Raw genomic sequence first — 72,089 nt, forward strand, 5'->3', positions numbered from 1 at the left:
AATAATTACCTATTGCTGCCCCCTTAATTGATGCGCGGTCAAAACCGCCGCAATAGGCCACTTTTTGACCGCAACAATAAGCGTTTATTCTACTAGTGATAGTGGTCGATTATGGTGTTCGAGCATGTATAAAGTAAATGAACCAAGTTCAGAAGGTGGTCTGTCAAGTGGTCTGCGTTTTTAGTACTTGGTCTGTCAAATGGTTATGGAGTGGTTTGTATGCTGCCAACCGCAAATACAAGACGTGAAGCTTATGACTTGTTTTATTTGTTTTAGTTTTTGTTTCCTCTTTGTGGAATATTTCAATTTCCTAGTTTCATACTCCCTCCGTTTCATTTTACTCAACATACTTACACTTTTCACGCATGTTAATGCAAAACTTTGAGGACATATATCTTTAGTTTTATATTTATAAAAATTATAAAAAGTACATATTAATAAAATACATGTTATGATGAATCTGACAAGATCCTACATGACTATATTTTCATCCGCGTATAAATCACAAATGATGGTCAAAGTGAAATTTGTGAATTAATAGTGTAAAATATCAAAGTGTAACAGTTAAAATGAAACGGAGGGAGTAGTATTTTCTATTTATTAGTTTAATGTATTTAGGAAACTTAGATAGATATACTATTTGTTACAAAAAACCTAGTTGTTATTACTAGAAAGGTTGTTAGTTTCTTTAATTCTAGTAGGTGTAGGGTTTAGGAGTATAGGATCTTATAAATAGGAGTTTATTACTTTCTCTTTGCTTGTCAACCCCGAGGACAGAGTTTGTATTAAGCTTGGGGGAGTTAGCATGTGTTCACTCTATCTGAACATTTTCTTCCCCCTCTTTGTAATTAGGTTTATATTAGTGTATATACATGTAGGTTTGCATAAGAAAAAAAAACTAACAAAAAGATTTTCTTTTTGTTTAATTATTTTTTCTATTTGTTTTTTTTGCATTTAGATTAGTTTGGTTGTATGCATGATGTGTTGCTAAGAGTGTTCATAACTTGATTGGAAGACCTTCCTTGCACTTGACTTGATGGTTTTAGAAGCCTTGTTGTGACTTTAAGTGATATTTGAGAAAGATAACTTTTCGTAGAGTCTTTTTAAAATTAGACGAGTTGGTTGATTGGATTGCCTTGTCCCTTGTGTGATGAACTCCGAAGGAGAGCCACGAATCTCGTACTCTCATTGACAACCCTCACCATTGATCGTCTAACTCGTGACTTGCATTTTAGCTCCCCAAGATTGCATATGACCGAGCCAATAGAAGGATACTTTAGCGCGTTTCATTTGGCTGGAATTAGGAGTTTCAAAGCTAAAAAGCCTTTTATTCCAGTATAATTATTCGCTTATCAACCCATTTGAGCCTTTCGATCCTATTTTTGCTTAACTCTCATAATAAGTCATGGCCAAACTTTCCCAAAGTAGAGTACATGTCTAGTTTGTGTTGAGTTGAGTTGTTTTGATACTAAGTCTTTTGTTGAAAGTGAGTTAATGTGCGTGTATAATTGCAAAAGTTGAAGAAATTTGCGAGATATGAAAACAAAAGGAAATAGGAGAAAGAAAGCTCTTTTTGTTTCATTTGGATTTCCATTGAAGAAAAAGAAAGAAAGAGCAAATTGATGAGAAACATGAAAATTATGTTCAAGAAGTGAATATCAAAGTCAAAATTAAGTTTGTGTTTGAGATTTCAATTTGAGTTGGTGTTAGGACTAGCTTGTGGGATTTCAATTTATTCATAATAGTAAACTCATTTAATCATATGAGTAACCCTATTTTGTTCACATAGCTAATCCCATTTTGCTTATAAGAGTAATTACATTTATTTATAGGAGGTATACTCTTTTATTGTTAAAAGTAACCACATAATCTTACAAGTAACTCCATTTGTTCAGAAGAGTAACTTCATTTATTCATAAGGGTAACTCCATTTGTTCATAAGGGTTTGTGTATAAAGGCGAACTTCAAAATGTCATATATCACAACACACTTAATATTTTGGGAAGATTCAAGTTGGAGATGAAAATTTGGCTTGATAGCTTTCTAACGCCTGGTCAAAATCTCGATTTTAATGAGAAACGTGTGAGATATGATCATTTGAAAATGAGCTAACGGATTGACGGTGTCACGTGCACGACCACACTTGTAATTCGCGTATGGCCAGCCACACACAAAACGCACTGCTCTTGTTATAGGTCCTGTTCTTTAGCAAAAATATAGTAAAATTATCTTTCCTATTATTTCGCCGAACCCTTGCCACTAAAAACTATGTTCAATTCTTAGATTGAGTCTGTTTTTAGTCCGGGTGAGGGTTGGCTCGATTTCACGAATAAGAGACGGGCGCACGGCCAGTGCCATACGGCGGGGGAGATCTCCAAACATTCCTTTGTGTTACAGTTCGAGCAACTTTTCTGTCCCTCTTCTTCAAAACTGACTAGTACCTAAACCTTCCATCTCTTACCAGAAAGAAAAGTGATTCAATCTATAATTCATGGGGTTCAGATTCTCAGATTTGAATACCATTTACAAGCCATACCTCTCAAGAATTTATTCAACAACTCATAAAAAATCGATCATTGCCCAATCTTTAACTACCCAATTGCAAGAAATTAATCACTCCTCCAATAATTATAATATCATAACAAACCCACCACATTACAACAATTTCAAGCGCTGGCATTTTGGTCATTCACATCATCACCATCACCATCACCATCATGGCCCACATAAAGGGTCTAACAAGGAGAGTGAGAACATATTTAAGCTGGGACTTGCTGCTGATATTGGCTTGACTGCCGGTAAAGCCCTCACAGGTTACTTATCTGGTAGCACTGCCATCATTGCTGATGCTGCTCATTCTCTCTCTGACGTGGTAATATTTCATAATTACTTCTTTGTTTGTGTCCGAGTCACAAAATGATTTGTTGTAGGCTAACATGAACCATCGTAAGAAATCGTTTCTATGACAAATGAAACAATAAAAGTAGAGGAAATGTAGCTTGTTGTGTTAAGTATCATTCAAAGTTTTATGCTATACACTTCAATTGGTTACTTAGCAGTTTGGTGTTGGTAATATGCATGTTTAGTGTTGAGAAACAATTTGGTGAAGGGGGTTGTTTACTCTTTTTGCCTAGTTTATATTGGACATGTGATCATAGTGCAGAAATTGGTGGTGATTTTTGTAATTATGGATAAATAAGGGAGGTTTTGGGTATTTTAGAAAATAAAAAGGGGTTTTTGGGAAGTGATTTTCACAAAAATCACCAAAAATGGCAGTGATATATGCAAGTTTTGTACCAGAAGGAAGTCACTCTGATATAAATTTTTAGTTTCTCCACAGTGTAATTTAATTTGTGATGCTACAATAGTACAATGATTTATTTGAGGACGGAGGGAGTACGTTTTTCGCTTTTATGAATTCTGCTGGGAATTACTCTGGTTGTTGTTATATGTAAACTTGCACTTTAAGCTAGATCTCTATTATATAAGGGAAGGGGGAGCAATGGCGTCCTCTTTTGAAATGCCTATTTTACCCCCCTTCCCTTTCTAAATTACAAAAGGAATGTCAAAATCAAAATCCACACTCAAAGAGAACTACCAAAAATAATTTACAACACTCACTCACAAATCACTCACAAATCACTTAAAAGAAGAAACTTTACAAGTCACTCATACAATTGAGAAAATCACGTTAATCGCTCAAATAATCAAGAGACTTTATTAAAACTTAAAATTAACATACAAACTAAAACTTATGACCTAGAACGTCAATACATACAAAAACATTTACAAAAAATTTACTTACAAATCACTATTCTCAAGAACCATTCATAATTAATGGTGGGTCATGATAAAAATAGAGGTGTATTTGTAGTGAAATCAAAATTTAGAAGTTAAATATGGAAAAAATTATTTACTTTTTTATAGTGTTTCCTATATATAATGAAACTTTTACATATATTTGGACCTATCTTTTTCTATTATATAATAGCGATTAATTATCAAGGTAAAAAGATTTATGTAAAATATCATTCAAGAATTAAAGTATAACATATCTCTATTATATAAGGGAAGGGGGGGCTATGGTGTCCCCGGATGAAGAGACTACGTTACCCCCTTCCCGTTCTAAATTACAAATTCACTTACAAATTAAAGAGGGCTTCAAACAAAAATACCAAAAATATAATTATAACACTAACTCACAAGTCAACTAAAATCATAAAATTGCATAATTTACGTTATGCAAATCACTAAAATGAGGAAACTTTACAAAATTTTAAAAATTCACTTACAAACTATAATCTATGAAAAAAGTGACTTGAAATCAAAGTGTCCACTTTCTTTACAATTTATGAAGTACTGTACTTAATTCAAAAATCAACTAAAAAATTATAATATTAGAAATCATAAATAAATTCAATAAAATTCTATTTTGTTCATAGATTTAACTTTGAAAAGTAAAAAAAAAAGAAAAGAATGGTGAGAGACTTAAGTAACAGAAACTAAACCAATCAAATTTTGCAACTAAAAATAATTATACTTCGTATGTCTAATGTTCAATTTTTGACTCTTATGCTGGAGAAAATCGAGTTTCTTGTTTTGAAAAAAATTCAAGCACGCATCGCGTGCAAAAAAATTCTAGTTTGTACCAGAAAGGAAGTCCTGCTTACATGCCATGACCTGAGTTTCTGGTGGAGAGGTAACTGGGAGTTTTGTATAGCTGTTAGATGTATAAGTTTAGTCACTCAGTTCCTTCATGGGAAATTAGATAATGTCTTGTCTGCTTCTCCAAGTCATCAAATATGCTTTCACCTGTGTTGGGGCTGTATAAAACTATAACCTGAACTAATAATTTAAATTATGATTGTAGTTAGTGCCATCTGTAGGCTGTATTTTTGCTTGGAACTTGTTGAAATGTGAGAAAAACTTTAACTCAAACTAACTTTGCAATACTCTATGCTCATCTTTTGGCCTTTTGGACTCGATTAATGCTGGATTAGATGTAATTTTGATGTAAATTTATTTCAGAGTTACCCTAAGTGAGGAAAAACTCTCTCCTTGTGATGGGTGCAGCCCACTTAATATATGCTGTTTGCAATAAATCCTATTTGATATTGTTGATTACATTGATAAATTTGAGTATGGAAAAACAAACTAGCCAAAGAGGTATCCTACCCCCGCCCTCATTTTTTCAGTCTTTGGTTTTGGGTCAAGGGAGATAACAGAAATAAGAAGACAAATAGATATCTGCAAATAGCTTCCTTTTCAATATAATTTGTTCAATTTTAGCATAGTTAATCTCCATCATTTAGAAATTTGGCTTATATTTGTTGATGATGGTTTTAAGTACTTTGACTATCATTACTACATTGCAGGTTCTCAGCAGTGTTGCTTTACTCTCATTTAAAGCTGCGAGAGTACCCAGAGATAAAGAACACCCATATGGTTGGTTTTGAATTTTGATTCTTGCGTGCCTGAATGTGTGTTCCATATTATATACTTCCTCTGTTTTTTTTAAATGCACCGTTTCGTTTTTGGCACTATTCATCAACCAATTTCGTTAAGCTACCTTACATTGTTATATAAGAAAAAAATAGTCAAGTGGGGTTTTGTTAGATTTGTCTCAATGCAAGGATTCCAAATATCAAATTTTTATAATTTTTCCTTATATGCAATTAGAGATATTGGAGTTCAAAGAAGCGTCTCGGCAAACGTGAAAAACGAAATGGTGCACTTAAAAGAAAAACAGAGGAAGCACATGTCCATTATGATTTATGAATATCTGGCACTTATGTGCTTTTGTTAATCCTTATTGTCATACGCATAATTGTAATGGACTGATGGTTGTGTCTCTTTTCCCTTTTATACTTCCCAGTTACCACTAGCCATTAGTCAAGTTTGTATATCTACCAGCTATTCTTTCTTAGATTTAGTTGTTGAAGTAGAGATCATGAGATTTTGCTTTGTTATTCACCACATTCGTTTGTGTGAGGAAGTCTTTTTGGCATTCTGTCATAGGGGTTCAACAGTTCCCTTCCTTAGGGTTTCCATTTCTTATCTAAAATATTATAAGATAGAGAAAAACGTGGGTGGTTGTGGGTCCTAAGTCCTAACTTTAGAGAAAATGGAGTGAGAAAAATTTATTATAAGTATATATTAACTTAAATGTAGGACATCCCATTTAGAAGATGTAAACTTAAATCCAGGACACGGAGTAGCTCGTCAAGAATTATGGCCATGCGGTCAAGTTACTAGACTTGAGAGTAATTGCTCGTACGTTTTTCACCATTAATTGGAATGTAGGATGGAAAAGTTCAAGAGCTCAATTTTTTTTTTCTGTTGATATGATAGATCACTTTATTTCCTCGCCATGATGAATTTTTCGACCTCATTTTTCTGTCTGTAATTGTTGCAGGACATGGTAAATTTGAGACACTTGGAGCACTAGGAATCTCTGGCATGCTCCTTGTAACTGCAGGAGGTATTGCATGGCATGCTGCTGATATTTTGCTGGTAGGACCCACTGTTTTCCTCCCCTTATGCGGTCTTTTCACTCCCAAGCTTTTCTTCTATGTGCGTCTAAGATTGCTTGAAGTTGCATTTTCATTACATGGAACGATATAGCAATCACCTTTCACAGTCACTGTTATCTTGGTATTGGTTATGGCCTTATGGGTTTTGGACTTGTGGCATCTCAAGGATGTAAAGTAAATCCTGAGGGGATCGATCATTGTAGGTAAAGGTTACTCCTAAGAAACTAATCCTTCCCAAAACGCCAACTTTTTCAGTTGCAATATTTTGACTTTCACGCTTGACAACACACAACTTTGACCAACTCTAAAATTTAATTTGCTATTAGTTGAAATGATAGTGAACTTTTTTTTTAAAATACACATTTAGTTAAATCCAACATCATACATGCTAAATTTTGTTTTGATATATTAGTATAAAGTTTCTAGTCAAGGTTTGTATATACTTCCTCCATTCTTTTTTACTTGCAACATATCTTTTTCACGGACTCTAGTGCAAACTTTAACCATTAATATCGTTAATTACGTATGAGTAAACATGTATAAAAAGTTGATATTTGGAAAATATACATTGAAACGGATCTAACACTATCTCACTTGATAATTAATTTTGATTACATTTGAATAAATTTCAGTGAAAGTTTGTCAAGTTTGATCATGAAAAGATATGTTGCAACTTGCAATAGGAATAGAGACAGTAATACATAGGGCAATAGTTAAATTGTTCCAACTACAAAAAACAAAAAACGAAGAGAGTATAATAATTTCATAAACTTGAGGCTGAGAATTTAAGTGATCTAACCTTTTCGGAAAGGGCTAATTCTCATACTTTATTCTTAGCTACTGGAAAAGTTTTACTTATGAATTGAATCATTAATGTGACAGCTTTTAAAAAAGGAGCTGGTGAAAATGTGAAGCATTCAGTCATTGAAAAAGTAGGATTGGAAACAACATGGAAGTATAGAACAACACCACAAATAAACACAAAAAGCCACTTTGCCTCACAAAGATTGCAAAATGTATGGCCATTGGTAGCTTGCTGCTGGTATAATGTTTTCACTTTCTCTATAGCTCTCTAAATTAATCTAATGGATCCGAAAATGATCCATGAGAGACTGAGAAGACATCAAAGTAAGTCCTACGATAAACTAAAACTTGTTCTTCGTTAAGGACAATGGAAATGGACACGATTTCAAGAGTTGATATTCTAATGGGATGCTGGATGCGGGACGCACACATTTATGAGATGGATACCTTGTGAGGGTGTTTCTACGAAGTGTCAATAGTCAAGCCAGTCCAAATATGTAGCCCACTTAACTGCCTTACATTTCTGGGGGATTTTGGCCTTGTTATTGTAACTCACAGTATACATTATAACTAGTAAATTATAATCACACAAAGAGATCCAGAAATTTTAGAAATTTGTTAATTCTGACTCTTAGGCAACAATCTTTGTAATATGATTATCATATAGCAGTATTGCATATCGGATTTAGCAAAAGTCTTTAATTGTTCACTTGCTCACATAACAGCCAGTTATGGACATCACATGGGGATTTTGAAAATTGCCACATTATAGGCTGCGCTTCTGGAGACTGAAAAACCAATTTTGGGGGGCCTGCTATGTGTTTAATTTCTTAAGGATGTATTATACTATGAGATGACCTGTCAGCTGCTCTTTTTTTACATTTCTTTTTAATGGTCAGAATCGCTTTGCTTTACTTTTCTCTTGATACTCTTAATTTCCAACATTTTGTAGTTAATAATCATGCTTAGAAGTTTAAAGGTTAATGATATGCATTAACTATGAGGCTTGGGCTCTGAGTTTATATTATGCGTCTCCATTTGTCAAATGCTGCATGATCCTCATTAAATTATGATCTTCTTGCTCTGCAGGGTTGGTTTACAGCAGCCCCTGAAGTGGTTAGTCATTCCTTAACGCATGAGCATGGCCATCATAATGGGCATTCCCATAAGATTGATATGGAGCACCCACTTTTAGCATTAAATATGGCCATTCTATCTATTGCTGTAAAAGAAGGGTATATATATATATTTTATAATTATGAGGCTAATTTAATCTATGGTAGCTGTTTTAACTTTCTGTTATCCTATTGCATTTTATTGTCTGGTTTCTTCTTGCTTATGGGCATAAAGGCATGTTCAATTATGTGACAATGCTCTACAACAACAGACCTCATGTTGTGTCATTAAATTGATGAGACAAAGTAAATCAAGGCACCCCATCCACCTCAAATGAGTATCTCGTTGTCCATTTTGAGCTGTCCATAGTGACAATGATTATATAGTTTGTCGTGAACATAAACAATTTAAGCTACATGTGTTTATACTAACTTACTTCCAAGTAACTCACACTTTGGTTGGATAACAATGATAGAGGGAAAAGTAGGGCATGGAAGGAAATGGAAGGGGACACAAGAGTGAGTGTGAAGTTTTCCTTCCAAATCTTCTCAACTTTGGAGGGACTTTCTTTTGAAGGGGAAGGAAAATGAACCCTTACAATTCCATGTTATATCCAAACAAGGGACAATATGTAATGAATTGGATGCTCTTCAACTCACACAAGCTGCAAACTAAGAAATCTCAAGGAAATAAGGCCAGTTCAGCAACCCAGAGAGAAATTTTGATTGAAAGCAAGAAAATAATTACACAATAAATATCGCATTCTAGAGGCCAAGACTCTCCCACAAAACTTAATTCACACTACAATTTTCTCGATATTTCTCTCTCTCTTCTCTCCTCTTTTTATAGCCCACTACAACAGAAATATTCTCCTCTTCCTATCATCAGCTCCGCACCTCAGCCACCTCACCCCTTTCCTAAGCAATTTCAGTTAGGTGCATCATTCTCCCCTATTATATTCCTTTTCCCACGCCTTACATAAGTACAATTGGAGGCCTCCCACTAATCTGGTATGTTGCACTACCTCGGGTCCCAAACACTCACCTTGTCCTGAAGGTGAAAGTGAGGAAAACACCATAGGATTGAATGGAAGTATGGAACTCTTTCCATGTAGCCTCAAACTCAGGAGTTCTCCTTGCCACTTAATCAATACTTCACTAACTGCAGAACGCCCTGTGCCTACTGTATCCACATCTAAGAGTGCCAAAGGTTTACCCACTAAGAGATGACATTAGGGTGGATTGTGGACTGTCTCCCAAAGACCTCTTGAGGTGTGACACGTGAAAAACTGGATGTATCTTACTGTGAGATGGCAAGTCCAATTTGTAAGCCACTTCCCCGACCCTCTGAACAGTAAAAGGCCCATCAAAGCTAGCTGCCAGCTTGCCAAAAGGGAGGCGAGCCAAGGATTGTTGATGATATGGTTGAAGCTTAAGATAGACTTTGTCCCCCACTTCAAACTCTACTTCTCTGCTCTTCAAATTAGCATTCTTCTTCATACGCTGCTGGGCTTGGATGAGATTAAAGCGAAGTTCATCCAAAATAGCTTCCCTCTCCCTCAACATTTCCTCCAAACTGTCCACCGGAGTGTGTCCTTTGCCCAAGCGAATGATGTGGGGAGGGTCTTGCCCATATAATGCCTTGAAAGGAGTCATTTTGGTGGCCAAGTGAGGAGAAGTATTATACCAAATTCGGCCACTTACCCCATCGAGGATTACCTGAAGCAAAGCAACGTAATTAGGACTCTACATACTTGTTCCGATTGAGGGTGGTAAGTGGTGCTACGGTGTAAACTTGTTCCTTGTAAGCGAAATGACTCCTTCCAAAAACGGCTCATATAAGTTCTGTCCCGAGACAATCATGGAAGGAAACCCATGCAACTTCATAACCTCACGCACAAAAGATTCAGCCACAGAAAGAGGTGTAAAAGGGTGCTTAAGAGGCACAAATGGGAATATTTCGGCAAGCGATCCACCACAACTAGTATCGTATCCTTCCCTTTAGAATTAGGAAGTCGTTAGATGAAATCCATCGATATCTCATTCCAAACCAATGTTGGAATTGGTATAGGCTGCAATAAACCTGCCGTGTGAAGGTTTGAAGTTTTATGTTGTTGACAAACCGGACACTTGGAAACATATGTCGTTACATCATGCCTCATCCCTGGCCACAACACATCCTAAATGTCTTTAAGTCCCCAAGTGACCCCCAATTGTCGAGCCATGGTATTCCTTCAACAAACTTGGAATAACCGATGAGGAGCGGGGTATTACAAGTCATGAGTCTGTAGAACTGCATCACTCTTAATTTCTTGATGTAACGTGGCCCAGTTGACCACTTGGGTGCAAACCACCGCACCTAACTCCACACATCCATGATCATTGCATGACAAGGCATTTGCAGCAAAGTTAGAAGCATCATGCTTGTATTGAAGTTCGAAATCAGAACCAATTAACTTACTCACCGATTCTTGATATTCGGTCCCAACCTCTTGTTGTTGCATGATAAATCTCACGCTTTGTTGATTAGTGCGAATAATAAAGTGTCTGCCAAGGAGATAATGCTTCCATTTTTGGACGACTAAACACACCGCTATCAACTCTTTCTTGTAGACTGACTTGGCTTGTGCTCGAGGCCCTAAAATGCGACTGAAAAATGCCACCGGTATGTGCTCTTGCATCAACACTGCCCCCACATGTACCTCGACGCATCCGTTTCCAAGATGAATGATATATGGAAATTCGGCATAGCAAGCACCGGTGCTTGAGTCATGGCCAAAGGCCTTGGTAGCCTCTTTTGTCTAACCAAAGTTGTCCCTCTTCGGCTGGCAGTCAATGACTCAATGGGTGTGCTATGTGGGCATAATGCTCAGTAAATTTGCGATAATAACCCATTCGCCCCAAAAATCCCCGTAACTCCCGCAAGTTTTTTAGTTGTTCCCGTTCATCATAGCTTTTACCTTCTCCAAAATCAGCCGCTACTTTTTCTGAAATCTTGTGACCAAGATATGCTACCTTAGGTAGCCCAATCTCACACTTTTTATAGTTAACAAAGAGCTTATGATCTTCAAGTGTCTACAAGACCATAGCGAGATGGGTGACGTGCTCCTCTGCCGTGCCACTATAAACAAGAATGTCGTCAAAAAACAACAACAGATCTTCTTAAAAAGGATCGAATTTGTCAACCCGAAGGCCATTATTAGGAACTTGTAATGCTCTTCGTGGCTGCGGAAAGCGGTTTTATGCACATATTACATTACTTGGTTCAAATTACTTAGGCCCTTGAATCTGACTTCTGCCTTCACTTCCTCTTCAAGCCCATTTCAAGAACTGAGCCATCAAAATACGTTGAGGAACCCTTTCAAGAGGGTTTGCCATTTTGATAAACTCTCCCCAGTAATCTAGCAATGTCGGGGTTTGTTCCACTGCCATCCATTGTCTCATATAGCGAGCCTGCGTTTGTCTGCCTGAATTGTTGCAGCACGAGATTTCGGAGGTCCGACCACCCCAAGATAGTTTTTCGACCTCGTTCCTAGTGGAACCAAGACAAGGTTTCCCCCTCTAGCCCCATCACCGCCGCCTCTCATTTTTTCTTCTACCTTAAGCTTATGAAAATGGAAGTACCTCTCAACCTTCACGATCCACCCACCCATCCGGATCTTGCCCTTCAAACATCGGCATGTTAAGCTTCCGACAACCGACAATTTCCTCGATTATGTCCCCCTAATCTTCCTCCATAAGAACCACCACTGCCATAGCCTCCCCCCAGCCTTCGTCGGGTCCTCCACCAGATCCTCCATTGCCATTCGAAAACAACAATCCTTCTCCCTGATCTAAGCCGAACCCGAAGTTAGTTCGATCCCCCCCCCCTTCTCGCCTCCTCCTCCGCTGAATTTGTAACCACCAATGGTGGTTCATGGGTAGGAATGAACGATTTTAGGTTTGAGATTCAGTGTGGAACTTGGCTTGTTGCGTTCGGATTGATGCGATCAACCCCTCCTGGGTTTCTCGTGATCGATCAATTCTTCTCTCTAATCTAGTAGCTACCACATCCATACTAGTAGCAATCTGACTAGTAAGTGTTGTCTCCATCTCCATGGAAGCCTTCTTAACATCTAACGAAATCTCTTTTGCCATGGAAGCTTTGAGGGCTGTCAACTCCTCTTCTAGTTTGTTCATTACTGTGGGTGGCGCCATAGATCGATGCTCTGATACCAAGTTGTAGTGAATTGGATGCTCTTCAACAAGCTGTAAACTAAGAAATCTCAAGGAAATAAGCCTAATTCAGCAACCCAAAGAGAGAATTTTTGATTAAAAGCAAGAAAATAATTACAGGATAAACATGGTATTCGTGAGGCCAAGACTCTCCCACAAAACTTAATTCACACTACAATTCTGGATATTTTCTCTCTATTCTCTCCTCTTTTTATAGCCCACTACAACAGAAATATTCCCCCCTTATATCAACTCTGGCGTCTTACCCCTTTCCTAACCAATTTCAGTTAGGTGCATCATTCTCCCTTATTCTATTTTTTTCCCCCACGGCTTACATAAGTAAGCACAATTTCAGGCCTCCTACTTATCTGGTTTGTTGCACAATAAATTCCTCCCTTTCTCTTCCCCCCCTTTTCCTTCCAAACTCCCTTACCCAAACAAGCTAGTAGAGTTGTGAAAATAAGATGCTCATATGGAAATACAAGAGTAAAACATCAATGAGCCTATGCGTTGTCGGATTGTGTAAACTACAAAGCTAGTTGTTGAGGGAAGTAGCAAATTTCTTTTCGAATTCATTGGAAGATTTGCCTAGCGTATGTCTCATTTTAATATACCTATTTGTTGCTTTTACATTTGGTAATTGCTTCTAGAAGAGGTGAGGAGAAGTGTAGAGAAGCAGTCCCCCAAATGTGGTGAAAATGACCTTTCCTCCAGCTTTGATTGCGTAGATGTATTCTATTGTGCCTTTTGGTTTCTTTTTATAATTATAAGCCATTTTGTCTAAAATATCAATCTTGAGGTTCTAGTTAGGACCTTGCATATAATGCAGAATCGTTAATATGATACACCGTCTGAGTTATGCTGGATTTTTTTAGCAGCTACACGTATGTAGTCTGCTAGGAAACTTTCTGGTACCTCTGTCATTGTAATGACTCATGAAGCATGCTTTACATCATTACCATCTCCAAAATGCCACTTTCACGACACATTGAATTGTCATTTCCTAGCAATGGCAATAAGAACCCCTGTTATTTTATGATCTGCCTTTTTGTATCGTGAATTAGGTAACACCGGGTAGTATTATAAGCGATCCTTGACATTGCTTGGGTTCGGGTGGGTAGCTGTTATTTTGCTAGCTTGCACAATGTTTGGGAACCTGACTTCTGCTTGAGTCGGTATTAGTGTAATTCATGGGCTTACGTACTGAGCTACTAGCACATCAAGATAAAATAACAGTGACTATAGGGGATTATTCCAAAAGTTAGAATAGTTTGCGCTTGAAGGTTTAAATCATGAGCTATCATAGCTTAAGTTACATTGGTGAGGAAGTGAATGGACTAATGTGAAGGGGAGTTGGGTGTTAAAAATTGATTTGATTTTAGTTATTTAATTGCATACGTATCGAGGGAATTATTGTGTATTATATGGATTGGAATATGATTTTGTATAAATGTAAATTTAGTGATGAGAGTGATTACGGATCTAGTGGGTGTGAGAGTTCAATAATGCCCACTGTTTTAGCCATACAGGAGAGGTGTTTATGATTTTATCCCCGTCGGATACCAACTAAGTAGTGATGGCAGGCAAGTTATAGCCTCTCAAGCGTTGTGGTGAGAGCCTAGGCTTGTGGAGCTTGAGGGATGGTGGTTGTCCTGAAAACAATGTGAAAGTGGCAGCCCGTAAGTTGAAGAGGTGAGTAGTGATGAGGGAAATAGAGGGTTGACTTGATGTGATGTTATGTCTATGAACCCCTTTGCTTTGTTTTTTTGTACATATCATAACTTAATGTCATAAAAGTGACTGGATTCCAAACAGGGAATCTTCAGTTCAAAACTGAACAGCTCCTTCTTTAATCTATTTTCTCTTGTATGAAAAACTTTTGTGTCTATTTGACAACTTATGTGTTGATTTTGCTTACTGATATTGAATATAAATGATTATCTAAAAGTTACAATGGCATAATATTTTTTTCATACAAACTTAACATCTATGTCGTGTTTGTTTTTAGCTTTTCATTACTTTACTTTCTATCTTATGAAAAAATTGTGACGATTTGCTTTTCTGATATTATGTAGAAATCACTAGGTAAAATTACAATGGCATAGTGATTTGTTCTTGGTTCTACAAACTTCACTTAATAGGTTGATGTTTGTTTGTTTTTAGCTTTTCATTACTTTACTTTCTCTCTTATAAAAAACTTATGTGTCAATTTCCTTTCGGATATTGAGTAGAAATGATTAGATAAAATTACAAAGGCATAATATTATTGTTCCTACGAGCTTGATTTCTAGGTTGATGTTTGTTATTAGCTTTTCATTACTTTACCTTTTCTCTTATGAAAAACTTATGTGTTGATTTGCCTTTTTGATGTGGTTGTTTGGTTCCCTTTAGTTATCATTCTTTATGCTCAATCAAGATGATGTTTTAAGGAGTGTATTTTATATGTCCTGTTATTATCTCAGCCTTTTTTGGATAACGAAGAGAGCTGGGGAAAAAGAAGGGAGTGGGCTCATGAAAGCAAATGCATGGCATCACAGGGCTGATGCTATCTCTTCTCTAGTTGCTCTTATTGGGGTAGGTAAGAATTCTTTATTGTGAATGTGAATGTCCTAGAGATTCGGTTTTGTTATTTGCAATTTTTAAGTACTTAATTTGTTGAGAATTGTTTAAAGAAAAAATGTGAAGCTTTTTTTACTTTTTATTTCTATTTATTTATTTTTTAATAAGGTAAGGAGAAACCTCGACAAGTTGGGGGGAATAAAGGGGAGCCCAACTTGCCAAGGGTGAGAATCGATCCCAGGACCTCCTGGAACCGGGAGGGAAGCTCTAACCACTAGGCCATTCCTCACTCTCTTTTATTTTTATTTGAGGATTAAGCTTAATAAAGTTAATTAGCAGATGTCACACTGATCAATATATGTCATGTATGGTTGGCATATCTACCCATTGGAAAACAGAATTCTGCTTTTGATTAATTTTAGATTCTCAACCGCACAACTGTTCACTAAACAAACCTAACTTTTTTCTTGTTCATTCAAATTTCTCTTTTGATGTCCAAAACCCAAAACCTTATAATCAGCCATTGGAACCATCAGACCACATTCGCACTTTTAATTTCCATTCTTTCTAGAATTCTATATTCTGTCCTACACAATCCCTGAATTTCCTTGTCATGGCCAAGCCAATGGCAATCACATTGACACTTGTCAATCAAGTGCTCCAAAAGCTAATGGCAATTGTGTTTTTAACGATGCCAAGTTCTGCAGCTCTCTTGTGGGATTATGCACCAAAAATTTATACCAACTTTCAGTAATGAAGAGCAGAAATTGAATCAGCAGCTCACTATGTTGGCCAGTGCAAGAATCGGAACAGGGATCATTGGTGCCGAAGTTGGGAATCGAGTGCCAACTATCATCCACCTTGAGGACAAGATGGCAGTTTGGGGGGCCGGTAATGCTTTGAACTGATATATGGAGTAGTGGCGTTTCAGGTATAACTTTATGTGTCTTGGGGAATAAGTTAAAGGGTTAGTTAGGGTAAAAGTACTATATATACAGCTTACGTAAAAGGAAAGTTATGTCGAAAATAGATGAAAAATTAGGTGAGCTTTTAAGAGTTCAATTGGGAGAGAATCAAGCCTCTCGAAAGTTTAAATATCCTTTACATTTGCTGTTTTTGAGTGTATCAATCAAATACTCATCTTCTTCCTTAGTGTCTGCCATCAATGGTGTCCATGCTCTGTTAATTCATAGCGCAATCTACCAGCTAGTAGGAAAAGGAAAGAACACATCCCTGAACAAGACTAAACCAGAACAAAACTACAGCTGCAGTAACACCTGGCGGCCTAAAATACAAAGTGAATACAGCACACTCACTTAATACAGCATCAAACAACCAACTAACCAAACAGCACACTCCTGAATATGATCTCACTGATAAGATGTTGAGGAGTAGAAACACTGCTTGTAAAAGTCATCCGGTTTTTTTGGAGCCAAATTGAATAGTCACCTCAGTAAATCCCATAATATATAATATAGCTTTTGTGATTTTCCTTCTAACCGTTCTAATAGCTTCCTTTAATTCTTGAGTGAAGGTAAACTGCTGATATCTCAGCCCAAGCTTCTGCAGACAGGACCCCAGACAGCAGTAGAGAAGGAACACTGAAAAAACAAGTCTTGCACACTCTCCTGCACTACACACCATATTACAAGACACCCCCCGTTGAGAAAGTCTATCTGTAATTGCAAGCCTATTTTGAATAGCAAGCCAAAATGAAGTTACTCTCGGGAGTAGCTGAATTGTTACACACTAACCTTCTCCAATCCTTCCACTCAGTATCTTGCAGCAACAGATAAGCCTTCTTAGTAGAGAAATGTTGGCCAGCAACCACTTCATCCAAACCACCAATGTCCTTCAATAGAGTTTTGGTTTCAATAATTTTCCTTAGCAACCAAGATGTAGGGCTGCTAATCCTCACAGTATTGATAGTCAAATGCTTAATATTAAGCATGTATCCACCTAACCCAAAGCTTGTCCCCCCAAAGGGACTTCAGCACAACAGTTTTATTCCACTTAATCATGTGCACTATGTTCCAGCCTCCAGCAGCTTTAGGCAGCTGAAAATGAGCGCAAGCAATTCCCTGGAATTAGCCACATCAGCGAATACATGGTGAACATTCTTTAGACATAGTAAACATAGGGTTGATTCCCTAAAGCTGCTTGAGGCTCATTTTTAGTTCCATTTGAACAATGTATTCACTGAGAGTAATTAAGATTCTTAGCACAGAGGGGAACCCCTAAATACTTGAAAGGCAGAGTTCCAATAGGGATATGTACAATTTCAGCAAGCTGATTAGTCGCATCAGTATAGACACCACAAAAATACATATTACTTTTCTCGAAGAGGCCAAGGAAAAATTCTGAAAAGATTGAAACATCATGTTAACTACTTGAATCAGCTCTAGCAAACATTAGTTGAGTAATGCCAATTTTTCACATTTAAGGTGAAAATTGAAGTCAGGATTCAGCTGAAGCTCCTTTAAACATCTTCTCAGATATTCCATGCTAAGGGAATAAAGAAAAGGAGACGAGGGATCCCCTTGCCTTAATCCTTTCTTAGCTGAGAAAGGGGGGGGGGGGGGAGGGGAAGGTTTGCCACTTATCAATATCGAGTAAGACACACTGCTAACACATGTCATAATCCAAGAGAAAAATCTATCAGGAAAACCCAACTCACTGAGGAGAGTTTCAAGAAAACTCCACTCAACATAGTCATAGGCTTTCTTAATATCAACCTTTATCATGCACCTCGAGACATTCTTGACCTAGAATACCCTCTGATGAGCTCATGAGCTCAGTTGCCAGCAAAATATTATCTGATATATGTTAGTCAACACCTTTAAGATGAGCTTATACATTACAGAACAACAAGCAATGGGCCGATAATCTTTGACATAAGTTTCATGTATCTTATTGTAATCTATAAATTTTCATCATTTATAGTTTTAGTTTATCATGAATTTGAAGTGTAAAACATTATCATGCTGCATTATATTTGTTTGGACTGATAGGTTTGTTGCTGACAAGTATTATCTAATTTTGACCTCAGGAGGATCCATTCTTGGTGTAAAGTTTCTTGATCCGCTTGCTGGAATATTTGTATCAGGCATGATTCTAAAAGCAGGTCTCGATACTGGTTACCAGAGGTATCCTGTTTGTAAACTCATGTTTTACATATTGCCGTCTGAACGGTCTTTCTTTTCCTATCTTATTGTTTCTCATCATTGTCATAAAAGATTTAATATATGATGGGGAAGGGTTGATGGAAGATGTAGCTTAGTATGTGAGTATAGTCATTCATTCCTTAGATGAGGTCATGATTGCGATAATGGCTGCAAAACCTCTTTTGCGGGAAATGTGGATAGTTTGCAGCTGTCATGGCCTAATATCGTGGTGTAAGCTTGAAAGTCTTTGAAATACGGTTGCGATGCGTTTTTGCGGCTGAGACTTAATACCATGGTCTAGTGCGTAAAATTAAGATCATAAACACGGTGGGGACTATACGTTGGCTAACCTGGTTAACTCTTTTTGTTGCTCAAACTTGTAGTATCGTGGAGCTGGTAGATGCCGCGGTTCCTCAACAGCAATTGGATCCTCATCGAGAAACAATTCTACAGGTCGAAGGAGTGAAGGTATTAACAGCTTTTGCTCTGATAACTTTGAAGAACTGTAAATGCATGTGGTTGTGTAGCTCCTTTATAATTCTGAAAGAATGGACAATTAGCGGCTTAGTTGTGATATAACGGTCATTTGGTGATTTAGATATATGATACAGAGGACTTTTTTGTTCTCCTTGGTGTGATGGTTGTGTAGACATAGATTCTGAAGCACATAACAAAATAGCTACAATTTGATTGTCATAGGGGCCACTACTCTGCTAAGACGCAACTTAGCTTGGACATATTATAGTGCTAAAATGGAGAAATTAAGGGAAGAAGATGAACTTTGATTGATTAATAACTGAAAATATAACAAAATGTAAAGATGTTCAAGCTTTCGAGAGGCTTGATTCTTTCCCAATTTTGATTGATTAATAACTGAGAATATAACAAAATATAAAGATATTCAAGCTTTCGAGAGGCTTGATTCTCTCCCAATTGAACTCTTAAAAGCTCACCCAAATTCTCATCGATTTTCAACATGCCCTTCACATTCTATGTGGCTCTATATTTATACTACTTTCCTAACAAACAATCCAACTTATTCCCCGAATAAACTAAAGAGATAATATCTAAAATACCCTCCACCCTATAATATTAGTTCTTAGCATTACCGGCCCCCTAAACTTCCACCTTGTCCTCAAGGTGGGTCGTAATTAGCAGTAAATGCTTGGCCTCGGCATGGATGTTCAATGTCTTGCAACACTTCATTCCCCAAGTATTGGTTATGCTTCAGCTCATATTGCGGCTCCTCATATGGTTCTCTGGCCGGCTTGAGTGGCTCAACCATAACGAAGGAGTCATGGAAGTGATTAAGGAAGGAGTTTGTGAAGTGGTTTTGTAGTGTGAGAGTTTCAGGTTTAAAGGTATGGAGTGGAGAAGTGAGTAAAGCTGTGGAAGAAGGAATTAGAAATGTTGGAGCTGGTGGGCTGAAGAAGTTGGTGGAAAGAATTGTTTCTAAGATATGTAGTGCAAGGGTTGAAAAATAGGTGGGGTAAGTGAGTGAAGTGAGTGAAGCTGTGAAAGAAGGAATCAGAAAGTTGGTGGGTTAAAGAAGTTGGTGGGAAGAATTGTTTCTAAGATATGTAGTGCAAGGGTTGAAAAATAGGTGGTGTAACTAAGAACTGTGAAGTTGTTCTTATAGAAATGGGTGGAGTAAGTGTGGTTTTTAGCTGGGAATGTGGCACTGGGTTTGAAATTAATAGGACTGTGCTTACCACTTGTAAAAGTGGGCTCTAACATGAGTAGGCCAATTTCTTGAGCCAATCCCCCAAATCTTGAGCTAGCACGCAGCAGAGTACTTGTAATTGCATTGGTGTGGGTCGTCTGGCTCAAAACACGTGTTCGCAGCAGCCTGACTTCATTGCTGACGTCATCAATGTGGCCCATTGCACACTTTCCCTTGACAGTCTCAGCCTCTCAGGATCTTCTCCCATTTTTGTACCCCAGGCACGTGGCTTCACCACATATCTGTCTTGCTTTTGTCACTTTTTTAGTAATTTACCAGTTTGTCCTTACTACCCTACCCTCGTCTTCTATGTTGGCTTCCTCACCAAGCCAACAGTTATCTAAGTCACTCTTTTTCCCTCCTGCGTAATTTCTGGAACTTTCTCCAGCAAATCCGACCACCCATCTTCACCTATCTATACCGGCCAAGAAGCCTGGTCCTCTACTAAAATTTTCGCCAGTTTTCTCACCGGGAAAGTTCCCAGGTCCACCACCTGACCCACTAGCTGCTGATCCACCCTTCACAAATCCTCCTCCTCTGTTCACGCTGCCATAGGTGGTGGTTCCTCCCTCATATTTATATTTCTTGGGACCACCACCGGACCACTTCCACTGGCACCACCTTGTTCAAATGACTCTCCTCTTTCCTTCCTAAGCAACCTAATTCGACTGAAACCACCGCGGTTGTAGCCTTCGTCATATCCGCATCTTAGTGCATCTAACGTGCTTACAACTGCAACACCACCAGATCCACCAGTATACCCCCCTGAAAAATCACCACGCCTTCTACTGGTTTTATAGCTTGCTCCCTTTGAGAAGCTTCTTCCACAAGTGGTGGTGACCGGACCTCCACCTTCGTCACCGAATACTTTTCCATGACAACCACTTGACCTTACCTTCTCTGGATTTGTTACCACCTCTTCGTCCATCTCTGAATTTTTCTGGTTGTCTTCCTCCTCAAGCTCCTCTCGAAGTAACTTTATCTCTCATTGGATTGGAGAGAAAGCTTCATTATATTGATCATCTTCACTAGATCTTCATGAAGTTTCTCAAAACCTCTTCTCACGTTTTCCTCCATCTCTTTGGCGATTTCCTTTCCGATCTCCTTCATTTTCATACTTGGAGCTCTGGCAACTTCCATGGTAGGATTTTTTTTTTTTTAACACGAAAATCAGGCACTTAATCTCCGAGAATAGTGCTGCTGCTCTGATATCATTTGCTAAGAATCAACTTAGATTGGACAGATTATAGTGCTAAAATGGAGAAAGTAAGGGAAGAAAATGAACTTGGATTGATTAATAACTGAATATAACAAAATGTAAAGATATTCAAGCTTTCGAGAGGCTTGATTATCTCCCAATTGAACTTTTAAAAGCTCACCCAAATTCTCATCTATATTCAACATGCCCTTCACATTCTATGTGGCTCTGTATTTATACTACTTTCCTAACAAACAATCCAACTTATTCCCCCAAGTAGACTAAAGAGATAATATCTAAAATACCCTCCACCCTACAATATTAGTTCTCATCATACTCATGGAAGTCACATCTGTGAGTGTTACCTTGGTAAATATGGAGGTCATTTATGTATGTCAAGGCCATTATGTATTTTTTTTCGAGACATTCTCGTTTTGAACACAGTACTATTTATAGGTGCAATAGCTGGTGTGGTGTTGTAACAAACTCTAAGTAGTGTGGCTGCATGATTTCATTGTAACATCACCCAATGGTCTGCCATGTGAAAGCAAGTTGAAATCCCTTGACCTAGCAGGTGCTGCTTAACATAAAATGGAGCCTTAGGTCCATGCGGAACCAGAATGTTGTTTACCATGCAAGTTCTAGCAACCATCGCAGAACAACATTGCCAAAGTGTTAATCCCAATAGGATGCGGTCAGTTGCATGAGCCAAGATTTTGTCTCTGGTTGTCGTCCAAATAGATCTTCTACCTTCATTCGCTTTTTTAGTATTATATGCTTCTGCTACCCAACTTCTTCATACCGCTTTTGAAGCCTTAATCCAAGTCATCTTTTGCCTTCCTTAACTTATTCTAAAGTCTCCATAATCCCAAACTGCCACTACTTTTGTGAGGTGAAACCTTTAGTCATTGTTTCACATGCTTAAATCAATGTAATCGGGTCTCTCTTATCTTATCTTCATTATCCGCAACTCCAATCTTCTTCGGAATATCTTCGTGTTGATTCAATCTTTTAAGGTTTTTCTATGCATCCCGTGCAACTATCCTACCCCAGCTTCCGAATAAGATATTTTTTTTAATGCCCGACATTCCACCCCATATAGTGATGCTTCACTCCATTTTCTTTTGGTTACTTTCTTAACACTTTGTTTGGATAGGTTTATAGGAGGGAAAAGAAGGGGAGGGATAGAGGAGGAAGGGGAGGGGAAAGAAAGGAAGGGGGAAGATGAAGCTCTATTTGGTGGGACGGATCATGTTTATTAAATAGGGAGGGAAAATGGATCCTTCCCTCCCCTAATTCCTTATCCAAACAAAAGAACTTGTTCTCCTCCCTTTCGCTTCCTAACCTTCTCTCCATTTCCTCTTAAACAAACAAAAACAAAGAGTAAGAGTTGTGCAAAGTTGGTAGGTAGTGGGCAATCTTTTAGGAACAAACCAAAAAGTAAAGCGGAGCAATCTTTTAGGAATAAACCAAAAAGTAAAGCGGAACAATCTTTTAGGAACAAACCAAAAAGTAAAGTGGAGCAATCTTTTGCGGACATAGGGAGCTTTCTATATTGTTCCCTTTAAACTTTAAAGGTACACTACAATCACTTAATAGTTTTGTAATGAACTAAACTAAAAATAAGAGACAATGTAGATGATTTTGATTGATAGCAATGGAAATCATAGAAAATAAAAGATAGATTGCCAAGTTTTCGAGTGTTGACTTAACACACTCCCAAAGCTAACCACTAAAATGAACCCTCAATTATATTCTTCTTGATCTTTTCTCTCCCTAATCTCCTCTGTTTTACTTCCCAAGCTAACATAATAACTATTAGTACCAAAAGTCCTTCTGCCCCTTGGGCTAGTCTATTACAAGACCGGCTTGTCAAACTTCCACCTTGTCGTGAAGGTGGAAGTAGTCATCAGTGACCACTAAATGCTCGATGTTGGCAGCATAAACCCACAATCGAGTTATCTTGACATTGGAAAACAAGTACCTTCATAAGCTTCCTTTGTAGCTTCTTATCACGAAGGTTTTTAGTTACCACCAATGCCTCGGCTAGGACCTCATAACCTTGGGATTTGTCATGAAAATGTTGAATAGGGACTGAGTGGAATAATTGACTTATAATCTGGGAAAGGAAGGTTGGTGAGTAAAGAATTTAAAGCTGTATTTGGTTTTGGAGATTAGTAAAAGTTAGGTGGCGAGATTATTTCTCCTTTTCCTTGAGTGGGTTCACGCTATTTTTAAATGATTTGTGCTTAGAGCTCGGATGCTCAAAGTTTGATTCTAAAGTTTGGGGTCAAAAAATTATAACACCCCGACAATTCTCTCTTTTCTAAAGTACTTTTTAATATAAAACATGGAGAATTATTAAAATATTATCACCCGTGCGAAAACATATCGGCTTATTCAGAATTTTGCATCGGCAAACATAATAATAAACTTTTTAAATTAAATTAGTCAATTACAAAGTCAACTCCAAAAGTCTAACCAACAAAGTCAAATTTAAAACCAAAACCAACTACAAAAAGTATAACTCAAAGTATTATAATCAATCTACACAAGCTCTCCAATCCTGAACCCATGATGCATCATCTTCAAACCTGTAGATGAACAATGCACTATTGATCCTTAGAGACCGCTCACCAAGATGGGTCATCACAGGATCAATAAGGCATAATCATAAGCAATATACACACACAAAAGCACGTAATCAGCAAAGCTAAGTACTACATAATAACAAATAAATTAATCCAAACATGATACTACTACATAATAAACAGAAATAAATAATAGTGTAATAACTTGCAAATAACTCTTACTGAACTAAATCTCACAACCAAAACTTTATTTACTTTAAATGGAATAGTCAATGGAATGAGTTGTCTGACTAAAAACCAGACTTCCCCTTAGAAGACGAAATATGGGCACGACTCTGTATTCCCATGACTTACGATATCAATGAACCTTTTAAATAAAAATAGGAATGATGATCAATTCGATCCTAGGAAAAGCCATGGGCTACCACCATGTACTCCAACTCTCTACCTGTCCAACACTTCATACGTGCATAAATCTAAAGCTATTGCTATCCACATTTCACTTTACATGATTAACCATTTATTACTTGTTATGACTCACAAGTAATACAGATAATACAATCATCAAACAATCATTAACTTCCACTTTTATCTTAGGATTAGATAAGTGATCAAACAACTTAACAACCCAAAATTGATTCAACTTTAATCCAGTCTTCCTTATTTGTTGAACCTATCCAACAACCATCCAACCTTTCAAAGGTATAAAATATCAACTTACCATATAAGGCCCTCGGTCCTTATAAAGCTGTGAAATGATAAAAAGGGAACAACAAGATTCAATCATGATCCAACTAATAAATATATATTAATCCCTCATATGAATTAATATAATAAAGTTCCCAAATCCCTTATGCTTGCATCAATCTTCTATGCAAACATAATATAAATCTCATAATCAACATGTTTCACACAACGACACAAATCATGTAAATTCAATACAATAGAAATCATATATGAACTCAAAATAGCTCATATACATGGTACTACATATTCTCATCCTTAGAATCATGATACTAATTCAATCAACGCATAGGTATGTACGTACCTTGTCTAGACAAGACGGGTGGCCACTTTCACAACCTTAAAAGTCGCCTAAAGAGAATTTTTCGCCTGAAATAACCAATATTTATCCACAATAAATGCTTTATGAATTTACAGCAATAATAAAATAATTTAAACCCTACTTTAAAATTGTTTAAAACCTTTCCCCATCATAAAAACTTGATTATAAACCTCCTCGTATAGTATTACTACAATAGTTGTTGAAAACTCTCAGAAACTCATATTTAAATCATTAAAACTCCAACAAAAATACTCATTTCAAATTTCCAGCAACATTAATATATTAAAACTCCTTTTAAACATGCTTAAACATATTTAAAATTATAAGAATAATCAATTTCGTAAACTATAGCATACTACTATTATTTCCCAATCTTTAAAACCCTAAAAATCCATGCTTTGATAATTAAAAATCCAATCTAAACATAATAAGTAAATTTGAATTTTATTTGACATAAATTATATAATCTTAGATTCATAAATAAATCATCAGACTATAATCTTTAAACATAATCATATTAAAACAAATCTTAAAAACATAAACTTTGCATTGAAAATAACTTGAAGAGGAAGAAATTAACCGAAATAAAGGAAAAAGGAGGAAGGAACGCCAAAGGGAATCAGCGACGACTTCAGGTCGGTGAATGGTCGACGGGATGGCAGGCCGGTGAAGCAAAGAACTGAAGGTCGAAGGAGAGCTAGGACGAAAATTGAAGAGAGAGAAAAATAAATAGGAGGACGGAAATTGTGGGAGGAAGGAGGAGAGAGAAAATAATTGTGTGAGGAGAATTTGAGGTTTGTGGGGGTTTATGTAGGTTCCCCTTGTGGGGTTAGGAAAAGGTGATCGTGCTCAAATAGAGTTTAATGATTAATGAAATTAGTGTTTGGGTTCCCATACCCAACTAGGAGTCTTTTTCCTAATCCAAATAGTGTTTGGGTACTTCATACCCACTCAGAAATCCTTTTTCAAATCCAAAAAGTGTTTTAAATTTTTCAAAGCATGCCTAAACTAAATATTTTAACTTTTTTAAATCATTAAAATAAATCTTTTGACTTTCAAATAGTCAACCTTTGAAGAAATGAATCATTTAAATACTAAAATATATTTAAATATAAATAACTATACATCAAAATATATTTATAAAATTCATAATTTTACGGTGATTACAAAAAAGGGCTTAACATCCTTGCAGGAAGAATGAGTGGGATGTAAAAGAGCTGCCCACGCGTTTTATTCCAAACTTAAATATCTCCCGGATTTCCTCTCTGTTTCCACATACACACCACTGACTAATTCTATCGCAGGTGTCATCCTCGTGGTCTTTTAGGAAGCCCTTAATGATAGCTTTTTAAGTTTGCTTTCTCGTGAAGCCAAGCTTCTCTCATACTCTTCTTTCTCCACCTCACTTTTTGGAACCTTGTGCTGTTCCCCTTTGAAGCACCCTCCACCTACCTGAGGAACCCCATTTTCTCCGCCACAATCGCCACCAACACCTGTGCAGCCTAGGCCACTGCCAGACCCATTGCCATTTGCAGCACCCATGTCGAAAATTTTCTTGAGGTGAACAACATAAGCCCATTAGTATCCCTTCTCGGTTTCTTACTGTCCAAAACACTAATATGTGCACACTGATTTTCGGACCACCATTCAGTTGCTTCATCTTCTTTGACAGCTTCCCATATCCTTGTGGTTGGGATTATGGGTTTCCTTCGAGAGAAGTTGACGAAGTCTGGTGGGAAGGCTCCGAAGGAAACCGCCGCATCACCATATGTTTCAATTCCTCCCACCGAACAAAAGGTCGTCGCCGGTGCTCTACTTCAAACCATAGCCGCGCGTCATCCTTGAGACTAATACACGCGCCTTTCTTAGGATAGATTTAGGATTTTTCCCTAAATCTATCTATCTAGAAGTGTTTATCTAGACATCTAAAAGTATTTATTTATAGATAACATTTGTTAGTATTATATTTAGTTTAGGATATGTTTTCCTAGTTCTACGTAGTTAGAATATGTATGATGTACTATAAATACCCTTTTAGGTTGATAATAATTCTAACCTTTTCCAGTTCAATCTATTTTGTCATGGTATCACAAGTTAAGATCTTGGGTAAAAGCTCGAAAATATTGTTCCCCTGAGGTTTTCCGCGAAAGACCCATGACCTAATTTTCCTCTTAAATCAAAGAATTTTTTTCACAAAGAGTATTTCCTATTGTGAAGAGAGAGATTTGCTGTTTGTTAAATCTTGAATGTCGATTTGGTGGTGCAATTTGATAATAAGTTGGATTCTTCTTCTTGGTATCTCCTTCAAGGGTTGACTTTCTTCCATCAGTTTGAATCTGCCACTGCGTATTATTTAAAACCAATCAAGTGCATGGTATATTAATTGCTTAATAGTGCCGCTGCACTTCCTTTATTCTCTTGCAATTTTGCCGCCTTTTATTTCCAGTTTTGAAGATTAATTTGGTGGTGTGTTTTAAGAACCTAACATACTTGGTTTTTTGACTATAAAATCCTTCCATCAATTGAAGAATCTAACTTGGTTCTTTGACCATAAAGTAATCCAATAAATTACTTGGTTCTTTGACCATAAAGTAGTCCAATAAAGAACCTAAATTACTTGGTTCTTTAACCACAAACTTCCTCCACCAACTACAAACCAACTTACTTGGTTCTTCAACCATAGACTCCCTCCACCAATTAAGAAAATAATTTACTTGGTTCTTTAACCATAAACTTCCTCCACCACATAAGAACCTAACTTAGTTTTTCAACCATAAAATATCTCCACCATAAATCTGCCTCTCCTTTCATCCTGACAGAGAGTTTATTGGTTCTCCTTGTGCCACGAGACAAGGGTTTAATATGTTGTGAGCATGGTTTTGCTGTGAAAAAACCATTACCTGCGATGAGCTTGATTTTGCTCTGGAATACCCTAAAAATTTTTGAAGCCGACATCACTAGTGTGTGGATCGACTGCAATGAAGACAAGTCCAGTTTGTCTAATTCATCTTCAACTATTGCTGATATTAAAAGTTTATTATTATTATTATTATTATTATTATTATTATTATTATTATTATTATTATTATTATCATTTTTTTTTTTAATTATTAGTTACCTACAATCACAACATGAGTATTACCGTAGTTATGATTGCGGGATTTTTGTCAGCATAGATTTAGGTGTGTTTCCTTAATCTATCTATCTAGAAGTGCTTATCTAGACATGTCTAAAAGTATTTATTCGGAGATAATATTTCTGGGTATTATATTTAGCATAAGATATGTTTTCTTAGTTCTACCTAAGTGAAACCCGTTCTCTAGGGAATGCCCCTACTGAAGTATAATATCGTATCATGCTCTTGGAAGTCATTAAGTGTTTAGCTGGTTGTCATCCACTGCAACCCTTCTTCCTTTATTGAGGCTTTGTAACTTCACAGGCAAAGATTCTATTAAACCATTCTTGCTTTTACAAAATTGATGGAAATGTTTGTTATGATACAAGTTTTGCTAATTTCTTTGTTTTATTTCAAATTGACTACTTGTTGAGTTACTAGAAGACCTTAAATAAGTGTACCTTGTTTTATGTTAAAAAAATAATTCTAACCTTTTTTCTGGTGCTCATTAGTTGTGTTGCTATTATCGCTTGCTAAAAGGTACACTTTATTATGTGTATAGGGGTGTCACCGCCTGAGGGGAAGGAGGGCTGGCTCATTTTTGCACCTTGACTCACACATAGAGGTATAGTACACCTTCTAAATTTTACCTCATGTTCGGGTGAAATGCTTTTCGGTACTTGAATATCGTTTTATTTGTGTAGCCAATCTATACCTTCCTAGTATCATATTCTAAACATGATTATAACTGAAAGGATAACATAGATAATAAATTTTAGGAGTGATGTAGGGAACATCTCAGCTGAAAGGATAGCCAATGTTTGAGCATCAAGTATATTATAAAGTGTAAAGCAGTATCAAATAATTTTGTTTGGAGGTCGTATACAGTCTTGTCTCTCAAACTCACTTCATACAATTGGTGGAGAGAGCAAGAGAGAGCTAATGAGATACATTCAGTCAAGGGTAGTGGAGGAGGGGATGGAACATTTAGTAGGTTAGGGTGGGGACACTCTGCTTAAATCTAGTCAGATTCTACCAGTCTGGGCTTGTGGAAATTGTAACATATGCTGGAGGGAAAATGGCTTCTGCAGTTACTTCTGCAAACTAACTATATGTGGCACAACGTGAATTCGGACTCGAAAGGAAGTGATCTGATCCGCGAACTCCCGTTTTCATCACATAGGTGGAAAATTACCTGCCAAAAGCAAGATATTTTAGATTTATGGTTGGTCCAAAAATTCTTAAGTTCTAGGGTTCAATGATGATGTTTGGAAAAGTTGCCTATAGAGCTTTTACTCTCTACGGAGTCAACCTAGATAGTGGTGACTTGTGTTATTAAGATTGGCTGGCAAATTACATGTCGTCAAGTCATGGACTAGGTCTGAACCTGTGTTTGTGTTACCGGGGGCTGGGGGGGGGGGTTGTAAAATATAATTTGCTCTAACCTAGTTTTGTCTTGCATGGTTTTCCTTTGGAACAGAAGTGAACTTGTTTATGGTTTGAATTAATTGACCATTTCAAATTCTGACAAACCCATTGTAAAAAATGCGTAGGTTTGCGAATATATCACAGTGTGCGGTAGCCTGTGTGGATGATTTCCAATATCTTCCAGGGAAGAGGAATATGTAAAGCATTTATTATGTACAAGAATTGACCAGTTACAAAGTTCCAGAAAAGAGTCTAATAAAGCTGTTTGCATCACAACATAGACCTTTTGCATATATTATTACTTATTTTAAAGCTTGATCATTTAAACAAGCCCCAATAACTTTCAAAATCAGTTTAGCTCTCATTTCTCAATAAATTACATTAAGAATATGAACTTTACTATTAGCTGTGCGAAATGAGTACCATCTTTTGCTATAGCTAAAAAGAGATGTAACGTGTACCTTGCAGGTTGATCCTTTTACTAGTGTCAGTGCTGCTCACCATATTGGTGAAAATGTTAGGCATCGAATTCACGAGTCTCATCCTGAGGTGGCTGAAGTCTTTATACACATAGGTAGATACTTATACAATTGCACTTGATGAATTGTCATATCTGCATAATTCACATGGATATACTATATTTGCTGTCACTATGTGAAGAATTGACATTTGCTTCTGTTTTGGAAAAAGTAACTGAATAAAGAAGTTAAGTTTTTGTTTTGCTGCTTATGTAGTAAATGGAGATATTGATGAACTTTGTATTTGGATCTTGGTGATGGCATTAGTGATTAAATTCAAGTGTGAGGAACTGATCTTACTTCTATTATGCTTTATTTTGCCTTCTCTCTCCATGTCGCTGATATTCTGACTATGTTGCAAAGTACTCTCGGAGAGGCTTAAAAGTTGGCAAAAGTAGAACTTGATATATAACAAAATTTTGTTAAATAGATAAAAGTGCAAGAGCAAAGAGAGAACCATGAGGCCACTGTAGAGGTGGTGCGTGCTCCTTTTTCTTTTTCTATGTGCATATTGGTCCCATAGACCCCACCTCCTATAATCCTTGCTCCTACCAGATATCCACTTTGCTTTCACAGCATCCCCAGGTTTCATATCTGAAACTACGTCCAAGGCATTGTCAAGCTTAAGAATTCAGAAGATTGAATAATTGTTGCCAGCGTTTGTTTGGTGGGACATTGGAACTTATGACTAGAACAAGCAGGGTCAAATATTATGGGGCCTAGATATATAAGGTGTAGGTAGGAAGCTCCAACATATGTCATACAGCTTCAACTTTTGTTGTGAATCTTGGAATAAGGTGGCTTTTATGCTTGATATCATGATAAATGAAGTAATAGTGTTGAAATCGTTACTCTTATCTGAATCCACATGAGACACGTGTCTGTGGCAAGTTCTTCAAACGAGTTACAAACTTTGCAAGGTCTGTGTGTAACATAGGCTAGAAGGAATTTTCACATCAATTGATTCTTCCAAAATCTTTCTTACTTGAAATATTCTTTGAAAGTTCTGAAAACTTAGGACTCTAGGTATAGAGAGATGATATTGCCCCCCTCAAAATCCTGTCTTAAATGAGTTCTTTATAGGTATCATTTGGTGAGTCCCTGTTTGTCTGAAGTACCCTCTATACGGTTGTTATTCAACAAAGAAATTGTAAATGAAAATCTTGAGAGGCGGGATCAAGTTAAAGAACCTTGAGAATATAAGAATCATGCAAATTGTCTAAAGGTAGCTGTACTATACATTGCAGGCACAGGAAGAGGAGTGAAGGGAGAGTGGCGAGCTCATCTAACTTCTGCTTTGCTTAATCAAGGCAATATCTTGTTAATATAGTCTATAATGGTGTTATGTTATCTGTTGCTGAAGAGGGAGTATCTATGTCTTACAATTATGTGAACATTTAGATGTAAATAGGATGAGTTAGATGCTTAAAACGGTGGTTTTGTATCTGAAATCACTGATATTGCATCTTAATGTTTATGTGTAGGATAGTTGCATCTGCTTTCATTCTCGAATCTGTTCCTTTGTGTGCTCGTTTTAATATTGGAATTTCCATTGTAGATCCTGCTATTTCTCAAATTATACAAGAAAGTGATTTGAAGGACAACTTGGATGGATCAGATGAGAATAAAGACAGCATCCCCTTAAAAGATAGAGACTTTAATCATATCATCTCTGGTATATTCTCATCACTGTTTTCAAAGGTAAATATTTTTCCTTTATTACATTCCTCATTATCTTCCCCATTGCTAACTTTTGTGTGTACATTATTTCCCATGAACTGTGTATTTTTCCTCGTAGTTTCTCATTCTACATTCTGAAGATGGTTTTCATTAGTGGGTAAGACGGGACTCTTGCTAAGCGATTTTCAGATTACTGTGGATACTCTACACTTTAGGTTTTCGATATATTTTTATCTTCTTTCCTGGCTTTGTTTTATCAAACGGCCTTTGGTTGGTGTGCAACGTTGATTCCTTCTATCAAACCCGCCTTAAATATTTCAGTATTGCATATTCTTTCAGCTCGAATTGATCACATTGATGAACCAAAAGCTCAAGTTTCCTATCAAACCCGCCCTAAATATCAGTATTGCATATTCTTTCAGCTCGAATTGATCTCATTGATGAACCAAAAGCTCAAGTTTCCTTGTTGGCTTGCATAGTGATGATCAATTAGCTTCTTTCAAATTCAAGTGTCCTTGGTGTTGACAAAGCACTCAAAGCCCTTTTTACATAGCCGTTGGACTTACATTACAACTCCTGAAGTCACCCATACTCTATGTATCTAATGTTTACTTCTGGCTGACATCAAAGAAAATGAATATAAAGGAAGACGTAACTTCACAGTGGAGAAAATGAACTTGGTAATGTTTCAGAAGATGATTTTACACAAACTAACTCTAATATACACTTCTGAAAAGGAATAGCAGCAGTTGCGTTATGCAGTTGTAGGTCTTCGTCTCCCCTCCTTTCCCGGATTTTGTGTTCCTTCCTTCCTCCTATCTATAAATGTATCCCTCCATGGTGTTTTCGTACAGAGCCACACTTCATTTCACCTAAAAAGTTCAGACGTGTAACTCTTTAAGTGAATCTTAGTGGTTCCTCTCACTTTCTCATGCGAGCAGAACTATGTAAGTATCTCAGTAAACTCTTAATTCTCCACAAATTTGGATTGCTATTTCGTGGATTTCTTGACTTCAAATATCTATCATTTCCTTAGGTTAGGTTGGGTTACTTCACCCAACCTAGCAGATTTTGGGTGTTCAAAAGAAAGAACAGTCATTTTCTTGATCTGATACATTTAAACAGTAGTTGGGGAAAACATGTGTAGGATTTCGAACCTATGAATGCAACTAACCAAGATAAGCTTAGCTTTATTTGATGAAGCAATAGCACCACAAATCAAGACCAAGGGTTGAAGATGCTTAAAGACCAAGCCACTTGCAAATTCGAAAGATTTGTGTTTAAAGTTTAAACACTCAAGTAATCAAACTCACTATATTATTAATCATTAGTAACAAAGTACACGAAAATAAATTCTCTCTTACTAACCTATTATGCTTAGGACAAGTCCCGAAGTCATACTTCTAATATAATTCTTATAACCTAAGATAACTACCAATAACAATAAGATAAGAACAAAGAGTTCTAAAGTGCTTGAAACAAGAAAAACCTATTCCAAATAGAATAGTAGAAACTTGTAAGCCAAATCTAACTAGACTAGGATATGAAGAGTCCTAAATGAACTCAACGAGACATGATGTCACACGCCACTCTCATGCCACCCCAAGGTTGGTTGGTAAGCATGCTACCACCTTTGTACTAAATCCCCATGAACGAGCCACAATGCACATCAATTAAGCCAAGGTCCAAAGTAATATTCTTATGTATAATAGCCATCAAAACATCATCGAATACTGCTCAATCATCTAAGCACTATCCAGTTTTGCTTTGTTTAGTTGGTGGCTTTGGCTTTATGGTAATCAAACAACTCGAACCTTTTATGTTATTCTTGGTGATTAAATTCTTTAGAGAATCCAATAAAAGCCTATGCAACCCTTAGTTTGAGATTCGTGGTGATTAAATTCTTTATCGGTAATCAATTTTATTTCTTTTAATTTCCACAACCGAAGTTTAATCTTTCATAGATCAAATACATCGTGATCGTTCCAAAATTAATGAAAATGACATTTTTGCTCTCGGTGGGGTTGCCACTAGCTCCCTCCTTTTTACAATATCGATTTTGGTAGTTCACGACTCGTGTATCTTGTTGATTTCTACAACATTGTTTCGCTTAGTCGCTAATTTTGATTCTCAAAATTTGATGTATATTTCCCAGAAAATGAAGGTAGAACACATAACGCCTCACTTGTTACAAAATAAGATTATGCTCGATGTTGAGGTCTCCTTGCCACCTGACATCATGATCAGGTAAAATGTCAGATATCGTCCTTTACATTATTCGATGAACATATATCTTATTGTACTAATTTTTGTTTTAGAGATGCAATGCTGATGGCAGAAGAGCTGAAGAAGGAGATCCTTGGAACAGTCTCTGATGTCATTCAAGTTCATGTTCAGCTACGACTGTCGCCACCTAACCATACAACTCCGTCATAAATTGTCCCTCCGCCTGCTTGATGTAGATAGGTATATAAACATATATCACTAGTAAATGTCTTGGAGGATTTGAAGACAGGTGAGAGGAATAAGGCAGGGATATATCAATACTCACCATAGCATCTTTACCAGGAAAAGATAGGTCAATGGTTACATCAATGTTAATTTATTTCTCTGGATCGCATCCAATAATGTGATTCTTGTTTGTAAGATGCACCTTTTTTGGAGGTATAAATATTGCATCTTTTAGGACATACAAGTGACGATGAGGTGTGACTGATGTATCTACTCTTGTCAAAGACATAAATTTGTTGCTAGAGCGGTTCTGGCGTATTGTAGGCGTGTTTTTTTTTTCCGCTTACGCAGAATGAGTGTGTATTAGATTTGACTTATCCCACTGTAAAGGTTTTTTTATATTGAAAATGTTTTGAAGTCGCCAACAATTCTTTAAAAGAAGAATTATAAACCTAATTGGCTATTGGGAATTCATAGGGACAAAATATGGACTTATTCAATGTAGAATTCTCGATCTAGACTCCATAGATGGTCAAAATGAACCAAAGATTGAGTTCGGGGGTGATGGTACAACACAGTCAGGAACTATGTTGTCCATTGCGGACCTCTATTTAATATTAGTTCATGTCAAGTTTATGTAAAAGAATAACCACACAATGGTTTAAATACCCTAAACATAATTAGTCTAGCTTGGTTCAGGAAACATATAAAAAGACTATTTTTTTATATTGATGTGTTATTACGCAATCAATTTTACAAAGAACCTAGCAGATTGTCCAAATTAATCTAATTAATGTTAGAATAGGTCTTTAGGTCTTTGATTAACATAATAACATCAAAATGAACCAAAGATCCAGTCTTTAGGTCTTTGTGTTTGAAAGTATGAGTTTTTGTAGGAAAGTTATGTAGTTCGTAAAGAGGTATTCGTAAAGTATTCGTCGAGTGTTATGTGAACAATCCGTTCTTTCTTAATCTGTACGGAAATCGATCCTATTTATAGGAAAAACAGTACTGCGCCTTACACGCCAGTTGCGTTTGGCGCAAAATGATGTGTCAAGTGCATGATGCAACATGCCCAGTAAAAAGCATACACGTGGCATGCGTTTTGAAAAAAATAAAAAAGAAACTCTACGTCTTACGAAGAGACCTGCGCCTAACGTACGAATCTGAATGAGTCAGAAATCCACGTGTCAGGTGCATATTAGTGCACCTGGTACATGTGGACAGAGTTGTGCCTGACAAACAGATGTGCCTTTGCCAGCTTCTTAGAAAACGCGTTGTGAAAGATTTCTTTTATCCTTTAATTTCAGAAATCTAATTTTACGGGATAATATGATTGTAACTATAAAAAATATTTTGAAAATATTATTTGTTAAAATAAATCAATTAATTATTGTTAAATAATTAATTGAGCTTTTCAAAGAATTGGGCTCAAAATATAACTAATTATCATGAATGATTAATTGGGCTTTAAAATAGGATTTTAACACTTTTCGAAATGGTTATGAATGGCTTTTCATGCTGCTCTGCCCTTGGGTTGGACCAAATTAAGGCCACATTATGTTTCATCATCGGATCCTTAAATGGGAGAGACACGATTATGTGTCTGCAAAAGCCTCCACTTTGACTGATGTTCAGGAAATCGAATGGTGTCGGGACGGAGAACGATTCTAAATGCTTTGTAGTTAAGAACTGATCTATATACGTTGGTCTCTGCAAAACAAAGTTAGTATGCAGAACAATAACTACAAGCAATCTGATTACTTGTAGAAGAAGATGTTAGCAGATAGGTGGAAACAACTCAGATAAGCACATATTGATGTAATAATGCAAACTTAGACTCTCTAAGGATGCATGAGACGCTATGCAAGGATTAAGGTTATGCAAAGCTAACAGATGACATGTCATGCAAGGTTAGGGTTATGAAAAAATAGAATGTATGTAATGCTATGCAAGGTTAGGGTTTTGCAAGGTTGCAATGCAAGGTCATGATTTTGCAAGGTTAGAAGATGTGTTGAATGATCGAAAATAAATAGAATGATTTTCGAAAATCGTTTGAAAATCGTTTGTAAGAAATGATCGGGGTCAATAAAGGAGGTCCACAGATTACGTGTAACACCCCGATAATTCTCTCTTTTCAAAAATACCTTTATAATATAAAACTTAGAGAATTACCAAAGCATTATCACCTGTGTGATAACGTATCGTCTTATTCATAATTTTGCAGCGGAAAATCATTAACTAAACTTTAACTTTATTATAACTCAAAATCAATAACAAATGTTTAGGACTTAAACAAACCAACTTAACAATTCAAGCAACTTAAATAAAATATGTTCTAAATAAAGCAGAAATTAAACTAAGCTAGTTACACAAACTCTCCACTCCAGATTCCCAATGATGCACATCTGCGAACCTGTAATGTCAATGCTATACTGAATCTGCTCACTATAAAGGATCATCACAGGATCAATAAGGCAAAGCCATGATCACATACACAAACAACGCACGTAATCAGCAAAGCTGAGTACTACATATCAAACATAAGCATTCCTAAACATGATACTAAATAATAACGTACAGGGATAAATAATAGTATAATCATATAACATTCCGCAGATAACTTTTACTGAACTAGACTCTAAACATCATTTCTCATTTTAAATGGAATAGTTATTGGAACTGAGTTGTCTTATCTACTAATGCGAAATACGGGCGCGACTCCGTACTTCAGAGTGACCTACGATATCGAGGAACCTTTGAAATAAAAGAGGGATGGTGATCAATCCATTCCTAGAAAAGCCATGGGCTACCACAATGTAGTCCAACCCTTAATGTCCAACTCTAGACGTGCACCAGTCTAAAGTCTATAACTATTCTCGTTACACTTTACGTTATTTACATATTATCACTTGTGTTGACACACACATACACATAACACATAAATAATAATCAGACAGTCACAACTGAACTTCTTTTATCTTTGGATTTAACAAGTGATCACAACTTACAATCCAAGACTACTTTAATTCCTTTTTACTCTCAACTTTCTTTACTTGTTGAACCTAGCCAACAACAATCTTACCTTTGTATAGGCATAACTTATAAACTTACCAAATAAGGTCCACAATCCTCATAAGATAATAAAAATAATACTTCTCAAAGAATACATGAATAACATGATTCATTTTCTATAACATATACTAATTCTTCATGCGAATTAATAAATAAACTTTCTTGACATGCTTGCATCAAATATTCCATACAAACATGTAATCCGATATTCATAATAAATTCCAAGTCACATGTTACACACAGGCATAAAACATGTAAAATAATTACTAGAAATCACATATATATGAACAAAGTAGGTTCCTATACATGATACTAAAATTTAAATCTTCCTTAGAACATGATACTAAGTCACATAGCACGTAATTATGTACGTACCTCGTTAAACTAGCATGTAGGCCACTTTTAATCCTTTAAAAGTCCCATACGAGATATTCTCCGCCTAGAAATCAAGGTAACTGAAATTAATAACTTTAAATAAAAATTACAGCAGCCTTAAAGTACTTAAAACCCCCTTTAAAAACGTTTAAAAGTCGAGTTTAATATCAAAACTTAAACTATTTTTAATTCCTAGCATAGGACTACCATACTAGTAATTAAAAACTCTTAAAACTATATAATAAATAAACCTTTTCTGAAATTACAGCAACTTCAAAAATTAATAAACCTCCTTAAAACATGTATAACATATTTAAAATCATATACTAAGTTAATCTCATAGTACCTAATATGCTACTATGGTTTTCTAGCAATTTAAAACCCTAAAAATTCATGTTTTCATGATTAAAACTTCAATCTCATCAAAATAAATAAATCTGAATTTTTATTCTTGTAATATAAAATATATATGAATCAAGATTACTTATTAAAACAGTAAATTAAAACCAATAATCATAATTAACATTAAAAGAAAGCATAAAATATAGTCTTTAATGAAAAGTTGAGGAAGAAGAAAAGAAAAAGGAAGAAAAAAGAGTCAAATTCCGGAATCGCGAGTGAAATATGGCAGCAGAATTGCGAAACTTGCAGAGGCCATAACTAATAGAAAAGAATCGGAATTGAGTGATTCTTGAACCTAAATTCAATAGTTTTTCGAGATCTACAACTTTCAAGAAGAAAGTTTTGGCTAAAAATAAACGGAACTATGAGAAATCTGGCCAATCAGATTTGGGTGAGAGAAAAAAACGAGTGAAGGGAGAGAAAGAAAACCATGAGGAGAGAAAGAATAGAAAGTGGCGTGAGATTTAGTGAGAGGAGAGAGAAAAATAAATCTTTGTGTGGAATAAATAATTGGATATTAAGATATTTGTAAAGAGCTTCCTTTTTGGGCTTAGGAAAAAGAGATAAGGTTTAATGAAATTTGATGATGAACAAGATAAATAACTTGGGACTTTAATCATCACCATGACTCTTTTTCCTTTTATCCTTTTACGATTTTTAGGTTCCTCAATTCCATTAGACTTCTTTTTCAATATAAATTAGTATTTAAAACTTTTTATCAAAACATGCTTAATTAAAATATTTTCAACTTTATTAAGTCATGAAAATAATTTCATTTGACTTTTAAAATAGTCAACCTTTTTATATAGTCAAATCATTTCAAAACTAATTTGTGTTTAAATATAAATATATAAATACTTAAATATATTTATAAAATCCTTTAAAATTATGGGGGATTACATGGGATGTGGGGTTTACTCAAACTGAAAAAATGGGTAAAGGGAATGTTAAAACCCTCCAATCAAATAACATAAATGGAAATCAACGTAACCAAATTCCCGTTTCCTTTCATGTAGACGCTTAACCAAATGCCACTTACTTTTATAACCTTCAACTGATGCTGATGAATTTTGCTAGCAATCGGACAAAAGCAATCTTGAAATTCTAACATATAATTACATTTGAAATTTTGTATAAAAAGTGATGCAATCAAGATCGAATAATCTTTATTTGCTTTTTAGTGTTGCATGGTTTTACTTTACTCTTAAAGTGAAGGTTTACATGTAACCCAAAATATGTCTTTATTGTTATTGTTAGTTATTTTAGTTAGTTAAAGTAACTTAATTAAATAAAGTCCGGAAAATCAGCTTGTAATTCATTTACTTAGGCTCCAAGTAGATGAGTTATCATGAGTTGTAATAAGGAAAGTAAGGTAAGGAGAGTTGCTAGGTTGGCCGTGTGATGCTTGTAAAATTTATAGAAAGTTTTTTTTCCAAAGCTTTTCTAAATCAAATGTTTTCTTATTTTGTGCTAGATTATAGAGTAGTTTTAAGGGGGAACTTTACTTTGAGTAGGGTGATTTAGACCGCGAGGCCACTTGAGGGCCGATCGTCTTCTCGCTTCCTTTTTTTTGAGTCCTCTTGGACGTCAAGTTTATTCTTCAAACTGTTAATGTAGCATTCTCTTGCTGCTTGTTGATCCCCTTGGATCTTTCCTGCCTTACCGTCATCGGTTTCGAATTGCATGAAGAGTTGGTAGGTGGAGATGGCAGCCTTAAATTTATTCAGAGTGGGTCTCCCCATTATTATGTTGTAGGGTAGAGGGATGTGCACTACTAAGAAGTCAATCAGTAGGCTTCTACCCTTGCCTTTTTCTCCCATCCGAGTGGGCTGTTTTATTGATCCGACTGGATGTACCGACTTTCTGAAGCATATGAGTGGCTGATTGAGGGGGGTGACTTCCCATTCATTGCACTTCAACTTTTTAAGGCATTCCATCGTGATGATGTCGGCTGATGACCCAATGTCTATTAACACTCTTTTGACCCTCGTGTTGGCCACCTTGAGCTCAATTACCATGGGGTCATCGTGTGGTGTATGTAACGTCCGACTGAATACCCCAAAGGTCATTATGGGACAATCGGGTCAGGGTTGTTGGACGTCAAGCACTTGCTCTGTATGCAGGCTTTGTGAGCTCTGCTGGTTAGGCCTCCCGAGGCAAAGCCACCTGCTATGACCCCGATGAAGCCTTCGGTATCCCCACTACTCGAGTGACCCTGTAATAGCCCTATTTTTAAGAGCGTTTATTCAAAAGCTAATTATAATTATTAAGTTATTTAAATTTTGAATACTCTTATTTTATTTGAGTTGCGGAGTACTATTTTTATTCGTCGTGTTTGTAGTATATTCAGTTATTTAATTTAATGAAGTTATTACAATGAAATATATTTTCAGTTTCAGTTATTACAATTTAGTTTAGTATTTAATCAAAACACGAAATCGAATTGTTACATTTTATTAAGTTTAGTCGGTTTCCCCTTGTATTTTGGCTCGTATCGGTTTGGGAGATAAGACCCAACACCATCTAGATCTTTCGTCACTTCTCAATTGTAATAGAAAATAAATCCTCAAAACCCCATACCTCCCTCCTACCCCATGAAAAACCCAAAAATCCTTTCTTCCTCTCTCATCTCGTCAGATACTGTCGGAGCTCCACCCTCCTGCCTCACCGGTGTTTTCCCCTTCGTGTTTTCTCTCTCCTCCCTCGAAGCTCTCTTTCTCCTCATCGCGCGGTTGTTTTTTGCGGTTGTGCTGCCGCTCTCGACGCTGCTGTTAGGTGGTGCTCCGCCACCACCGCACATCGTCGTGCTGCTGCTGGTTGTGGTGCTGTTAACGGTTGGTTTTCCCCTCCCCTACTCGCGTTGCTGTTGCTGGCTGTTGCTGCTGCCGTTGTTGTTTGTCGCTGCTATTATTGTGGCGGCGTTGGCACCGCCGTGTTGCTGCTGCACCTCTGCCGTCGTGGTGTTGGTGGTTGAGTTTCCCCCTCGACGGTACTAATCCTTGGCCTTCTCGCTGTTTTGATTTTATTACTTTTAGTTTTGGAATCAAATTATCAACTTGATTGTGGATGATTGTTGTTATGGTGGTTAGTGTTGCTATCGTTATAGTTAATGATGCTGAATTAGTGTTGCTTGTGAATTGATAATCCAACTTGATTTGTATTTGTGTTGATTGATTGAATATATATGGTACTTTAGTTGTGAATTGGTTTTGATGAACTCAAATTGGAGTAGCACCTTCACTTTACTAATAAATATAGTTGATGTGTTGTTGGTTGTGGTAAAGAATTATGATTAGAAGTTCTAAAGTTAGTTCAATAAAACTTATTAGTTTCATTGATTAATGGGAAGCCTTATTCTAGTTATATTGAATAGTAAGTTATACAATGGATTAATGTTCTTAATTAGAAATTGTCATTTAGATTATTGAAATGGTTTATACTAAGAAAGTGAATTGGAGTAATTCTTGAAGTTTTATTGAGTGATGGTTAGTGTTATTCATTAACATAATTGCGGTGAAATGATAGGATTGGGTTATGGAGTTGAAACGTGATGATCTACTTATATCTAGAATGGTTTTCTACTATTGGTTTAGGAAAGCTCTAAGAAGATGTCTAGTTGATGAAAGCTTACACTAAGATGTATTAATGGATGAAAAGAATTAGCTTCTAAAATGGCAAAGTAGGTGATGGGAAGTGTTCAATGGTGTTTGAAGAATAATTATTTGAGTAGACTTTAAAAGTTATCGATAAGTTATAAGAATTAGTTTGTAACAAAGCATATATGATAGGAATAGTTTAATAATTACAAGAATAACCATATGTCTAGACTCTAAAAGTGAATTAATTTAATTAGTTTACTCGCATGAAGTTAGAAAGAGATTTAACTAGTCCTTATTAGTAATGTGGAGAGTACTTCAGTTAGTTTGATTAATTATGGATTAGATTAGTGAAGATGTGGTTAAATAAAGTATTTTAGTTCGATAACTATGAACGGAATAAGAAAATAAAGTCGGCTTAATTGACTAGTGATTCACTAAAGTAAATTAGTGCGTGTGTTTAACTATATAAATCAATGTAGGTTGTGGATTACTTTTAAGAGGTCCCACTTAGATAATATAATGGTATCCTAATTAGTAATGAGATAAAATCGTTCCATAGGGTTATAGCCACGAGTCATAGTTGAGTTTGTTGTTAAATATGTGACTTGGAATTCCACTAATGGTATAGTATGAATCAAAACAGATTGTTTTCATTAATCAACCTCTGATTAATAACTTGGAGTATGTTGTGTAAGTTAACTCTCCTTAGTTAATTCTAAGAAAGAGACCTGTATATTGTAAGTATTGTTGGGACTTAATAACTAATATTATTGACAAGATGAGTATAAATTGATGAATATGAAAAGGAAATTAGTATCAACTATGTATATGCAAAAGCATGTAATGTGTGGAATTAGCTTAGTAACTCTCGTTAGTTAATTCTAACTGAGAGACCTAGTGATATTGTTGTGGATGTTTTATTAACATGATTACTTACTACCAGTTGTGCCTCATAAGCTTAATGATTGGGATTGGGATTGGGATTGGAATTGGAATTAGAATTGAAAGCTATATATGCATCGATTTGAAATATGTATTTATAAGAGTTATATGTTAAATGATTATGGTTATCTACGAGGGAAATCACTTGGTTTGGTTCGTATTCAAAGATCGTTATTAAGATTTACTAAATTATTAGATGAGTCATATGAATGATCTATTTGAGTTATGAACGATAATCGAAAGGAATCTTAAAGGGGAAAGTAGCCTCGTCTGAGTCGACGGATGAGGTGACACGAACAGTGCCCCATGGACTGTGAACCTTGGGGGTCCCACAGGGAAACCTGCCCATTGCTATGTGGGGGCAATAATCGGGAGTTATATCAAGTAATGTGAAACCTGTGATGGCTGATGAAATCAATGGAAAATTGTACTCCGGACTAGTCGCGGTTATTGGCCAAAAGTAAAGCGAATGGTTGGGCGACGACCCCATTGTCGGAGTGTACGCTTTGTCTCCTCCGATGCGTTCTCTTTCTCCCTAGTTAAAAAGAATGCTATCACAAGTATGAAAGTTATTTCGATATTGGATTCCCGATAAGGAATCATATGAGGTAAGTAATGAATGTTTATTCAGTATATGAACATGAATATCAATAGTGGTAACCTGATAAGGAGGCATATCTTGGTAAGTGATACTAATGTTGGATTCCCGATAAGGAATCGTATCTTGTTATGTGGATTCCCGATAATCGTATCTTGTTATGTGGATTCCCGATAAGGAATCGTATCTTGTTATGTGGATTCCCGATAAGGAATCGTTATAGTGAAAGTTATGATATTTATTGCCCCATAAGAGGTTGTATATAGAATAAAAGAAAGTGATTGATAGAATATGAAAGCATAAGTGTGAATTTCCATTAAGAAATCGATTAAAGGAAATGAAGATATTGTTGATATTAAAGTTGGTGACCTCAAATTTCTTACTATGAAATCATGGTAAGTCGAAAGGTTGATTAAATGAGAATATAGAAACATGTCATTGTTGGAAGTCATCTTATAGTGTTTGTTACGATGTGATTAGTGATGTATTGTGAAACGAGGAATTGGATAGAAATATAATATGTATGTTCAACAAGAATATTGCTGTTAAGCATTCTATGATTGGTATGATTGTTGAACTTATGTTGATTGCGTGAGAGTTGTTTTCATGTAAAAGCCACCCAAGCATGTGTTAATCTTATTTACGGGTTAGTACTCAGCTTTGCTGATGTGTGTACGTTGTTTTGCATTTCTGTGACCTGTCACTTGGTGAGTGGCAGTATCTTCAATGTTTCAGGTTGAAGTCGTGAGTTATTCTTTTGCAAGTTGAAGCTGATACGAGATGGTGCAGTATTATATTTGTTATTGAAGTGAGGACGCTCCACTTGTAATAGTTAATCGTTTATTTTCGATAATCTATTTTTTCATTTAAGAATCGTTAGCTAGTGCTCCTAATTCTCTGTTGGTTGTTGCTCTGCGAAAGAGTTGAGGTTGTTGAGCTTTGGGATTTGGAAATATTTTATAAATTGAATTTGCAAACAGGTTTAAATCATTTCTCACTTTAACGTGGTGTTATTTTCAAAGGAAACTCTGCCGGATTTTCTGTAGAAATTTATGAGAATAAAGTTTGAGAATCAGAGCATTGGGAATTGAGTCCCACGCTCTCCGATGTAGTTCGGTGAGTGTGATGGTAATAGTATGGGTTATCTCGACTAGAGTCTCTTTCGCTGTGCTTAATCCTTTATAAGCTGGTTGGGGAAATCCGGGCTGTTACAGACCCGCTTTCCGCTTGCCTTTCTCCTCACTCGTGTGCTTGAGCTAACGGTTCACCTTGCCTTGATCCGCTAGATTGTCTAAGTAATTTTTGAGTTCATTACAGTCCTTGGTGGTATACATACATTCTTTGTGGTACTTGCACCACTTACTCTTATCTCTCCAAGTAGAGGACGTTCTGATGGGAGGTTGGCGGGGAAGCATTGACTTGTCTTTGATGTCCAAGTGAATTTCTCTTTGGTTCTTGCTGAACCGAGGGTCGTGGCAATGCTCGCTGAATCTATCTGACCGACCCCCTGTCTTTTGTTGCTTTGGTTGGTCCTTATGGTTTCCTTCCTTCTTTCTCTTCTTGCTCCCGTCATCCGAGTGGTGATACATGTCTGTCACCTGAATGAACCTTTGAGCTTTCGTCATTGCCTTCGAGAAGGTCTTCACTTTGCTTTGCGCCAAGGAACATTTGAGCCGACCGGGCTTGAGTCCAGACATTAGGGCGGCGAAAGCCACCGCATCTTGTAAGTCTAAGACTTTAAATGATTCTTCATTGAACATTTTGATGTAGTCGGCCAAGCTTTCATTCTTCTCTTGCACGATCCCCATCAGATGGTGGCTCGTCTTTTTCAGCCTTTTCTCTGCCACGAAGTGATCGATGAATCGGGTCTCAAGCACTGAGAAGTTGGTTATGATTCCAGCAGGCAGTTCTTGGAACCAGTTCAAGGCGAGGCCTATAAGGGTGGTGGGGAAGAATTTGCACCAGGTGGCCTCGCAGCTGGTCTACGCGCTCATTTGTTGTAACGTTTATTGAAGCTGAGTAGCTATGAGGGTGATATCTGTTGCGACCAGGGGTTGAGGTTTGACATGCTGTATTTGTTGTAACGGGGACAGATGATCCCCGTGGGACGGTTCTTGGTTGGGGTCCATGGTCTAGACTGTAGGAGATCGATGAGAGGGAGGTGAAGGTACCCGTTCGGATCTCCTATGGTGAGAAGATAAGGGTGCCCTCTTAGATCTTTGGGCCTGTGCTGAAGGTTGTTTGATGCGGGTGCTCTTGATTGGGGCCATTTTTGAGTAACAATGAGGTAAGTTTTTGCTGAGTACCACCAGGGTGAATCGCACTGAGTGGTGGTGAAGCAACTTCTTGTGCGTTCCCCGCAAACGACGCTAAACTATTTCCGTCTAGAAATTAAGGATGCTAATGTGTGTTGAGTAGGAGTGGGCCCCAAGAGCGTTGACCTGAGCTAATTATCTATGCACCGGAAACCTACAAAACAAGGTTAGACTACCTCGGGTGTTGTTCCAGGATCTCCCCTCCGATGCTCAAGTAGTTAATGATAGAGGTAGAGAGAGAAAGTCTAGAAAGAGATGCTCTAGTTTGTTAGGTGAGAATTCAATACCCATTCATTGATGAAGCTGCTAGTATTCTTAGTGCTGGGGATTCCCAGACATGAAGTATGGGGTGAATGGGCTTTTGGGAGTCAATGAGCATGTTACCTTTTCAGGCATTGACTATTTCAACCCTTTAGTGGAATCCTAACCCTTGATTAGTTCAACTTAGTGGTGGGACCCACTGCAGACACCTGCCCACTGCTCCGTGGAGGCTTCTTGTGCTCTAATTGGGCTGCTGACCAATTGGACCCAAACAATTCTCATGGACATGCATACTTTATACTTGGCTATGATTCTCCATGTATTATAAGAATAACCTAAGTGATAAAGAGTATATAATATAAGCATACTTGGATATAATTCTTGAGTATATAATATAAACTATTATGAAGAGTATCAACAATCTAAGAATTCTAAGGGCTAATATGTGGACGACAACATATGATGGAGCCAAACATTCCCTAAATATGTTAGCCGTACATATACAAATTCTGCAAATCTATATAATAGATCACAGAAACAAAGGCATCCAAATTAGAGAAACTTCAAAACATTTATATAAACAAGTATATACATGACAATCCATAGTGAAATAAATACTAGCAATTCGAGTAACATTTAGGATCCTGAATGCAGGGGAAGAAAACAAAAAGAAACTGAATCGAAATAAAAGTAGATGTTTTTGAGGGGAAAAGTTATAAACCTAGAAAATTTATGCAAAAGAAGATTCTTCCGAGTATATACGTAATCTTATATCCCTAATTTTAACCTAAAAATGCTCCTAACCTTAATACAAGTATGATTTCATTCACTTCTTGCTCAAACATATTTCATGATCAAAATATAATAAATTTTTGGCATTTCATGATATTTCATTCCAACATGAACCTACTTTATCTCCCCTAACGTTAGGAAAACTCTCTCATCAATGTGTCAATCAGCAAACCTAAAGGTGATAAGGTTACCGATCAATGGTTAAAGATATTATATGATGGAGGATGATTCACAACATAGGTGCCCAATCTTCTTTATGGGCCCATCTTAGTATGTTGTGGTGTTGCTATTGGAGTGTATATTATACATTTGTAGGTATGCAAGATTAGGTTCCTTTCCAACCACTAATTATAGGGGGAACGGATCATGCTTGACATTTGGTCTCAATCATGGTATAGCCACAATATGTAATATATCATGTCCTTATGTAGAAGATGTGAGTTTTGATTTATGAGCAGTGGCCTAGAAACTAATTGCAATCGCTTCATGCATGTCTCTGCAAGGACATTTTGTGTGTTAACATGGGTTATTGGAGGTTCCACGTCGATCTTAATTGACATATCATAGTCACTAAATGTTCAGGATGTAAATTATGTGGTTTATCAATTCTGATTTTCTTGAGAAGATAATTTGAAAATTAAACTTTGAAACGTGTAATTTGTGCGAGTAATTTTGCAAAACCGACATTTTTTTGTTGATAAGAGACTAACGTGAGACTAGGGATGTGTTAATCAATACCGGAATATATCTGAATGGTACGGTCCACATAAAAGCTAGGTATAGTAGCCTTCAAATGTCTTCATAAATTCTTTTCAAGAGTGCAAGATCTTCACCTTCAAGTTTATTTAAGAAGGTCGTATGATCAATTTTCCAAGCGAGCAAGCCTTGCAATTATACTCGTTTGATTGTGGGGGTACGCATGCTTTTCAATGGATGCCCATTTGTGTTTCAGACGATTTATGTCATCATGCTTGTTCCAAGGTAACCAAAATAATCGTGCCATAAATTGAATATCTCTTGGTGGTTTACCCTAATGGTGAGGCACCATTTTTTTTAATTGGACTGATGTAAGTAAAATACAGTCGTGAGTATTATGCAATAGCAGAAAAAACTTTAAGTGACACAAACTAACTGATCCAGTTTCGAAAAAACCAATTAATGGATCAATTAAAGTCAACTGATCGGTTTGGCTTCTTTGACTAGATTAGATGACATTAAGTCTGGCCCAAAAATGAATTCCATTTTCTCCTTCTCTAAACTAATCCGGTTGGGCTTAATGGCAAGAAAAGTTGGCCCAACTTAATAAATGATCTCATCGTGCAGCTAACCCCATTATTCTCCCTCTTTCACATTCTCTCTCTACCCTAGGGATTCTTGTCAACCCTTTCCTCTCTCCAGAGCAATTCGCTCGTCATTCATCATCTATTCACCATCTCTTATCGCTCATCATCGTTCATCGCTCATCGCTCATTGCTTATCGCTCATCGTTCATCGTTCATCATCTCTTTTGTTCTTCACCAGCGATTCCTCCATTAGCGAATACCAACAAACCCGAGCCCATCATGCGTTGATCGTTCGCCGTTCATCATTCCCTGTTCACCATACTTCGTTGTTTGTCATTTGCCTCTCATCTCTCAATCTTTGTTCGTCGTTCAACAATATGTCATTCAAAATCTGAGTTAATTTGAGTTAATCTTCATTCGTCGTTCAACAATATATAATACAAGACTTTGAGGTTTTTCGTTTTTAATTTCTGTTTTTTTTTTCTTTTTTAGTCTCGTTGTAATTCCAGATATGAGTCTATTTCTTTCGTTTTATTATTTTTGCTTGTCTTTCCAAATTGTTTTCGTCTAGAAATTAAGTATGTCAAGGTTTGCTGATTAGGTATTGGGTCAGATCTCGTTAACCTGAGTCAATTGTCCGTACACCGGAATCCTGCAAAAGACAAGGTTAGACTGCCCCATGGGTTGTTTCGGAATCGCTTCTCTGATGCTCAAGTCAGTTGATGATCAAGCTAGAGAGAGAAAGTCTAGAGAGAGATGCTCTGGTTTTTTAGGTAAGAATTCAATACCCGTTGATTGATGAGGCAATAGGTATTTATAGGGCTCTGAGATCTCTAGCTGGACGACACTCATAGCCGGAAAGCACCCACTTGAGTGGGCTTCCTGAGTTTAGGTGGCAAAATCACCGGCTGAGGCACTTCTTCTTGATAATTGGGCTATAGCGGAAATGAGCCCAAATAATTAGTCCCACGCCGGGGGTGGGGGATCATGGAAACCTAGCTGAATGTCGCCCACTCGTGGCGGAATCCCGATCAACTTGAACCTTTTGAACTCAAAATAATTGGATGGCTAGGTTACTTGAATACGACCGACTCGGTCTTGGACGGAGAAGGAAAGGCTAACCCAGAATATGGGAGAGAGAGGACGGCCGACCCGGTCTCCAGGAGAAGGGAAGGGCCGAGCCAGTCTTCGGGAGAAGAGGGGAGGCCGACCCAGTCTCTAGAGAAGGAGAAAGGGGAAGTGCCGACCCGGTCTTCCGAAGAGGGGGAAGCGCCATCCCAGTCTCTCGAGAAGGAGAGAGGGGGAGTGCCGACCCGGTCTTTAGGAGAGAGGGGGGAAGTGCCGACTCGGTCTTCAAAAGAGGGGGGGGGGGAGTGCCGACCCGGTCTCTTCGAGAAGGAGAGAGTGGGGAATCCCGACCCGGTCTCTCGAGAAGGAGAGAGGGGGAGTACCGACCCGGTGTTCAAGAGATGGGGGAGTACTGGTTGATGCTTCCGCTTTGTAGTCCAGGTATTACTCGGACGAGGGGCTGATGATCCCCAAGCTTGTCCGAGTGGGTGCCTTCTTTACATAGCCATTTTTCGACTAAGAAAGTGGCTCGGCAAGGGAGGTGGAGGTCCTCTTGGGCCGAGTAGGCTGGACGCCATTGAGATGAGAGGCTAATTAGCCCCAAGCTTGTTCGAGCAGGTGCGTTCTTTACTTAGCCATTTTTGACTAAGAAAGCGGCTCGGCAAGGGAGGTGGAGGTCCCCTTGGGCCGAGTAGGTTGGACGCCATTTGGATGAGGGGCTAATGATCCCCAAGCATTTCCGAGCGGGTGCCTTCTTTACTTAGCCATTTTTGACTAAGAAAGCGGCTCGGCAAGGGAGGTGGAGGCCCCTCTTGGACCGAGTAGGTTAGATGCCACTCGGATGAGGGTCTAATGAGCCCTAAGATTGTCCGAGCGGGTGCCTTCTTTACTAGCCATTTTTGACTAAGAAAGCGGCTCGACAAGGGAGGTGGAGGTCCCCCTTGGACCGAGTAGGTTGGAAGCCACTCGGATGAGGGGCTAATGTACCCCAAGCTTGCCCGAGTGGGTGCCTTCTTTACTTAGCCATTTTTGACAAAGAAAGCGGCTCGACAAAGGAGGTGGAGGTCCCGTAAGGCCGAGTAGATTGGACACCACTCAGATGAGGGGATAATGAACCCCAAGCTGGTCCGAGTGGGTGCTTTTTGCCTTTCCTTGGATGCCACTTGACATGCGCTGTCTCTGGGTTGTGGGAGCCCCTTGGGACATTTCAACTTCTAGAAAGTTATTGCTTGTTGGTGACGTATCGACTTCTCTGGACTTCGACCTTTAGGCCGCTGAATTTGTTTTGAGCCGCCTAGGAGAGCCCCACCAGGGGGCTCAAACAATGCATCCAGGTCCATTATTGAACGCGGGATGGCGCGCTCCTCGAGGTGGTATATAAATAAGGGAGGTAGAGATGATTCAGAGATCACTTTCTCCATAATTTCTCTTTCTAAAATCCTCAAAAGCTTCTCTTTCTCTCTCTACACCTAGGCTTCCTTTTCTCTCTAGGTCAGAGTCCAGTTCGTCCGGCTAGGTACACACTTTTTTTTTCCGTTTAAGTCCTTTTCTTTCCTTTCAATAAAATCGACTGACCCCCTCTGTTGATAAATAATCGGGTGCTCGTCTGAGTCAATGACACCCCCAGCTTCACCTTCTTACAAGCTGTCCGAGGAGGTAAAGAGAATGCGGATGGCGTTGGTGTCAACTTTAATAAGTTGCGCGAATCCCTCGGCCGTGCCCGATGCGACCTCTTTCCCAAGTTCTCCTCTGCAGGTAGAAAAGGAGGTTGAGCGCACTGCCCCCTTTCCTTGGGAGGTGTCCCTGAGTTATCCCTCTTCAAGGAGTTACTTAAACCGCTATCTGTCTGATTGTGTAGTTAGGATAACTATGCCGGGCGATGAAGGCGAGGCGTCGACAAATGGCCAATTTGAGTATCCTAACTTGGATCAAAGGGTGCTCCGGGATCCAAGTTTCCCCTCCTTCTCTAATAAAGGCCATTTTGGAGGATCCTCGGGGATAAGCCGCAAGGTTTAAAATTAAGGATCCGTACCTCCTGGTCCGACCCGATGCATGCCATACAATCTTGTCTCCTCCTCCCGGCTGTACAACTTTCTACTATAAGGCCATGGATATGGGCCTTATGTTCCCCTTGACCCAATTTGAGAAGGGCCTAATGAACGCGTACAATCTTTGTTTGGGCCTGATATCTCCTAACTCTTGGAGAGAAATATTGGCCATCCAGGTCATCTGCGAGATTATTGGGGTTAAACCGACCGTGACGTTGTGGCATCATATATAGAAGCTAGTAGAGATGATGGCTGGCGAGGACGGACTGGGTTGGTGGTGCTTCCAAGCAAGGAGGGGTTACCGGTCGGTGTTGGACCTACCGTCTTCTCAGAAAGAATTTCGAAGGGGATTTGCTTTTGATTTGTTTAGTGGAGAATGAGGGGTGCCGACATTGCCTTCATCCACCGAGCCAAATCACGAGCTTAACTTCAAGGTGCCCGAGTTGACTGATGACGAGGCCGTGGCCGCTTGATACATGCAGCTCGAGGCCAAGATCGTCAATGGTGGGGAGATCTTCGTTGCTGGCAATTGGTTGCCCAGCAGAAAGTTGTTCAAGAACGAGATTTTTTTTGCTGTAATGGGATTGAGTCCGGCCTTTCCCAAGGGTAATTCGGCAGAGGGGGTCCGGTTTACATTTTTGCATTTTGTTTTACTTCGTAAATTTCTAACTATTGTTTCTTTCGCAGAATCCTCCCTCGCCTACATCAAAGAAACCGAGCCGGAGATGGCTGAGCCATTAACATCTGCAGCTTTGAAGGTGGCGTGGATCCGAGCCGAATTGAATGCCAAAACAATGAAAAAATCCGCTGCGCCTAAGGTATTCTCGTCCGAGCCCATCTTTTTTGTGCATTAATTCTTTCGTGTTTTTTTGACTATCACATCGAGTATTCAGGATCCAGCCAATCCTAAGCCCAAGAAGCGCAAGGAGCATGCCGACGATAAGGTCGCGCTGACTGAGAAGGCTGTGACCAAGGCTCGGGCTGAGAAAGAATTGGGCAAGAAGGCAAAGACCCATGTTCTAATCGAGGTGAATAGCCCCCGAGTGGTCCGGGGCAGGTGAGACTGACATATCCCTGCACGCGTCAAACTTTGTCCCTGTAAGTAGCCATGTGTATACTCATTGCTCCCCATCTCCGGCCTGGGAGGGGGCTGACAAAACAACGACCAAAGTGGTCATTCCCTCTACCAAGATTCCCAAGGAGGACAAGAATTAGAGGGTCAATGAGGCCATGACGATCATTTGTACGGAGACCGACCAAGAGCGCATAAATAAAGTCTTCGGGAAGAATGAGACGAAGGAGCTCTACCTTTCGCGGCTTGATGTTAGCTCCTCGCTAAAACGCCTTTCATAATTTGATGTTTTTATATTGTTGCTAACTTTTTCTCTGTTCTAACAGTTGTCCATCCAAATGACCAATGTTTCAGAGAATCGCATAAAATATGTTTGAGGAGATCAGGGTGCTGAAAGACGAAGAAAAGAAGCAGTTTGATACCATGTGGAAGGTGAAGGAGGAGACGCGGCTCGCCGAGGCTCGAATGGACGAGGCCAACCAGGGCATCAAGGCTGGCAAGAAGGGTTGGGAGACTGAGCGTAAGATCTGGGCGAAGGAAAAGGCCGACTTAACCATGGCAAAGACTGGTGCTGAAACTGCGAAGGCCGATGCTGAGGCCAAAGTCACCTTAATTCAGGCTGACCTGTATCGGATCAAGTATAAACTAGGCACGATTGAGGGGAAGGCCATCTGGTCCGAGGAGCAGTGGTTTACTCACTGGAAAGCTTCCGAGGCATGCGATGAGTACAACGCCGAGATTGGGCAGGTGTCTCATCAACTGGGTGAGGATGAGGCGCTGGAGCGGCTAAAGGTCGTTTTGGCAGAGACTTGCCCATCGCTGGATTGGAGCACTGTCTGGTCTCTGTACCAGGAGATCTATGATGCGGAGGCCGATCAGATTCACGCCCAGATGGAAAAAGAAGATGCCGAGGCTGAAGCTAGGTTGCAACCTGCTAAGGGTGAGCTTGATGAGACCTCCCAGGTTGCAGGAGTTCCGAGGCTGATCTTGATAAAGTGCCTCCTAGATCTTAGGTTGCTTTATTTTTCTATCTTTTTGCTATGTAATACTGCCGATGAGTCGGCTACTTTTATAGTTTGCGATCTTTTCAATCAATGTATACAACTTTTCGGGCTTTGTCATTTGCAATTTTGTTCTGACTAACTCATTTTGTTTTATATAGAGATGCGCAAGTAATACATTACGACAAGTAGTAAATTACCAAGCAATTAATGATGCTGAGTGGACAGGTTAAGTCTTTATTGATAAACCGAATGGACAGGTTAAGTCCTACTGCTTACAGAAAGAGCCGAGTGGACTGGTTAGGTCCGGCTTAGTACTGAAAATGCCTAATGGCTACATTTCTTGCTTGGGAGTCTACCTAGCTTATGCCCTCATTGCAAGTGACAAAAGCTACACATAAAATTTCTTAAGGTTGTCGGCATTCCATGGTCGGGCCAATGACACCCCTTCAGACGATTCTAGTCGGAATGTTCCGGGCTTGACGACCTTTGTTACTTTGTAAGAACTATTTTTCCCCGAGCTTCCCTTTAAGGTGCGAAAGTCCAGTAGCTTTGACTTTTCGAACTACCCAGTCGCCATGTTGGATCTGTCTGGCCTTTACTCGACGGTTGAAGTGCCCAGTTATCCTTTGCTTGTACTGAATGGATTGCAACAAGGCGTTGCCTCAGGTTTCAGACAACAGATCCAAGTTCATAAGCTTTTCTTCCTCGTTTTTGTCAAATTCGTAGAAGGTCATTTGTGGAAAAGGAATGCCAACTTCTATTGGGAGCACATCTTCGCTTCCATAGACCAGGCCGAACGACGAGTGGACCGTTGCTTCTTTCGTTGTAGTTCTGGCCGACCAGAGTACTCCTGGCAGGTCGTCCACCCATGCTCTTTTGGATGCTTCCAAGGAATTTTTGATTCCTTTCAAGACTATTTTTTTGGCCGATTCGACCTTCCCGTTTGTTTGTGACCTTGAAACAGCTGAGAACTTTGCTTGAACGCTGAATCGGGCGCAATAGTCTCGGATAGGACCACGGTTGAACTGTCGGCCGTTATCCGAAACTAGATCCATAAGCACCCCGAACCTGGTGATGATCTTTTTCCATATGAAGGCATGAACCTGCTTGTCCGTTATGAAGGCTAATGGCTCGACTTCTGTCCAGTCGGTGAAGTAATCAATGGCTACGATCGAGAACTTTCTTGGCCGGATGCTGGGGGGAAAGGCCCGAGCAGATCCATGCCCCACTTATCGAAGGGTAGCACAACTTGAATTATAGTAAGGGGAGTGGCTGAAGCCCTGGGGATGTCCGAGTGGATCTGGCATGAGGGACATCTTCTAACTAGTTCCTGGGCATCCGACTTGAGTGTGGGCCAATAGTAGTCGGCCCTTAGCGCTTTTCCAGCTATGGTTCTTCCCCCTTGATGACTTCCGCAAGCCCCTTGGTGTGGGCCAATAGGATGTAGTTATCTTCTTCGGGAGTTACACATTTCAGTAGGGGGTGAGTGAAAGATTTCGTCTTCATGCCATAAAAACCAACCCGACTTGTGTTTGACTCGTTCGGCCTCCTTTGGGTCGTTTGGCAGCAATCCGTCTCGCAAATATTTGACCACATCTTCCATCCATGAAGAGGTTCAGTTCAAGGCGAGCTGTTCTTTGGTGTTTATGCTTAGTACTTTGAGCACTTCCCATGTTATGGTCCGGGGGGCCTATCCTTCGGCTGAGCTGGCCATTCGAGCTAGGGCGTCGGCCAGTTAGTTTTTCAATCGCGGTATGTGGGTGATTCGGAAATTGGAGAGCGTGTTGATGACATCTTAAGTTTTGGCCAAGTACATTCTCATGTGATCTTCCTTGGCCTTATACTCACCTGAGACCTAACCCATTATGAGTTATGAGTCGGACTTGGCGTTAACGGATGATGCCTCGGCCAAGATACATAGCTGGAGTTCGAAGATGAGAGCTTCGTACTTGGCCTCGTTTTTGGACCCCAAGAACTCGAACTTAACAGTATACTCCATTTTGTCTCCGACCGAGGCTTGATTACAAGCCCGGCTCCGCACCCAGTTTTGGTGGAGGAGCCATCTACCTCTAGCTCTCATTGCTCTTGTTATCTGACCAAGGGCTGGGTTGTACACTGAGTGATAAAGTCGGCTAGGGCATGGGCTTTGATTGCTCTCCTTGGTTCGTATTCAGGCCGAAATCAACGATTTGGTTGGCCAAGTCAGTCATCCAACTGGAGTGATTCCTGCTCTCTCTTACTTTCCGAGGCGGCTGTCCGGTGTGGACCTTGATCTGATGCGCTTGGAAGTAAGGTTTAAGCTTCCGACTTGCTATTCCAGTGTGGACCATTTTTTCCACTTCGCTGTACTTGGCTTCCACTCCGTGGTAAGCGTGGCTGATGAAGTAGAAAAGGTGTTGTTTTCCGTCCCTTTCGGCCACTATGACTATGCTGAGCACATATTCTGAGACGACCAGATAAATGAACAAAGGTTCCCCCGGCAACGGGGATATGAGCTTTGGGAGGGACGAAAGGTGCTTGTTGAGGGAAGCGAAGACCTATTCGGCCTCCTCGTCCCAAACATACTCTTTTTTTTTAGAGATTTGAAGAAGAATAAGCTCTTACCTGCTAACCGAGAACGAAAGTGTCCGAGGGAAGCAAAGCAGACGGTTAGGCGCTGCACCTCCTGCACGTTCCGAGGAGATTTAATCTCCTTTAGTGCTTTGATTTTGTCGGGGTTGGCCTCGATTCCCTCTTCATCGACTAAGAATCCGAGGCATTTCCCCCCTTTTACCCTGAAGACGCACTTTATGGGGTTTAACATCATGCAGAATCGCCTGAGTGTTCCCAAGGTCTCTCTTTTGTCTGATGGGTGATCCGACTCAGCCTTCTCTTGCCTTTCATATCATCATCGTAAACCTCAATGTTCTGACCCAGCTGGTCGCTGAAGATCTTGTTGACCGTTTGTTGATATGTATCCCCGACAGTTTTGAGGCCGAATGGCATCATTTTGGAGCCGTAGAGCCCTTGAGGGGTGACAAAAGGTAGTGTGGACTCTATCCTGGTCGGCCATAGGTATTTGATGATAGCCGACATTTGCGTCCAAAAAGCTGAGGAGAGCGTTGCCGGCCGTAGAGTCGACCAGCCTATCGATCTTGGGAAAGGGGTGGTTGTCTTTTCGGCAGGATTTATTCAAGTCCGTGAAGTACACGTACATTCGCCATGCCTCATTCAATTTTTTGACCAGCACTACATTGGCCAACCATTCTGAGTATTGACACTCTTGTATTAACCCTGCTTCGAGCAGCTTTTTAACTTTCACGGTGGCCGCGACGTTCCTTTCAAGGCCTTGCTGCCTCAGTTTTTGCTTGATTGGCCTGAACCCCTCTTTGATGTTCAATTCGTGGTATGTGACTTTACGGTCGAGTCCGGGCATTTCTGTTGCTTGATAGGCAAATACGTCCTGATACTCTGTGAGTATTCGGATGATTTCCTCTCTTGTTGAGGGTCCATGGTCTTGCCTACCCTCACTGTCTGACCGTGCTCTGTGCTGAACATTACTTTTTCGTCTTCTTCGACCGACTAAGGGCGTTCGTACTGTTTGGAGTTTTCTGTGATGTAAACCCCGAGGCCGCTTGAGGGGTGATCTTCTTCTCGCTTTCTCTTTTTCGAGTCCTATTGGACGTGGGTTTTATTTTTTAGACTATTTACATAGCATTCCCTTGCTGCCTGCTAATCCCCTTGTATCTTTCCCACATTAACATCATCAGTTTCAAACTGCATGAGGAGCTGGTGGGTGTGGTGGCAGCCTTGGCTTTTTTCAGAGTGGGCCTCCCCATTATTATGTTGTAGATAGGGTAAAGGAATGTCCACCACCAAGAAGTCAATTGGTAGGCTTCTGCCCTTACCTTTTTCAGCCATTCGAGTGAGTAGCTTTATTGATCTGACTTGGTGTACCGAGTTCCTCCCGAAGCCTATGAGTGGCTGATTGAGAGGGGTGACATCCTGCTCGCTGTACTTGAGTTTTCGGAGGCACTCTATCGTGACAATGTCGGCAAATGACCCGCTGTCCACTAGTACTCTTTTGACCCTTGTATTGGTCAGTTTGAGTTCGTTGACCAGGGGGTCATCATGTGGTGTATGTAGCGTCCGACAAGACTCCCCAAAAGTCATCACGGGGCAGTCCGGTCGGGGCTGTTGGACGTCAAGCACTTGGTGCTTAAGAATTTGGAGGTGGGCTTTGTGGGCTCGGCCAGTTAGGCCTCCCGAGGCAAAGCCACTGGCTATGAAACCAATGAAGCCTTCGATGTCGCCGTTGTTCGACTGACCAACCTTCTGTTCGCCCTTCTCTTCATTGGTGTGTTTGATGTAGCGGTTCAGCTAGCCTTGTTCCGCTAGGTTGTCCAAGACCTTTTAAGTTATCTGTAGTCCTTGGTGGTGTGTCCACACTCCCTGTGGTACTCACACCACACACTCTTGTCTCTTCAGAAAGAAGACGTTCTGATTGGGGCTGGTCGGGGGAGCATGGACTTATCCTTGATGTCCAATCAGATCTCCCTCCGATTCTTACTGAATCAGAAATCATTGCCATGGTCACTGAATCGATCTGGCCGACCCACCTGTTTTTTGCTGCTTTGGTTGGTCCTTGTGATTCCCTTCTTCTTTCCTCTTCTTGCTCCCATCATCCGAGTGGCGACATATGTTTGTTGCCTGGACGAACCTAAGGGCCTTAGTCATGGCCTTCGAGAAGGTTTTCTTCACTCTCAGCCAAAGACCATCTGAGCCGACCGGGTTGAAGTTCGGACATTAGGGTGGCGAAGGATATCGTATCCTGTAGGTCTGTGACCTTCAATGATTATTCATTGAATCTCTTGATGTAGTCGACCAACTCATTCTTATCTTGCTTGACCCCCATGAGGTGGAGGCTAGTCTTCTTCTGTCTCTTCCTTGCCACGAACTGATGAATGAACATGTCCTCTAATACTGAAAAATCAGTAATGATTCCAGCAGGGAGCTCTTGGAACCAGTTCAGGGTGAGGCCCTTGAGGGTGGTCGGGAAGAAACGACACTGTTAATGCTAAAATTTATCGCTTACGACTAAATTAAAGTTTGGGACGATTCAACCAGATTATGTGTAAGACAATGCAATGAATGAATACAATGGGGATCAAAGGGGACGAACACACAAAGATGGTGACGCGGAAAACCCCAATGAAGATGGGTAAAAACCGCAGGTGGATGGAGATCCACCAATCTACTATGGTTGACTGTCGTTATGAGCTAGGGACAATTGTTACAAAGTGTGTTTTTCTTTTCGCCTAGTACAAAGAATGTTTTCGTAGTCCTATCTAATGATGCTTGTTCTTCTTTTGTATGCCTTTTCTTCCTTTGGCATTTTTCCAACGAATACAATAATAAATTCTAAATCTATTACAATGGTAACGATAGCTTGATTATAGGAGATCTTCCTAATTATACTCCAAAATTGCAATCTTCTTCCCTCCTTTGCATACTATACTCTCTGTCGACGGATCTCACGGCTAATTTAATGCCTTGCTGAACTCTTTCCATTTTCAGATAATCCGTTACATGTACTTCAATTGTCCATACCCTCGTGTCTTTTCGTTGCGTCTTTACGTCACAGTCGTCATGTCATCATGTCATTATGTCAACGTCATCCTGCAAAAACTCAGCCATAACAGTTTGCCCCCAATTGTCGAATCGGGGTTATGCGAAAACCATGAGAAAATTGTTAAAAAATCATAAAACCAAATGAAGAATCTTTAATGCAATCAAGGCACTTCACCAAAAATAAGCATAGAAAAAATCTCATGCGATAGATATGGAAAATATCCTTCGGAAAAAACATAAGGGAGGAAACCCAAAGGTCTCAAAACGAAAAAGGTAGTTTTTTGTTTTTTTAAATAGCCTTTTAATTCTAACCGTTAGCCCAATGTCATGATTGCCTTTGAAGGCATGAATATCGTGGGCGGTTAAGGATTCTACTTTCACCAAATCTTTCTCTCTCCTTAAGTAAGATAGTTTCCATAACTCCCATTATTCTCTCCGCCGGAAAATCGACCACTGATACCAGGTAATTTCATACTTTCCGTTCGTCAATTCTTTAATTCGCACTGTTTTCTTCTCTTCCTCAATTGCACTTATGGCACCTAATAGACGTAGCATTAGGACATTCGTGAAAAACCAAGAAAAATCGAGAGGTAAAGAAAAAGTCGTGGAACAGAGGAATGAAAATGAGGATGAATTGTCAACGATGTCAGAGGAAGACATGCTAAGGTTTTTAGACTTAGGGAATTTGCCCGAAAGTACTGTTATTAGGAATGCCGATCTGATGAACCACCAGAAACATGTCCCCCAATGGGTGGTGCTTTATGATACCCTTCAAAATAGGTCTGAGACTTCCCTTCACCCCCCTACCAAGAGACCTGATGCAAATTTACCAGATCAGCCCTGGGCAGATTATGCCTCAAGTCTAGCGGATTCTAAGCGTCATCGACAGGGTGACAACGTCATGGGAAGAAGCCTTCACCCTTCACGACCTACTGCTATATTATGAAATTAGGGTCAAAGCAAAAATAGAATAGCCCTACATGCAAAAGCGAGGTTAGAACCTCTGGTTGGGGGAGTTCAATCGAATGACAAAGGTTGGAAAAACAGATTTGTGTTTTCGAAGAGGTCTTCGCTAGGGGAAGCTGGGAAGTCCCTGATTAGCGGTTGAAGCATTGAAGGTCTGTTTATTTTTAGTCTTTTTACATTAGTATTGCGTCGTTAACACTACTCTTACATCGTTTCTACTGCAGGTCTTAACCCCAAGTTACTGTCGCATCACGACGAGTCTCAGAGTCTCTGTGACAAATTTTTAAAAGTACCAGAAGAAGACAGGCAGTTCAGAAGAATTCTATTCGCTTCTCAAGATAGTTGTTCATCTATGATATCTAGTAATTTTACTTATTTTTCCTGTCTTAGGGTACAACTTTTACCAGCAAAATTCACTTTACTGACTGAACGTTATTGGACAGGTTCATCACAATCGCGCCCTAGGGGGAGTCTGGACAGCCAAGCACTGGCTGAAATGCTGCGCAAACGCAAGAGGGAATCCTCTGCTGACACTGTAAACCTGTCGACGTCGTCGACAAGAAGGACTCAACGATCGTCGTCCACTTGGACGAGAACAAGATGTTGCGTCTAAGACGCGCAAAACCGACTTTCTGGCCCCTCCAGACAAGAGTGGGCCTTCGTACACTGTTCCCGACGACTTTATGTCATTGGAGAGGTCCATATGGCCTGAGGCTGACAGGTTCCTTTTTCCTAGTGCTATGGAAAGGATTAAGGAACACAGTCTTCCTCGCATGATGTCGGATGTATTGGAACTCATATTCTAGGTATAGATACTTAACTTACTTTGAGACGCCATGCTATTACGACAATAACTTATAGCTGCCAAATGACATACATTCTCCTGTCTTTATGCAGTCCTCTCAACATCTCCTTAGGGTGACGAGGGAGATCTCATCCCTGCGGAAGGGTCACTTGACCATGAAGCAAAGGATGGAGAAGGCTGAATCGGACGCGAAGTCTAAAGGCACTGAAGTGGAGTCTTACAAGAAATCTATGGAGGATATGGGGGTAACCTAAAGAAAAATGGAGAAGAGCTGGAGGAAATTAGGAAGAAGGCGACCAAGTTGGAAGAATCCTCGCGTCGGGAGATCGAGACTCTCCAAGCGAGTGTTGACGCACAGAAGAATGAACTGGACCTTCTTAAGGCCGAAGTGACGATCAGGGTCAGGGCTAAGCTAATGTACCAATTCCTGATGAAGAAGACGTCGTCGTGGACGCCACAGAAGGATGTCGACCTGTACCTTAAGTACATGGGGTCAATGAAGGATCTGATGGACGAAGAAGACTTGGCTGCGATGGCGGATCTTCATCAAAGGTGGATGAGAATGCTCCGTCCTGCGCCGGGTTTATTGCGTCGGACGTGCCGCCCGACCCGGAGACTGAGAAAGAGGTCGCAGCCGCTCTTTTGTCAACTGATGTGTCGCCAGAAAAAGAAGCAAACAAAGCCTCTGACGCTTAGTTTTTTTTTTTTTTAAAACCGTTCTATATTATGCACTCTTTCTCTGAACTTTTATCGAACTTTATCCTGGGTCACTCAAGGGAGTGACTCTTCATTATGTACTTTTTGGGTCACCTACGGGGGTGACCATAACTTCTGACGTTTGTACTTTCGGGTCGCCCATGGGGGTGGCCGTGACTTTGCCAATTATGCTTCGTGCTTTTTAATCTTATGCTTTTACTTTGTGCAACATGCGTGTGTTTCAGTCATTATTCTGACGTTCCTAGGGCATAGTCAGACGCTTAGTAAGCCTTCGTTGGTCGTTCAAACGTAACGTTTGGACTTAAAAACTTTGAATATACATAGGAAGTACATAAATACTTACACGCAATTGCCTGAAAAATACATTGAACGTCGAAAACAGTTGTGGCTTTGAATAGCAGTGCCCCTGTCGTAACGTTTAGCTGGGGAAGATAAAGATCGAAAGAGTTTGGATTGTGATGACCATCATTTCTCGTTTTGTTGTATAATAAGATGCAAGTTTACTCGTCACGTGGTAAAGACCGCCACAGCGTTATTGGAACAGGTGGGAATGACTTGCCTGGAAGTCAATAACACACAGTGAGAGAACACTAAGATCGCTGGCAGTTAGCGACGCAGAAATAATATCATTTATTCCTTACACAATGATGGGAAAACAAAATAAATTACTTAACTAGAAGAAGTATCGTTTGAGATGTATAGCGTTCCAACTACGTGGTATGGAGCTTCTGTCGCGTCGGACCAGTTGGTAGGCTCCATTGCCTACTACCTTACTAATTTGATACAGTCATTCCCAGTTAGGCCCTAACTTACCAGCATTAGCTTCTTGTGTTTTGAAATACTTTTCTTAGGACCCAATCACCTTCAACAAAGGATTTGGCTTGGACGTTTTTATTGAAATTCCTTGCGACTACTTGCTGTTGAGCCGCCATGTGTACCAATGCTGCGTCGCCCAACTCTTCAATGGTGTCCAAGTCGTTCACGAGCTCGTCACGGTTCTGCTGCTCCATCGTTAGACCACATCTCGCAGTCGGGACGTTCACTTCAGAAGGCAGGACAACTTCACACCCATATATTAGTGAAAACGGTGTTTGTCCTGTCGCAGTGCGCGGTGTCGTGCGATTAGCCCATAAGATGGAAGGCAACGCCTCGCCCATTTACCCTTCTTGGCTGTGAGTCGCTTCTTCAAAGTGTCAATGATCGTCTTATTACTAGACTCTGCCTGTTCGTTGGCTTGCGGATACCTTGGCGTCGACGTTAACAACGTTATGTTCCATTCGTCACAGAAACGTCTTATCTTGTTGCTAATAAACTGCGACCCATTGTCGCATATTATTTCAGACGGGACACCAAACCTGCAGATAATGTTAGTATATATAAAAGAAATCACTTCCTTGTCACGTACCTGTTGGAAAGAACCTGCTTCTATCCACTTAGAAAAGTAATCAGTTAGTGCCAACATAAAGACCTTCTGGCCTGGGGCTGGAGGTAATTTCCAACTATGTCCATGCCCCATTTCATGAAAGGCCAAGGTGTTAAAGTAGGGTGCAAAATTTCGCAAGGTTTATGCGTCATACCTGCGTGTCGTTGACAGCTATCGCACTTAGAACATACCTTATCGCGTCTTTCTTCATTGTGGGCCAATAGTATCCCATGCCAACGCTCTATTGGACAAGCTACGCCTCCTGAGTGATTTCCACATGTCCCTTCATGCATGTCCTCTAAGACTTGTTCCCACTGATCTTTTTCCTAACAACGCAGATAGGGCCCTGCAGCAGATTTCTATAGTACTCCTTGAATGAGCACGTACCAGGACGCTTTAAACCAAATTCTACGCGCCTTTGCCTTGTCTGCTGGAAGCACGTCGTTAGTAAGATAATCATAAAGCGGTTTTGTCCAACTAACACTTACCTCCTTAGCGTCAGGGTCGCTCGTAGCCACGAGGTTACCGATGTTACCAACGACCTTTTGGGTGTCTTGAAAATGTTCAGTCATTGCTGCGATGGTGTCTCCAACATTCTTAGCGACTGCGTGATTTGCTAGATGAACCATAGGGACAGTATTCAACGAAATGTCCCTTAAAGAGGATCCGAGATTGGCCAACGCACTCGCCTGCGTATTCTGGTCCCTTGGTATCTGCAGAATGTCAAACGGGTCAAACACTTTACTCTTACGCTGAGTTGTTTCTAAGTACATAGCCATTTTAGAGTCTTTTGCCGCGAATTCGCCTTTGATTTGGCTAACTATCAGCAATGAGTCGCTGAAGACTTTTAATGTTTTTGCTCCTATGTCTTCTGCTAACGTCAATCCTGCTATGAGCGTTTCCTACTCGGCTTCGTTGTTTGTCGCTCTAAATTCACAACAGATGGCTCGTACTACCTTGCCCCCTTGTGGTGACTTTAGCACGATACCAAGACCCGCACCACGAAAATTGGAAGATCCATCAACAAACAATACCCAAGACTTGTAATTTAGTTGGTTAATCTTCGCAACTTCATCATTTGCAAGCTTTTCTAATTTTGGGCTAAAGTCCGCCATAAAATCTGCCAAAGCTTGTGACTTAATAGCTGTTCTCGGATGGAATCGGATGTCGTACGCACTAAGTGCTATTTCCCACTTACTCATGCGTCCTGTTAATTCGGGGTGTCGCAAGATAGACTTGACAGGATAGTTAGTCATAACGATAACGGTATGCATCCCAAAATAGTGCCTAAGTTTTTTAACAGCTACAACTATAGCTAAAATGAGTTTTTCCAATGAGGAATACCTGGTCTCTGGGTCTAGCAGAGACTTATTGACGTAATAGATTGGGAGCTGCTGACGGACACGTTACTCACCGCAAGATAAAGCTGCAGCATCTCTCCGTCACTTGGCTTGGACAACAACGGTGGTGACGGCAAGTATCTTTTGAGTTCTTGCAGCGCGTCTTCGTGTTCTTGCGACCAGTCGAAGCCTTTATTCTTTCTCAAGACGTCATAGAATAGATGACATCTTTCGGACGACCTTCGCAGGACGTCGAAAGCATCCGACAAGTGTTGGACGTGATCGCTTGCTTGCTTGGATTTGACGAGCATATCGTCTATATAAATTTCCATGGTGTCGCCCAATTGGTCTTTGAACATTTGGTTGACCAATCGTTGATAGGTGGCACCTGCATTTTTCAAACCAAAAGGCATAACCTTATAATAATATATACCTTTGTCAGTGACGAACGCGGCCTTTTCTTGATCGTCCGGGTGCATCAGTGTTTGGTTGTATCCAGAGTATGCATCCATGAACGTTAGGAGCTCGTGGCGTGCCGTCGCGTCGACAATTGCGTCTATATGAGGGAGAGGGAACGGATCCTTGGGACATGCTTTGTTCAAGTTTGTGAAGTCTATGTAGACTCAGACTCTCCACTTTCCATTCTTCTTGCTCATGATAACGATGTTGGCTAGCCAATCTGGGTATTTTACCTCCCGAATCTTCCCAGTGTCGATCAGCTTTTGAACCTCATCATTGATGATTTGATTCCTTTCGGGTGCAAATTTGCGTCTTTTTTGCTTTACTGGCTTGTGCTCGGGATCCACGTTGAGTTTATGTGTTATGACGTCGGGACTAATTCCTGTCATATCCTCATGGGACCAAGCAAAACAATCTTGATTAGTCTCTAGAAAATCGATTAACTGACCTCGTATTTCTTGCGACAACGTCGCTTCGATTCGAATGACACGATCGGGGATGGATGGATCGAGCTTCACTTCATCCATGTCCTGCTCACTGGCCGTTGATCCATCCTTTAATTGCTAGATGGCTGCCTTAGGCGGCTTGAGCGACGAGCTGTAGCATTCTCTCGCGGATTTCTGCTCGCCCTTTATTTCTTGAACCCCCCACTTGGTTGGGAATTTCAGCGTCTGATGATAAGTCGACAGGACAACCTTCATCTTATGTATCCACAGGGTGCCAAGGATGATATTGTATGCTGACGGGCAATCCACGACGTTGAATCTGGTAGGCAAGTTGACACCTTTGGCTAACATTGGCAACGTGATCTCTCCGATAGTGTGTTGGGCCTCTACACTGAATCCAACCAAAACGGTATATTTTTTTAGTAATATCTTTATCACACAATCCCATACCTTCGAGGGCGCTTTTGAATATGATATTGGCTGAGCTGCCCCCATCGACTAGCACTCGCTTCAACAAGCAATTACTAACTGTCAAGGATAATACTAGTCCATCATGATGTTCTACGTCGCAAACATCGTCGTCGTCAAAGGTAATTGCCATCGCTTCCAGCTTACGTTTTTCCGCTGACCTGCAAGATTTAAAAACGGCGGACGAGTGGGTGCCCTCTCTTGCTAGCCTTTTGGCTGCGGAGTACGTTAGTCCACATACATCAGACCCACCAGAAATAACATTAATTACCTTTACGTGCGTGGGTGACGCAGGATGGATGGACTGCGCAGGATTCTTCTCGAAGGATGCTTTCCCTTTGTCGCTTAAAAGATCCTTGAGATCCTTTATTAAGCATGAACGCGACCTCACGTTGCAATGCAATGCACTCCTCCGTCTTATGGCCATGATCATGATGGAACTGGCACCACCTTGTCTGATCTTTTTGCGCCTCCGGTCGGTCACTCTTCTTTGGCCAACGGACTGGTGCTCCAATTTTGGTCAAGGTATTTACTACGCCTCCGACATCGACGGAGAATCCATAGGAGTATAGATCTGGGAATGTTGGCGACTTCGTCCTCGCATCATTACCTGCATTTTCGACAACGTCAATAACATTGTTTGCCTGGTTTGAGCGACCATACGGGTGGTTTCGCCAATTATTCTTTTTGGGAACGAAAGCCTTCCCGTCGCTGGTAGCTTCCGGTGCACGACGCGTTGATATGGTGTTGAGGATGGCATCGTCTTCTTCCAGTCTCATTTGGGCCAACGCTTGTGACTTGACTTCCTCGAACGTTTAGCACGGGTACTTCATCAGACGGTTGTATAGTTTCGATTGCAGAATTAGTCCTTTCCTGAAACATTCAATAGCAGTCTTAGTATCAAGATCTTTAATACTAATCATTTCTTTATTAAAGCGATTATAATAATCGCGAACAGATTCTTTAGGTTCTTGGACGACGCCATATAGGTCGCTCGTCTACTTTTCCAGGCTACGACTGCCTTCAAACTTCTCAATAACTTGTTGACTAGGGTGGAAAAATTGCCGATGCTTCCTGGCTTGAGGGATCCGAGCCATTTCAGAGCGGGGCCAGTGAGCGTGGCTCCAAAAGACTTGCACATACAAGCTTCTACCAGATGCCAAGGAATTGACGCTTTCCACATCCGCTGCTTGTACTGGGCGAAATGCTCGCCTGGATCAGTCGAACCGTCGTAATTAGCAGCGAGGGTAGGCAGGTTGAGGTTTTTGGGGAGCACAACCCTCGCGATCCTCTCTACGAACGGAGATTCTGCAAAACCGTCAGGATGCTCCATGATGCTTGGCGTCGGGGCCCCAGGGAGCTGAGACATGAGCTTCATTAAGCGCCTATTCTGCTTTTCGATCTGGACCATGCGCTTTGCCAGAAGATTCGCTTCTCCTTCACCTTGATGGTTCTCTTCATTATTCAAGGGTTCTTCGCCCTCAGGCTCTTCATCATTTCCAGGCTCTTCTTCGTCTGACTCAGAGAAGTCCCTCATATAGGGGATGTCGTTCAAATTAGCGCGACGTCGGACCTTCAAAGCTTTGGACGATGCTAACTCCTCTTGCAATTTCTAGATTTTTTCCTGCGATGTCGTGAAGTCGGTAGCTAGCCGCTCATTAGCTTGCTTCATTTCGAGCAATTCTGCTCTCATTTGTTCATATTGCCTCTGCATTTCACTGAGATTTGGTGTTTCTCCCATTTGATGGATTTTGAACAATAGTTGGTCTGGTTATGCCTCACGGTGGGCGCCAAATTATTTATGCTAAAATTTATCTCTTACGATGAAATTAATGTTTGGGACGATTCACCCACATTATGTGTAAGACAATGCAATGAATGAATGCAATGGGGGATCAAAGGGGACGAACACACAAAGATGGTGACGCGGAAAACCCCAATGAAGATGGGTAAAAACCGCGGGTGGATGGAGATCCACCAATCTATTATGGTTGACTGTCGTTATGAGCTAGAGACAATTGTTACAGAGTGTGTTTTTCTTTTCGCCTAGTACAAAGAAAGTTTTCGCAGTCCTATCTAATGATGCTTGTTCTTCTTTTGTATGCCTTTTCTTCCTTTTGCTTTTTTCCAACGAATACAATAATAAATTCTAAATCTATTACAACGGTAACGGTAGCTTGATTATAGGAGATCTTCCTAATTATACTCCAACGTTGCAATCTTCTTCCCTCCTTTGCATAATCTACTCTCTGTCGACGGATCTCACGGCTAATTTAATGCCTTGCTGAACTCTTTCCATTTTTAGATAATCCGTTACCTGTACTTTGATTGTCCATACCCTCGTGTCCTTTCGTCACGTCTTTACGTCATAGTCGTCGTGTCATCATGTCATTAAGTCAACGTCATCCTACAAACACTCAGCCATAACAGACACCATGTATCCTGAACCAAGTTTTCACTTGTTCAAGATATTCCGAGCATCGTATCCTTGGCTGAGACGCTTCTAGGTAAGAAAGTGCCTAGCGTCTCCAAGCTTACGCCTGGGATCTCCCCTTGGTGACTTTGAGACATGGGTCTCTTCTCCTTGACGAGTTGACCCTTGTCTGTCCGACAGATGACGAGTCACCCCTCCCTGGGCATCGTTGCCGGCTAGGCTAACCGCGAGGTGAGCGAGGATTGTGCTCTTCTCTTTGTGAGCGCACTAGAGCTTGTTCTCTTGGGTCGGGAAGATTGTGGAGGTTGAGCTGGGTTTGCCCTTGCTGGAAGGCAATCATCATGTCCATGATGCTGTGCTATAGAGTTTGCTGAAGCGGAGCCGCAATGAGGACGATGTCCGTTGCGAACACCTGTTGGGGGTCAGCACGTTGAATCTGCTGAGAAGGTGACTGATGGTCTCCTTGAGATAATTCCTGGTTGGGGTCCATAAATGGACCGTGGGAGACCGATGAGCAGGGGAGGGTGACCGACCATATTTTATGTGATGCGGAGGCGAGTGCCCCCTTTCAGACCTTTGAGCCAGGACAGAGGCTTTGCTTACGATGAGTGTTTTGGTTGGGGCCATTGTTGACTAACAATGAAGTGAGTTGTTGCTGAGTAGCAAGAGAAGTGAATTTTGCTGAGTGGTGGTGAAGTAACTTTTTGTACTATCCCCAAAGACGGTGCCAAACTGTTTCTGTCTAGAAATTAAGTATGTTAACATTTGCTGATTATGAATTGGATAAGATCTCGTTGTCATGAGTCAATTGTCCGTACACCGGAATCCTGCAAAAGACAAGGTTAGACTGCCCCGGGGGTTCTTCAGGGATCGCCTCCCCGACGCTCAAGTCAGTTAATGATCAAGCTAGAGAGAGAAAGTCTAAAGAGAGATGCTCTGGTTTGTTAGGTAAGAATTCTATACCCGTTCATGGATGAGGGAACTGGTATTTATAGGGCTTTGAGATCTCCAGCCAGAGGGCACTCATAACTAGAAAGCATCCACATGAGTGGGCTTCCTGAGTTTAGGTGGCAAGATCACTGGCTAGGCCACTTCTTCTTGATAATTAGGCTATAGCGGAAATGAGCCCAAACACAGATATATGGTCAAATTTCTTTCGTTAATTCTTTGTAATTAGACTCACAATTTTCTTTTGTGATTCCATATGTAGTTTTTTTTTAGTTAGGCTTTTGTTTTTGTATATTTAGTTTGTGCATTTTGTATATTTGGTTCATAATTTTCGTTTGTTATAATTTTGCAAATCTCCATCCTACGTTAATGATATCAATATAATGTAGTTTGTCAATTTTATTTTTTATTTTTATTTATTTTATTTTTTTTTTCTGAAATCCGCTCTTTATTTCCTTTTGATTTCATTCATAATTTCTTGATAGGAAAATTTGGAAATCGAAACTTGAAAAAACGACATTTTTTTAATAGGGAACTGACGTAAGATCAGTCTGTTGATGCGTTGATCAAAGAGTGCAAGATGTTCACCTCAAGTTTATTTTAAGGTCGTATGATTAGTTTTCCAAGCGAGCAAGCCTTGTATTATACTCATTTGATCGTGGGTACGCATGCTTTTTAATGGATGTTGCTTTGTGTTTCGGACGAATTCCGTCATCATGCTTGTTTCAAGGTTACTAAAACAATCGTGCAATATATTGAATTTATCATGGTTACTAGTGGAAGAACCTTAAATGACACAAACTAACTGATTCGATTTCGAAAAAAACAATTACTGAATCAGGTAAAGTCAACTGATCGGGTTGGCTCCTTTGATCTGATCAGATGACAAGTCATGGCCAAATATGAATCCCATTTTGTTCTTTATCTAGACTGATCCGATTGGCCGAAATACACGGATAAGTTGGCCCAACTAATAAATGAACTTCGCATGCAGCCCAACCCCATTATTCTCGCTCTCTGACATTTTGCATTCGCCCTCTCTTATATTCTCCCTCTCTTACATCCTCTCTGTACCCTAGGGGTTACTATCAACCCTTTCCTCTCCCACACAACCATTTGTTCGTCGTCCATCATCTCTTCACCATCTATTCATTGCTCACCATTGTTCATAGCTCACCATTGTTCATCATTCTCATTTCTTCGTTCTTCACCAACGATTCTCTCCATCAGTGACAGGCTAAAGTCATATCATCTAATCAAAAGTAATCCTAAAGTCCTATAAAAAATGGTAGTCAGAGAAGTAGGGTCGAATCCATAGGGAAAACAATGTTCTTTTCTTAATTGTCGATCAAATCTAGATCATAGGGAACAAGTGTTTGTTTGTAATTATAATTAACTAGACAATAAGTATATCAAGAATATCAATACTAAAAAGCCTAGGGCGCAGGTTCACCAACGTACAATATTTCAGGAGGAAACATAACAAACAATAATGAATAACGCAATTAAAAAAGGTTAATTCTTTGCTCTTTCGAGTCGAGATTAGCCATAAAATGATATTAACAGGCTCTCGCAATTTATTAGTACCAACTCTACTTATTGAAACTAGCCTTAGTATCAAGTTTATACATCTTGACGCATAACTTAATATTGCAATACTATAACAATTAAATCTGGCCAAATCGGATTGAATAAAGATAATACATTCAATAGGAATCAATAAACATCATCAAAAATTAATACTTAATAGACATCCCTTCATAAATGTTCATGGATACCCTTAATCCTAGATATAAACTACTCGATCATAATTGGGGAAAACATACTCATGATGAAATAAGTAAACATGGTGAATTAATAATCAAGGTTTGAATAAAAATAACAAGAGAAGAGAAGAAATACCAATTGAAGAACCAATCTTGCAAAATCAAAGCTTCTATTGAAAATTCAGTGTAAATTTGTAAGAAGTAATATTAGGGTTCTTGAGTAATAAAAAAAAGGTGTTCAGACAACTAAAGACTGAAATTATAATGATAAAACATAAATTTCTAACCCTAAAAAGATAAGTATTTATATTAAAACCAAAATCGGCACAACACACGCTCTAAAAGCCTTAAAAAATGCCCCGCCCGACAAACCGGGCGGTTGTCAAGTGCCATAATTGCTCGCCAAGCCCGATTGAGCGGTCTTAAGTTCATCTTTTCCAAATGTAATCGTCTCACCTGCCAACCCGGGAGGTCTCGCAAGGAAACTTTGCTAGTTTTCTTTTCAAGCTCAAAACGTGGCTAAGTCAAGTCGTCCGACCGGTTGGGGCAAATATCGCCTGATCAGGCGGTCGTCAGGTCTATGACGCCTAAATCCAATCTTCAAAGTGTCGTAACCTTTGCGTTATTTGTCGAAATTCAGAAAGTGACCACTCGTTGGAAAGCTCTTGAATTTTTGAATCCAAATCAAGTAAAATGATCGTGCTCCTAAAAGTACATCATCTCTTGTAGTGGTATAAATGAGTAGGAAATGCACCAAAACATGCTACTTCCTATAATAATCAACCTGAAACAACAAACACACTACAAGGATCACATTGGTACTAAAATAGACATATCAAACTCCCCCAAGCTAGGCTTCTTCTTGTCCATAAGAAAAACCTGTATGAAAGTCAAGAGTTCAAGGAAGTAATAGTCGTTTCACCCCAACATAAAATCATGGCAAAAACATTTAGGTGACTACATATCAAATCCAAGCACACCACAATTCACAATCTGTAACGCTCAACAAGATAAGCAACAATCAGGGATAAGAATCAAAAGAGGCCACCAGAAATGCACTATAAATCAATGAGAAGGATCTCACTAGGGGACTCTCCACTAGTAGAGAAAGGTTGATTTGCGTCGGACCTAGGACCACTATTTGCGTCGGACATGGGTCCAACGACACATGTCTCGACGCAGATGACATATAACTGATCTGCGTCGTATATGCGGAAACGACGTAGATCATTTAGGTACTTGCGTTGCACGTTGTATACGGTGCGATGCAGATGGCTCTCCCCAGCCTAACAAAGAAGGGGAATTTGCGTCGCACGTAGCCAAAGGTGCGACGCAAATCACTCATCTATATCGCACCCTGGGCTATGTGCGACGCATATGTTTCATTTATTTTTTTTTAAGTAGGATTTGCGTCGGATTGAGAGGCACATCCGACGCAAGTGGGTCAATTTTCAAAAAAAAAAAAAAACCAAAATTCTATTCACCATTAACTCACTGGCTTCTTCCTATAATGAAAATTCATATTATACCAGAATCAAACCCAACATGAATGAAATACAAAATGTCAAAACATAATGAAACACATGAATAAAATAAAACAAAATCAGATAAATGAAACGAAATCGAACATAAAAATTGAACGAAAATAAAACGAAATTGAACCTAAAAATTGAACAAAAATAAAACTAAATTGTATCTAAACATTGAATGAAA

General features: G+C 39.5%; 1 protein-coding gene across 3 annotated transcripts; it reads left to right on the top strand.

The window, feature by feature from the left end:
• Positions 1 to 2,246: 2,246 nt before the first annotated feature.
• Positions 2,247 to 34,498, top strand: LOC104898960 (metal tolerance protein 2). Of its 3 annotated transcripts, XM_010686101.4 has the most exons (12): positions 2,253 to 2,872; positions 5,376 to 5,445; positions 6,416 to 6,513; positions 8,427 to 8,572; positions 15,130 to 15,245; positions 18,276 to 18,372; positions 18,774 to 18,858; positions 28,646 to 28,708; positions 29,980 to 30,085; positions 31,588 to 31,730; positions 33,865 to 33,956; positions 34,028 to 34,498. In XM_010686101.4, exons 1-12 carry the CDS (start codon positions 2,492 to 2,494, stop codon positions 34,143 to 34,145), a joined length of 1,515 nt encoding a protein of 504 aa, XP_010684403.1. In that variant the 5' UTR covers positions 2,253 to 2,491; the 3' UTR covers positions 34,146 to 34,498. The 3 variants fall into 3 exon arrangements, with proteins under 3 accessions (XP_048503993.1, XP_048503992.1, XP_010684403.1); XM_048648035.2 differs by lacking the exon at positions 28,646 to 28,708 and having other exon boundaries at positions 2,251 to 2,872; XM_048648036.2 differs by lacking the exons at positions 31,588 to 31,730; positions 33,865 to 33,956; positions 34,028 to 34,498 and adding an exon at positions 31,277 to 31,521 and having other exon boundaries at positions 2,247 to 2,872.
• Positions 34,499 to 72,089: the final 37,591 nt, after the last annotated feature.

This window comes from Beta vulgaris, chromosome 7, assembly GCF_026745355.1.
Source record: "Beta vulgaris subsp. vulgaris cultivar EL10 chromosome 7, EL10.2, whole genome shotgun sequence".
Taxonomy (NCBI): domain Eukaryota; kingdom Viridiplantae; phylum Streptophyta; class Magnoliopsida; order Caryophyllales; family Amaranthaceae; genus Beta; species Beta vulgaris.

What these genes read in the sequence shown, in the direction of transcription:
- LOC104898960 (XM_010686101.4), top strand. Translation starts at nt 2,492, where the DNA reads ATGGGGTTCAGATTCTCAGATTTGAATACCATTTACAAGCCATACCTC. An exon ending in TCTATTGCTGTAAAAGAAGG is followed by an intron (nt 8,573 to 15,129) that starts GTATATATATAT and finishes TTATTATCTCAG; the next exon opens with CCTTTTTTGGATAACGAAGA. An exon ending in TCTCATCACTGTTTTCAAAG is followed by an intron (nt 31,731 to 33,864) that starts GTAAATATTTTT and finishes TATATTTCCCAG; the next exon opens with AAAATGAAGGTAGAACACAT.